At 44.6% G+C, this 55575-nt stretch overlaps 12 non-coding genes across 12 annotated transcripts; all 12 read left to right on the plus strand.

Moving 5' to 3' along the window:
* Positions 1-19447: 19447 nt before the first annotated feature.
* Trnat-agu (transfer RNA threonine (anticodon AGU)) lies at positions 19448-19521 on the plus strand. Its single transcript has one exon. It is a non-coding gene; the product is annotated as a tRNA-Thr (tRNA).
* Positions 19522-20005: 484 nt separating this feature from the next.
* Positions 20006-20079, plus strand: Trnat-agu (transfer RNA threonine (anticodon AGU)). The gene has a single exon. It is a non-coding gene; the product is annotated as a tRNA-Thr (tRNA).
* Positions 20080-20563: 484 nt separating this feature from the next.
* Positions 20564-20637, plus strand: Trnat-agu (transfer RNA threonine (anticodon AGU)). The gene has a single exon. It is a non-coding gene; the product is annotated as a tRNA-Thr (tRNA).
* Positions 20638-20929: 292 nt separating this feature from the next.
* On the plus strand, positions 20930-21003 carry Trnat-agu (transfer RNA threonine (anticodon AGU)). The gene has a single exon. It is a non-coding gene; the product is annotated as a tRNA-Thr (tRNA).
* Positions 21004-21112: 109 nt separating this feature from the next.
* Trnat-agu (transfer RNA threonine (anticodon AGU)) lies at positions 21113-21186 on the plus strand. The gene has a single exon. It is a non-coding gene; the product is annotated as a tRNA-Thr (tRNA).
* A 109-nt stretch (positions 21187-21295) lies between these two features.
* On the plus strand, positions 21296-21369 carry Trnas-aga (transfer RNA serine (anticodon AGA)). The gene has a single exon. It is a non-coding gene; the product is annotated as a tRNA-Ser (tRNA).
* A 109-nt stretch (positions 21370-21478) lies between these two features.
* On the plus strand, positions 21479-21552 carry Trnat-agu (transfer RNA threonine (anticodon AGU)). Its single transcript has one exon. It is a non-coding gene; the product is annotated as a tRNA-Thr (tRNA).
* A 205-nt stretch (positions 21553-21757) lies between these two features.
* On the plus strand, positions 21758-21831 carry Trnat-agu (transfer RNA threonine (anticodon AGU)). The gene has a single exon. It is a non-coding gene; the product is annotated as a tRNA-Thr (tRNA).
* A 109-nt stretch (positions 21832-21940) lies between these two features.
* Trnat-agu (transfer RNA threonine (anticodon AGU)) lies at positions 21941-22014 on the plus strand. Its single transcript has one exon. It is a non-coding gene; the product is annotated as a tRNA-Thr (tRNA).
* Positions 22015-22219: 205 nt separating this feature from the next.
* Trnat-agu (transfer RNA threonine (anticodon AGU)) lies at positions 22220-22293 on the plus strand. The gene has a single exon. It is a non-coding gene; the product is annotated as a tRNA-Thr (tRNA).
* Positions 22294-22402: 109 nt separating this feature from the next.
* Positions 22403-22476, plus strand: Trnat-agu (transfer RNA threonine (anticodon AGU)). The gene has a single exon. It is a non-coding gene; the product is annotated as a tRNA-Thr (tRNA).
* A 292-nt stretch (positions 22477-22768) lies between these two features.
* Positions 22769-22842, plus strand: Trnat-agu (transfer RNA threonine (anticodon AGU)). Its single transcript has one exon. It is a non-coding gene; the product is annotated as a tRNA-Thr (tRNA).
* The last annotated feature ends 32733 nt before the right edge of the window (positions 22843-55575 follow it).

The following is a 55575-nucleotide window of genomic DNA, read 5'->3' on the forward strand; positions in this document are numbered from 1 at the left end:
AGGGACCATCGTAATCCCCTCAAGACCGTGGCTTTCGGGAGCGACATTGTTCGTCCGTTAGCTTCGAGTGCAGTTCAACTCTACCAAATTGGTGGCGCTTGGTAGAGTTTTGATAGCACTTTGGGTAGCCGAACAGCTGCGCAAACTCGCTCCCACCTGAATGTTGTGCACAAACACAATCGCTCGCCCGCTGAGTGGTGTTACATTAAACGTCTTCACTATTACACATCCGTAATAATATAAACGTAAACACATGGGATAGATGACTACAACCGTTTTTTTTATCGTTGGTGTTCGCTCTATCGACTCGAGCAATTTGAGAATAGACAGAGTCGGGGACTCCAGGTGGGCGAAAGTGGCGCAGTGCGGCTGTCGTGGCGTCATCCACGTGTCAATGAACCCGCTATAATGGCGAATTCGGGAGGTCATTTCGGAGCAACTTTTTTTGCCAGATCCCTAGCAGTCACATTCGCTTGGTCACATTGAAGCAATCTCGCATATTCGCGTGGCACTTTCCGAGCACTCGGAATTTGCCAGATACGACTTTTCTTTTGCCCTGCCTCAAAACGATCGAGCAGCAGATTGCTCAACTATATCCGGTGTAGTCACATCCGCACTGCAACGGTGGCGAGTGCCCTCATTGGCCCGTACGTTGAAATTACGTGGTTTAGCAGACGACAGAACTCGAACACGAGCGACCGCGATGCCCGTAGTGTGGTCCAAGTAACTAAAACCGCTAGATTCCTAGCACTCATGTTCGGGTGACAACGGTTACGTGATTCAGCTCGGTCTCCGACCTAGCAATTTTCGAGCGCTAGGCCGTGTTGCCACGAAATAACCACCCGAATTTGCCATAAGATTCAAGCATCTAACGCTAGACGTGCTCGAGAGTAGAACTTCAGCGAGTCTCCTCCAGGTGCGAGTCGCTGGAGTTGATGAGGAACAAACTCTCAAACGGCATGACATGAATATTCCAACGCAGGCTGCGAGAATACTGCTGACATCATTTCTTGTGTTCTCATTTTACAGCGCTGTTTCCGGGAAGGGAAACTCTTCCCGAATGACATGAAGGTCGCTCTGGCTATGGTTCGCTGGTACCGCGACACATTCTTTTGACGTCTCGCAGGAAGAGAAGACAACAAGACTTATGGAACGAATAAAAATATTCTGCACTGCTTCCATGATGATCAGCACATGTCTTTTCCGACAATTGGCGCAAGGTAGAAGAAGTGTCCAACATGGAAATCCTAACGTGGAAAGGGGGGGGGATAAGTTTAATACAAAGTAAAAAAAAGAGAAGGCAGGAAATACAGCAAACCGGTAAGGGCATGTTAAGGGAGCTACCTCAGCACGTGAGCCGCCGGATCGTATTATGAATCAAATCGTATCCTATCATCAATATTCGCTTAAAGATTCCAAGAGCACGCAAAATATTAACGCTGTCGGTGAAGATTACGCCCTCACACGACTACGCCTAAAGGCCAGCCCCGCATGGTGAGTATTTCTGTGAATATCGCGCTGCGTAAAACTCTGCATGTTCACGCACTGTGAAAAGATACGCCTGTCAAACCGCATGGGGCGCCAATCCCGCTGCTCCGTGCACAGCGGTTTTCGCGTATGTGGTTTACGAAGTGTTGACAACATTCTGCTCTTCTTGCTGTTCCGTCCTGAAATGGTTGTTTGTGTGTGCGTTCCTTTGTAATGAATTTGTATTTGGTAAAAAGCTTCAAATATCGAACATGCTCTGATGCAGTGAATCATGCGCTAAGACCACACAGTAAATCATTTTACACCTTTTTTAAGCAGACGCTTGTCCCATGGCGCACTCCTATTTTTACACCATGAAATGTGGGTGTTTTCTGAAACACCCTTTAATTAGGTGTATTCCTCATAAAATACTCTTAAAGTTGGCGTTTAAAACAAGAACACCCTTAGAAGGGGAGTATTCTATTGAAAACACCCCCTAGGATGAAGCTTCCGCGGCAGCATGCCGAGCCATGCAGTCCGACGTTTTTGCTTGTACGGCAACAACTGCCTTGGACACGCACAGTTCCAGCCACAGGCACCCATCATGGTCCTAGCAACACTGTGAGTGAGTGAGTGAGCGAGCGAGCAAAACGACAAAAAAAAAAGAAGCAACACTGTGGGACAAGGGTAAGGGAAGATGTGAAGATCACAGCATCGTAACGCTGTCCGTGCTCGTGAAATGAGTGGCGTTCCGATGCTGCGATCTTCAGACGATGCCAGCAATGAGCCCGGGCACCCTCGGTAGCCTATATTGGCGTACCAGATTGATCATATATTGAAATACAGTTTGTTGATGGGGTACGTTCGTTAAGCGTAGTGTGGCTGAACTCGTCTGTAACGGTGCCCAGTCGAAAAAAAAATAATGGGTCCAATTGGACAATTTCCTATTGGTCAGGTACCAGTTGTGTTTCGCCACCTATTGTGCTGACCCACTGAAAACCAATTGGTGCACCCAATTGTGCGTCCAACTGGTGCTCCCCATTGTGTGCCCAACTGGTGCTCCCCATTGTGCGCCCAACTGGTGCACCCAATTGTGCGCCCAACTGGTACACCCCATTGTGCGCCCAACTGGTGCTCCCCATTGTGCGTCCAACTGGTGCTCCCCATTGTGCGTCCAACTGGTGCTCCCCATTGTGCGCCCAACTGGTGCACCCGTTCGAAGTTGCCGGAATTCTAGAATTAGCCAGTTGGTGTGACGGGAAACTGTCTATGATGTACCTAGCATGCAGCAACATCAAATGCAACTACATATTGAAAACAGAAGGATGATGCATATTTGTTGATAGTGTTTATTTATTTAATAAAATGCAAAATATAGACAGAAGTGGTAGAAAAGTGTACCGTGGTGCATCTTGCACGTATCACAGAACGTTTTCAATATATATATATATATATATATATACAAGGTTTCTCAGCTAAATGCGAACATATTTTTCTGAAATATATATATAACACTTCTCGCAAGATGAAGTCAACTGCAATATAGTATATGCTGAAGCAAACTCCTTAGGAAGGCACTAGGAAACTCCAAAGACAATGGCTTAATTAACTTTCAATAATTAACTGTTTAATTACGAAAGCTACGAACTTGTCCCAATGAGAACATCTCATCTCTTCGGTCACCTGATATCGGCGCTGTTTTCAGAACAAAAATCCGTTCGATAGATCATCCGCAAACATTTGTGAAGGGACACCATTTTTTTCTTTATTTTGTTCATCGCACATCTCTAGAGATTAGTCTTTCCTTCACCCCCGATGTGAGAGGATGAAAGAGCACACTATCGCGTCTTGCATCCCGGAAAAAGATTAAGTAAAAACAGAACACGCAACCCAAGATTGGCAGTTCGAATGCAGTCACCCGATACATTTGCTTTGTTTCTGCAAGTCAAAGCCCATCTTCCACGCATGAGGCAGCATTGCGCTATTTCCCGTCTCACATTTGGGATGAAGGAAAGACGTGGCTCGAAAGATGCGCAATGAACAAAATAAAGAAGAAAAAAAAATGTGTTCCTTCATGAATTTTTTGCGGACGATCTACCGAACGGATTTTTGTTCTAAAAACTGCTACGATATCAGGTGCCCGAAAGGAAGAGATGTTCTCATTGGGACAACTTCGTAGCTTTTATAATTAAACAGTTACTTATTGGAAGTTAATTAAGCCATCGCCTTTGGAGTTTGCTAGCGCCCTCCTAAGGAATTTGCTTTAGCATATACTATATTGCGATTGACTTCATCTCGCGAAAAGTGTTCTACATATATTTCAGAAAACTATGTTTGCATTTAGCTGGGACACCCTGTCTATATAAGAAATATTGATGACTAGTTGAGCACAGTAAAATATCGTAAGAGAACAATGTTGACTAGTGGAGTGTGTAATGGTATCTTGCATTGCACATATCCCAGATGATCTTGAGGACCTGAAAAAACATCCGCTCTTCAAATACTTGTAGATGTGATATTTCAGTTTTCAAAATTCTGCTTGAAGTGTACAAGAAAGACCTGCTCGCTTACATTCCTGCGTTCTCTTGTGTAGTTCCTTCTCCTCATTACAAAGGGGAATCAGTGTCCTTTGAGGTGCTGGAAAAATATCGAAGAAAATTAAAACCATAGGTGATGGATACACATTTAAAAGAGTCTCAATCATAAGAGCACCGCCTACACCACATTATTTGGCTAACATGTTTAATGTCTTCGCTAGCATGTATTATCGACTGCAACACAAGGGAAGCACTGGGAGAACGGAACAAGTTTGTCAAATGGCTGGCCATCGCGAACATGATACAACGTGGTGCTTTAAGCAACAGTCTTTCCCAGTGCCATGCAGTCACGTGTATTATTATTCCATTGCTTTCATTCCAATCAATGTGTGCCATGTTTGTTAAAGTGATTGCTAATGTGGACAATCACTGATCAGATGGCCAAGATTTAAATCGCCCACAGTAATCTCCAGAATAGGCTGGAACGATGTGTAGGTAACAAATATCCACCTAAGTCAGTGCCCGTTCAAACAGTGGGACGGCCACCCCTGTGACGTGAGTACGACAACCCTCATCGCTCTCCTCCAATTCCAGTTTCAGCCGCTAGGGTGTCGACCCTCTTGCTTCCCAGGCCAGCACCGTGTTCAAGTTAAGGTTGGACGAAGCTGTACATAGAACACTTTGAGGAATGTAAATCTAAATTTCATCTTCTGTCCAGAATGCATGTAGGACGAGCAAATGTAAAATGTTTCTGTAATTCCCATTTCCATGTAATCATGATTTTCTTTTCATAATGCAGCATTTTGCATGCCACAACATGCTGCCAGTGGACTTTACTGACTGTAAAAGACTAGTTGCCAGGAAATCAATCAGGAATAAAGCTCAGCTTACACCAATGTGTGGGTTCGTTTCCAACTGTACACGTACAACACACATTGCATATCTGTGCACGATATTTGTATGCTGGTCTCCCAGTGCATGTTTGATCATTGGCACGCAGGAGTGTATGATACCATACTATAAATAGTGGCAGGTTGTTACACAGAAACAATGGCCCATACCGCTTTGCTGTCTTCTCAAGGTCTGCGAGTTTTTCCACAATAAAGCGATTCAGGCCTTTCAGGGCAGACGGTAGGAGGCACTGGGGAACACCATTACGTTGAAGGCGTGTTTTGTAGCATTCTAATAGAAAGTTACCAAAAAGCACCATTAGCCATTGAGTTATCCATCTCATAAACACAAAGGTAACTTCTGATATGACATGAAAGTCTGTTTCATTTCCAGAACACCATTACCGAACCAAAAACAACAATATTATTCAATGTGTCTAGTAGGCATCACACAATGAAACACAAAAAGCAAAATGGAAGGCAGACACTATGTCCTTGTGTTACAGTGACTTTTCGTTCCAGAAGCCATGGTCCTCATTCCGTGCACTAATTCCGGATGCACCGGGGATACAGTTGTTTGAAAAATGAGAATTTTACGTGACTTTGGAGGCACATTTTGGCTTCCTTTGCTCATATAACTGATTTTTTTGGGAACTTTGCGACAGTTTTCAGCAAGGATTAGAAAGAAAATCAACCATACAGTCCTTTACAACGAAGTCCAAGGGGCAACGGAAAATATTCGTTGTAAAGGTGACTTCGTTAAAAAAGACCGTGGAGTGATATTGCAGTTCAAACTGACCGTAATAGTCGCGATGCAATAGTATGAGGGTAGGCTCAGGGAGAAACCTATCACGGATGTGTGAAAATGTCTGCCGCTCTAGCGGCAACCAAAGTCCACACGCAGAGTCGTAGGCCCTATTTTGGCATCAGTTTCCGCTATGACAACATATTTCTGGGAACGAGTTTGAATACAGACCTCGCGGACGTTACGGCTCGCGAAACCGGTGACCGGTGTCGTATTAGCGTAGACTCAGGAAGAAACCTATTACGCGTAAGAACAACCGAAGTCAAGTCCCCCACAGAGTCGCAGGCCCCTTTAAGTTTCCCTTTAAGTTTCGCTTTAGTTTCTACTATGACAATAAATTTCTGGGAACGCGTTCGAATACGAACCGCACGGAGGTTTGTTTATGCCACGCTTCGTGGAGCCGATGATCGGTGTCGCCACCGTCGCGGGCAATGCGGTTCTGCATGGCACCGTAGAGCCCGTTTATAAACTCATACGGCTCATGACATATGCAAGCTTATTTACTCATGTGTTTCTTCAGACTAAAAAAACTCTGTTACCCTATTTTGAACAAGTGAGTTCAAAGCACCACACTTTCGGTCAGTACACAGTCAGTACACATGGGATTCATAACAATGTTTTCCCATATTACTCTGTATACATCCACTTACCTCTCATCACGCTGACTTTCCAAGGCGTCAGTGGAGTTTTTGGAGCCCTGTCTGGAAACCGAGGGCACTGCTTGCCTATCGATACAAAAAAATATCAAACTGTTGTCAACTGGGAGCTGTAGTGTGGACATCTTAGAGACAGTGTGTGGGTGTGTATCACTGTGTCACATTTGTAAAGGGACAGTTGCATCCAGAAAACAAAAACTAAAGCGTTCCACATCGTTTGACACTGTACCTTCCCTGGTTTGCTTGCCAAAAAACGGCACATATTCAATAACAGAATTTGAGAGGCTCCACACTATTTTCGCAGCAGAGGAGGCACAGTGGCGAGAGTTTGTGTGACGTTCCTCCCACTCCCAGTCGCTTAGCCGTTTGCCTTCTTAGGAGGCACGCCCTCATTGGTTGTTGTCTGCGTGACACCTACAGAGAGGGAGGCACGGCACATACCCAGATTTGTCGTCTGCTCTGTGTTTTATCGAATCGTACGAGAACTATACCAGCAATTTGCATCAGGTTTTCAGAATTATTGTCGGTGATGAATGAGAAGTCAAAAGGCGCTTTCGACCAAGAAGGATGCGACTGGCCCTTTAAGCAGTAGGAATACATGTAGGAAAGTGTTGGGGATGTGATGCCTCACAAAGCCCACGAGACACAGGATCAATGGGGAGATGCTTACTCATAACTGGGGACTGCCTTTTTGGGACTTATTTTTCAGTAAAGTCGGGGGGTTAATATTGGGTTGTATGTTTTTCTCAAGATTAATGTGGCACTGAGTTGTATTCCCTCGTTTACTTTTCTTTCAAAATTTGGGTGCAAATGGGCTGTATTTTTAGTTTCACCCGTGCAATTTTACATCACTTGACGCCTGAGATATGCTCATCATGCAACTTTATGGAGTTGACCTGCAAAGGCGTTAATGTATGCGATGTTCCTCTACTGGTACCACAATTTGGTAGGAGACCTCCCTGGCATGTCATTAACTTGCCTCTCAGGTAACAGCCCAATTGAGAGTGTGCAAATGGTATTTCCTGCATCTTTCCCCATTTGGTCTTAAGTCCCACAACAGTTTGGGCACTTGACTTGGGCACTTGGGCTGGCTGCACTTGGCGGTGGTGGCTCAGGAGTGCCCTCTCTGGATGGCAGAAGCTCTAGTGCTGGAGCTTCAATGTTGGTAAGTTCCAGTTTCTTGACAGCATGAAGGGACTGTGCTGCGACCTGAAGGCCTATATAACAGATTACCTTTATTAAGTGTACCAGAGCTGCCAAAAATTTTGTTGGCCCCATACCTATATTTTCCCATTAATTTGCGATACAGGCTCTTATAATTGTTTTCTCAACACACACCAGTTCAGAACCAGCAGTTATAAAAGCGTGCTGAATGAGCACACAAGTATTCTCTGTAGCCACAATGAAATCAAAACGGCACTACGTAAAGGATGCTCACAGGCTCTTGAACATTTATGCAGAGAGTCAATCCAACCCTAAATCGAAAACCATTACAAACCGATATTTTTGGGTAGACTGGAACTGCACGGAACCGAAAATTGGTGGTGCCATTTTGGAGCTGTACTGTTAAAAAAGAAACTGCTAAAATGTAACAGTTCACGCTAGCTGACACTACATCCAGCTGTTGGGTCCGAAAAGGCAGTTGTGCCAGAACTTGTGTGGCTACAACACTCTGTGGTTGACTAATTCAGCAGTGCTCTGTTCCGTGGAGCTCTATTTCACCTGAACTTTAGCTTGTGAATAAGTGGCACTGCCGAAAGCTAGAGAAAAATAATTAGTTAGCATTTGCAAATGAACCTCTTTCAGACCAGCACGTGGCTGACATGTCAGAAGCTTATTTGCCTAGCTAACTAATTATATCTAAATCTTGAAATATGAGTGGGACGCTTCAGGCACCTTCATCACAGGAATAAGCAGCTTGATCGAGGACTGTTTCAGAGCAAAACTTGCCTCAGTCCTTATGAATTTTCCGGGTAATAATGCATTTCAATCCACAAATTCTCGCACAATGTACTCTCTCGCACGACTATACTGCATTAGATTATGGGCTTAAGGAGATGGGTCTGCTGGAAGATAAGGTACAGCTAGGAGATCGCGCTGTTTATGAACAAGCTAATAAAACTATAACCATAATAAAAACTAAATAAAAGATGGCCTTTACGCTGCACGAGATTTGTAGACCAAAACAAACTAATTACATGAAAAACGAAGCAAAAACACTAATATTCAACACATTTGTTTTAAGAAACAGTTCTCGATCAAGTTGTTCAATCTTGTGACAAAGCTGGCGGAAATGTCAGACTCAAAAATATTAGTTACTTAGAATATACAAATAAACTTTTAACAGGCCAGCACGTAGCTGGTGTATATGCAGAGTTCTCTGAAAAAGAAACGACATTCAGTAGAGCCACATGTTCACGAAATGTCCAGCAGGAGGACATTCATGGTACACCTGGGATTAAATGATGTTCTGATGACATAAACTATGCAATTTAAATAAAATACATTAACATGCTGTACCGTCCTGGTCATCAAGCCTACGCAGGATCTTCTCTTGCAGAGCTTTGTTGATCCTACGGAGGTTCCGAATTTCATTTTTCTTATCCTGAAGCCTGATCTGAAGGTCACGTATGATGCTTTCCTCTCTTATGGCCCTTTCTGAGCATGAAGTTCTGTCGTCCTCCCCAGCTAGCATCTTCGGCTGCTTTTTTTTGCTGCGCTTCGACGGTTCATGAGTTACTTCATTGAGCTGCTGCTTCCTCTTTTCTAATATGTGCAGCAGGTCCTTGTTTCTGTGCCCATCTTTACTCGGGCGGACAGGTGGCTGTAAAAGAAAAACCTATTGTGTTTTTCTTTTTTTGTAAATGCTGTGGAGCTACCTCTTGTTTTGTGTCTTCTTCACTTTCGCTTGTGTCTACGATGCAGCGGGCGCTCACTCTCTTCCGATTCACTTTAGCCGCCACGTCTTCTGCTGACTCTGTAAGGCATTCCGGAAACGATTATAGACTGAAATATAACCTGCAGAACGCAACGTTGCACTTGTGATAAATCGCCCCACACAAAGGTGGGAGATGTCAAACACGCGACAACCCACTTACGCCCGGTTGCAGCAACGAGATTTCAGACATGAACAGAGTTTAGAGTCCACAAAACTTGGTTTGAAACACTCAGATCTGTTCAGAAACGCTGGATTTCGAGCCTTGCCATTGCACTAGTCAAACTGAACCGTTAGTAGCACATCGTTGACGATTAATCGCGAGTTTAGAAACCATTAGTCTCTTCATGCTGAAGTCGGAGCTCGCGTTGGTGCAACACAGTGTAGACAGCGTTATTGTAAACGATAAACGATACTTGAGCATGCCACGAATATGGCGCATGTGGCGGTGGGCCGCGCCGAGAACGCTCGGTATGTCGGATTCAAGCAACCGAAATCCCACTCACCTCCTAACATCAATATACGCGCTCGGTAGTAGTCACAGCTGCCGTCCGTGTCGGTCCACTTCACGGAATAGAACGCCGATGGAGAGAAGTCCTATATATGCAGCGGCTGGAAACCCTCCATGTCTTCGACATTCACAACGGCATATTTTTTGTCGTCCTCATATCGGACATAACCGTGGGTGATCATGGCAACGCGCTTCTTTGTGTGTAGGTTGCCAAAACTTCGTGTACACGCAGTAAATACGATAACAGCAACTGACTACAATACAGAACCCCTACTACTGCTACTGCGTTCCCCGCGTCAAAACTAAGGAAAATTCGCGCGCGACGCCGGTCGAGTTGTGGCGCGCCTACAGTTTCGCAGAAACCGTTGAGCATAGAAACACACATAATAATAATGCAATCATAATAATGCTGGCTATTTTTTTTATTCGTGCTGTTGGCTGTCCCGTATCAGCTATGGTCGAACAACTATTAAAACGCGAAACATGGACATCATCATCATCATCTGCGTTGTTGTTGATATGTGTCAGTGGTATATGTGCCGTGTTGTGTTGTCTTTCCCGCGCTACTGCTAGCCGCTGGGATCTATTATACGCTGAAGGCGGGCCACGGTGAATCCTCCAGAAAAACGAAAAACGCGAGGACATTACAAGAGCTATCTGAGTACATCAGCGGAGTTCCAGCTCCCGAGATCCACTCGCCGCGCGCACCGGCAACAAGCAGTAAGTGAACTTCGTTTTCCTTTTTTTTTTCTTGATTGCATCTTTACCTTTACACTGTGTTATATAAAAGATTGCTCATGTTGTTTCAGGAGGACTCTCCGAAGACCGATATTGTTCCCGGTGGACCTGGGAGTGCACTACAGGCTTCTCTAGACTACGAATTTTCCTCTTCGCGCATTGTCGGCAGCACGATACCGGGGATGATTCGAACAAATTGACCTCTACAACAGACCCTGATGCCGTTGAAGAGCATTTCTTCAGCAACGAGCGAGACCTTGACGGCGAAAATTTCGATCCAGACGTTACGACGACCTCTACAACAGACACTGGTGCTGTGAAGAGCCGTTTTTCAGCTACGAGCGGGACCTTGACGACGAAAATTTCGATCCAGACTTTACGACGCTCCAAGAAGAACCTTCAAGTGCATCCCGTAGCGAGAACGATAATGAACACGTAAGCAGAAAACCACCTTACGCGTTATTGCGCAGGGGGCGCTGCTTTTTTTGTGTGTGAAAGATTACTTGTAAAATGCACCTGTTGTTACCCAGAAGCCCACTTTTCCTTACTGTGCTCTTGTGCTGCTGTTCTTCCTTTTCCAGGAAATAAGTTCACCACTTCGAAGTGATGACGAGGACTTCCTAAGTGATCCAGAGATGCAAGAGCACTGTAGGCTGAGTGGCAAGATATGCATGGGCACAATACAAGATGTGCATGAAAGCTGACGACAGTCTTACAACATTTTTGTTACAAAGTGCTCATTTTGCCAACATTATCATGTTGTTACGTACTTCGGTGAACAATATGACAGAGAAACACAGTAGAGAGTGGCAAATATTAGAGACACATACATGTGGAGCGTTTCATGGCTGTCATGCAGTCAGGTAGAAACTGTGGTGTTGTACGAGATGCTGCTGTAACCCAGTGCTCTAATTAAATGATATGGTCTGGCCATTCTATTGCTGTTTCAGCGTTGTGCAGCATACCACTGCCTTTGCCTAGTCTTACCAAAGCAACACTTTTTCGGTAATTGCTGAAAATGTGTGTTGTCTGACATTCGGACCACCTGTACTAGTGCTTCTATTTGTGTCGAAATGGAAATGGTGACCAACTTTCTGTGATAATAGACGACACGAACAAGTGTAGCTGCAACACTAATTGAAACGTGTAGCCTGTAATACTACATGCTTCTGGAGGAACCGGATGATGATGATGAATTGGAGGTTTTTGGCACAAAAGCGACTTAGACCATAGAGGGAGGAACCGCAACCGGTTGGCTCTGCTCCTGGGGCATGGTTGAGAGCAGCACATAAGTTAAACTTTAAAACAACAGGTACGCTATAGTGCTTGGTGGGGCTCATTGCAATATTCCTGTAATTGCTGCTTGGCAAGTGTTCAGAGTATTCACAAGTCCTGACACATGCTTACGGACTACGCAAGCAGTGTTTTTTTTTTTCTCACGTAGCAGTGATGGTGTTTTGATGTTGTATGACAGAAGGGCATGTGTAGTAGTAGGCGGAATCTGGGGAGTGCACGCCTTGGGAGGGGTTTGTGCACAACATTCGTTCCTCCTTTGCTTATTTGAGTGCATCTGCTTCATGACTAATCTTGGTAGTGGCATTTTGGATGTCGAGAAGTATTTTTGCATACGATTTCTTTTTGTTCTTACAGCTACCACAAGAACTACAAGGAGACCAGTCCACTCCTGGCAATGATTCGTTCTTCTATGATTTTTTTCAAGAACGCGTAAGTGAAAAAGTAGTTGTCTCAAGGGGAGATATCCTGCTTATGGTCTTCAAACATGCTTTGAAAAATAAATTATCCTTCACGGCACTGAAAACCATGATAGAAATGATAAATCGTTTCTTTGATCCCCTTTACTGCCACAGTCTCGCTACAAGATAACTCAATTGCTCAAGCACAGTGGAACTTCCATGACCTTCCGTTTCTTTTGTCCAGGATGCTTCACACCAATAAGCCAACTTGACACAAACTAATCTTTTCAGTGTCCAAACTGCCACTGTTCAGCTAACATGTCAACTTTCTCCAGTGTGCCATTTTTTTGTTATCTTGAACGCTGAATCGCAATTGCAAAAGCTCTTCAGCAACTGTGACCTTCTTGACCTGACGGAACCACTGCCAGAAAGGACCATGTTCTGCGACATTTGGGACGGACAGCTGTACCGTAAGTTTGTTACATCCACAGAAGGGTCTGGACAACGTATCAGTTTTTCACTCAATACAGATGGGGCACCTCTTTTCAAATGAAGTGGCTGTGCTATATGAACTGTTCAACTTATTGTTAATGAATTACCTCCTCATCAGAGGATGAACAAGCTGATCTTGGCAGCTCTGTGGTTTGGGAAGGAAAAGCCAGATATGGCACTCTTCCAAAGTGCCTTTGTTGATGACATGTACAGGCTAAGTACTGAGGGCTTCGATGCTGCGTACAAGGGGCAACCTCAAAATTTCAAAGCTTACTGTGTGTGTTACTGTGCGTTACCCCTGCAGAGGGTAACGCAGTTTAACGGTTACTTCGGGTGCAATTGGTGTTTACAAAAGGGAGAGTGGGTTGGGGGCTCCATGAAGTATCCTGTTCAGACCACTGAGCCTACTGCACGTACCGAACAACAGATGCTTGATGATATGGAATTCTCAGTAAAGGAATGAAAAAGCATCAATGGTGTCAAAACTGCCTCACCTTTGGTCAACCTTCGTCAGTTTCACATTGTGGAAAGCTTTGTACCGGATTATATGCACTGTATTCCGCTGGGGGATGGGCGTCAGTTTTTGGATGTATGGCTCGACTTGTCTAATTGTCCACATGCAATAGGTCGTGAACAAGGTTGACCAAAGGCTAATGGCATTACAACCTCCACGAGATGTCAGGCGCATGCAGAGGCCAACGAAAGAGCGCAGGTGGTGGAAAGCGAAAGAGCTGGAGAACTGGATACTATTTTACAGTGTCCCTGTACACTGGGCATGTTTAATAGAAGCCCTTCATATCATGCTGCAGGACAAAATAGCTGCCCCTGAACTTAGTGTTGCAGAAGCTCTTCTCGTTGAGTTCCATGTACGTGCCGAAATACTTTACGGGCCATCCTTTATGACCTACAACATGCACCAGCTCACACATATGGTGAACAGCATACGTCACTGGGGTCCACTCTGGGCCCACTCTGCATTTCCATTCGAGTCTGGGAATGGTATCCTTAAGGAGTCTGTGAAGGCTGCTAATGGAATTCCCCATCAAGTCTGCAGATTACTTCAGATGCAAGAAGTTGTCGATAAACTGAGTGGGCTCACTGTTACCCCAGAGTAGTTGAGTACTGCAGGTTCCTTGATAAACCAGAGACTCAAAAGAGCACCTGTTCGAGTGATGGCGTTCGATTTTTTGGAACTGGTCGTCCACATGTGCCATCAGATAGAAGAATTAGCGGCGGCACTGAGCTAGCAGCAAATTCCATGCAATACAGAAGAATGTGCCTGAATAGTTCGCTCTTAACCGACAGCAGCTATGCAGAGAAAAAGAGAACCAACAGCTCAGTAGTTCAGTTACGGGATATGTCATTTGCAAGATTGGATTCTCTGATTCATGCAACAGACTCAAAGGCTTATGTTATTGTTACGCGGCTTAAGTGTGCGCCCATCAAGTATCCAATAGTTACCCCAAGACATCTGCTGAGGGTTACGGGTGAAGAGCCTGACGCGTTTATTCTACCTGCAACAGATATCCGTACAGTCGCTGTCTACATGAAACTGCAGAGTACATATGTTGCAGCCGCACCAAGCTCGTTCACATAACATTTTTGTGTGCATGTGTAACATTTTGATGTTGTGTTAAACCAGTTCGAGTGGTCTGCGTCACCTTTGGGACTTCTTGTCATCAACAGGCCTCTCCACCCTGCTTTGATTAACGGACCCCTTATCATATCCATCATCATCTCTCATCACGTACAAGTGGCACTGGGGCAGCGCCCAGCCTGCTGGCCGGCATCAGCCCCATCTCATCATCGTACCTCTATTTGTGTGTGTGTGTGTGTGTGTGTGTGTGTGTGTGTGTATGATGCATGTGCTGTGAACATGTGCAAGCAGTGCAATGCATGCGAGTGTAAATTTTGACATGACGTCATTTGCATGTATACTGTACAATGACCACAAGAAAAATTAAAACTTTGTTGCTATAATTTGTGTCGTACTTCAATGTCTTACTTGCAGTGTAAGAGAAGGTCCAAAGAGCTTCCGATAATGAAATATCCGATAGTGAGAGGCTTCAAGATGACGAATGCGACATAAATAATGTCTGCCCTGCTCAGATATGTTATCGTCCGTGCACCTTCTTAGTTTCCAAACACATGCAATTCGTTCATTACTTCATATCTGGTATACTATTTCTTGAACTACAGGCCAAGCGCATTGTTCCTGATATGCACCTAGAATGATGGAGTACACGCTGCTAACCATTTAACTTTTGTCACAGTTTCCTGCTAGATAAAAACGACCCATTCACAAAACATTTATTCTTGAGTTAAGAATTGGTATGAACCATTGGCATTCTGAGATCTAGTTGGACATCCCATTGGCACCACAAAGTGTACCAATCCTCCATCCGTCCGTCCTTCCTTTGTGTTTTGTTTTGCTATGCGTTTTCCTTTTCTTTTTTTGGCTATAGTCGTGACGACGCCCACTTCTGTGTGGCCAACAACGGCGAGCCTATCCTGCCATCACCCCCCCCCCTCCCACCACCACCACCACCAATTGGATGTCCAATTGGCATGGCATTTCCCAATTGGTGCCTAAGAAACCAATTTGACTTTCCAATTGATTTACAAACAACCAACTGGATCTTCCAATTGCCATGGCATTTCCCAATTGGTGCCTAAGAAACCAATTTGACTTTCCAATTGGTTTACAAACAACCAACTGGATCTTCCAATTGGTTTACAAAGTGCAAACTGGACAACCCAACTGGCAGTGAAGGATCCAATTGGTCCCCATTTGTTTTCATGCTCTTCCAATTGAGTCCCATTGGGACCAATTCAATTTGCCAATTGGACCAGTTCATTATTTTTGACTGGGAAGGCCACCACTTTGTTTGCGGTGTCGCCGAGTAGGGCATGTTCGCAAACAATGTACCACGCGTGGTGCAAGGAATGTTGTACTTTCGGCCACGAGGCTATACACTGCATGGAGACATACGCGGCCAAGACCAGGAAGACCTTGGAAGGTGTGGACGGTGGTGACCAGATGGAGTGTGACGACGGTATGCACGATCTGGGTGCTGCAGCTGGAAGTGGCACAGATACCGCGCCGACAATTGCGAAAGTTCAGAAGATGGGGCAGTCACTAGGGAGTTGGAACCCAAAGGTTCAGAGGGGACAAGTCAGTCTCCTGACCATACGGATGCAATACCGACGACTGGTTCAAGTGTAGGGGGACGGGTTCAGGAGGAGGGGAGCCTGGGAACCACCGTTCAACAAGATCAAGAGTCATCCTCGTTTCAAGCCACACAGCAGTCGCAGGGACAGAATAAAGAAGCACAGGGCGAGCAACAACGTCAAGTTGCCGGAGGAAAGAGCGGAAGCGGTGCATCTGACGACGACTGCGAGCGTTCTTAGAGCGAGTCAGAATTGCCGGAACACAACGACCCAAAAGTAGACCCTCTGCAAAGCAAATGGAAGGGAGTGCGACGGCGTAGGAAGAGGTACACACCTTCACCACGGCTCCCAGCACCAGTAAGGAACAGGTCAGCGTCCTTGCGTGTCAAAGAGTGAATTATGCGTGCTCGACGTAATGTTAAGATTGCTACGCTGAATCTGAATAGTGTTGTGTCAGGGAAGCGGAAGCAGTGGTTAAAGGAGGTACTGTTCACGTCGGATATTGATATTTTATGTGTTCAAGAAACGAAAATATCTACATACGAGGATGAAAGAAACCTAGTGGAGGCTTTCCAACAGTGGTTTTGGATTCGACACGCGGCGGGATCACCCCATTGTGCAGGTACGGCAGTCCTGATACGCAAGTCATCAGCACTTCAGGTAATTGATTGTGAGCTTGACCAATGTGGACGTATAGTTGTTGTTGATATCTTCTGGCAAAATGAACTTTTGAGGGTTATATCGATTTATGCACCAAATGACTGTGCGGAAAGGAAGGTGTTCTTTGGGGATCTTCACCGTTTGCTAGATGTACCTTTTTCCGTGATTTGTGCTGGTGACTTTAATTGTGTTATGAAGCGGGATGACTGTACTTATCAACAGTATAGAAAAGACAACAGTGCTGATATGTTAAGAAAAATAACACGCGACTTTGACCTTCATGATGTTGCAGCCTTGCGCACAAGCCATCAGATCCAGTTTACGCATTGGCAGGGTTCATCCCACGCCAGATTAGATAGATTATACATTCCCGGGGTGCGACTCGAACAAACGAGTATGTATGAGATGCCAGTTTTGCTTTCCGCCAGCGTTGTTTTCCGACCATGATATGCTCTCCTTCAAGTTCACACGAAAGATAAACTTGCGTTGTGCATACGTGGGAATTAAACGAAGAAATACTAAAAGATGATATCTTCGTAACCAAAGTCAGGTTACCTGATAGAGCAGCTGAAGGCTAAACAAGTCAACGCCAAGCTGTTGGAAACATTTAAGGCAGAAGTGAAATTATTGGCAATAGAGAGATGCCAAGTCATAGCCTGGGAGAAGCGTCAGCAAGAAAAGGCTCTGCTCGACACTCTGAAAAGTTTGGTAGAGGAAGAGGAACAAAATCCAGGTGTCTTTCTTCATGATATTAGGGATGTGAAAGCGGAGATCATGCGCAGTTTGGAAAGAAAGCTACGAGGTGCTGCCATACGTAGCTGCGTCGAACTACTTGAAAGGGACGAAATCCCCACAAAGATTTTTCGCGCGCTCGAACGAGAGAGGGGGAGCTTAAATCGTGTTAACAGGATTCGGACGGAAAACAGTGTGGTTGACAACGAAGACGAAATATAAGCTATTTTTGAACAGTACTACAAGGATCTTGTCGATGAAAAGAAAGATTTGCTCTACCCCGATGCGAACTTCTTGAAACACATAAGAACAGTTGAAGAGTTGGAAGCGTCCACTGGAGCCATCAGCGTTTCAGATGTTCAACTGCCCATTGGAAAGCTAAATACCAACAAATCTCCAGGTCGGGACGGCCTAACCAGCTGGAATCCCTGCTGCAATCTTACAAGTGGACTTTAAGCAGGCCTACGCACTCGTTCCTATACTCAGTATTTTAACTAAGGTGTGAGCAACAGAGCTCTCTAAGTGGGTGTCGATCTGCTACAGGGACATTAATTCGGCGATAGCTATCAATGCTGTAATTGGAAACGAGATCAAGGTGAAAAGCGGCGTACGACAGGGATGTCCCATGTCTCCTGTGCTATTCGCATTGTACTTGGAGTCCTTTTATGTCAGAACATTTTGCATAATGTGGACATTGGAGGTGTAATGATAGGACAAGAAACCATCAAGTTATGCACGTACGCCGACGATCTGACCTTCTTTTGTAGCAACCGCAAAGATAATGGAGATTGCCTAGAAGAAACGCCTAAATTCTGTGAGATCTCAGGTGCTTGTGTGAATCCGAAGAAATCGAGTGGAGCTTGGCTCGGTAACTGGGATACAATGCTTCAAAAGTTCCATGAAGTTCCCTGGGGACGTGAAGTAGGCACCTAACTGGGAGTTGCTTTCCTGGAAAAAAACGAAGCCACTGCGAAACTGAAATCAGCCGTAGACACACTACAGGCTAAGGCCCCGCAATACAAGTGTCGCAGGACAACCCTATAACAATGGCATACGTCGCAAACACTGTGTTTTATCCATCGATGTTGTATAAGGCCCAAGCTATGGGATGCAACATGGAAGTCATCAAGAAATACCACATGACGGTTGCGACCTTCGTATGGGAATCAAAGTTTGAAAGCATGAGACGTTCCAATATTTTCCTGCCAGTTAAGGCGGGTAGACTTGGTGTTATAAGCTTAGAGATAAAACTGCTAGTGCACCGATTTATGTATTTCCGGAATCACCTGGATCCCATTTTATGGAGCCCAGTACAGACCTTCGGACGACAACTCTTGGATGCCTGGGTGGTATCCAGCAACCCTGTGGTGTGCGACAGCGGAAACCTGGTGTTCTTCAAGGAAATCAAGAGTGCGTTCCTCTTCTTTGAAGCACGTTTTTCCATTCAATAAATATATATTCGCCCCTCCCCACGTTTTTCCTGGATTTACCTCACAAATGTATCCAAGAGGAAGCTCTACTGGGACACAGTCATGCAAACATTCCCGCCGCCAAGGTACCGCTCTCTTTATCCAGAACACATGAAGAGTGACGAAAAAAAAAAGTCCGTGGCTTAGGTGTTTAAAGCGCCTGTCTAGTAAACAGGAGATCGACGGTTCGACTGCTTCCGGTGCCTAACACTCCCATCATTGTCGTGTTTATGTTGCAGTTTTGGTAGACTCTCTTGTTCACGCCCTGCTAGAGATCGAGGGTTCGACTCCTTCCGGTGCCTAACATTCCCATCATTGTCGTGTTTACGTTGCAGTTTTGGTAGACTCTCTTGTTCACGCCCTGCTAGGGATCGTTAGCTCCGCGGTATCGCATTGTAGTTTGCCTTCCATGGCGCCGTGGCTTAGGTGGTTAAAGCGCCTATCTAGTAAACAGGAGATCGAGGGTTCGACTCCTTCCGGTGCGTAACACCCCCATCATTGTCGTGTCTATGTTGCAGTTTTGGTAGACTCTCTTGTTCACGCCCTGCTAGAGATCGAGGGTTCGACTCCTTCCGGTGCCTAACATTCCCATCAATGTCGTGTTTATGTTGCAGTTTTGGTAGACTCTCTTGTTCACGCCCTGCTAGGGATCGTTAGCTCTGCGGTATCACATTGTAGTTTGCCTTCCATGGCGCCGTGGGTTAGGTGGTTAAAGCGCCTGTCTAGTAAACAGGAGGTCGAGGGTTCGACTCCCTCCGGTGCCTAACTGTCCCACCATTGTCGTGTTTTTGTTGCAGTTTTGGTAGACTCTCTTGTTCACGCCCTGCTAGAGATCGAGGGTTCGACTCCTTCCGGTGCCTAACATTCCCATCACTGTCGTGTTTATGTTGCAGTTTTGGTAGACTCTCTTGTTCACGCCCTGCTAGGGATCGTTAGCTCCACGGTATCGCATTGTAGTTTGCCTTCCATGGCGCCGTGGCTTAGGTGGTTAAAGCGCCTATCTAGTAAACAGGAGATCGAGGGTTCGACTCCTTCCAGTTCGTAACACCCCCATCATTGTCGTGTTTATGTTGCAGTTTTGGTAGACTCTCTTGTTCACGCCCTGCTAGAGATCGAGGGTTCGACTCCTTCCGGTGCCTAACATTCCCATCATTGTCGTGTTTATGTTGCAGTTTTGGTAGACTCTCTTGTTCACGCCCTGCTAGGGATCGTTAGCTCCACGGTATCACATTGTAGTTTGCCTGCAATGGCGCCGTGGCTTAGGTGGTTAAAGCGCCTGTCTAGTAAACAGGAGATCGAGGGTTCGACTCCCTCCGGTCCCCAACTGTCCCATCGTTGTCGTGTTTATGTTGCAGTTTTGGTAGACTCTCTTGTTCACGCCCTGCTAGAGATCGAGGGTTCGACTCCTTCCGGTGCCTAACATTCCCATCATTGTCGTGTTTATGTTGCAGTTTTGGTAGACTCTCTTGTTCACGCCGTGCTAGGGATCGTTAGCTCCGCGGTATTGCATTGTAGTTTGCCTTCCATGGCGCCGTGGCTTAGGTGGTTAAAGCGCCTATCTAGTAAACAGGAGATCGAGGGTTCGACTCCTTCCGGTGCGTAACACCCCCATCATTGTCGTGTTTATGTTGCAGTTTTGGTAGACTCTCTCGTTCACGCCCTGCTAGAAATCGAGGGTTCGCCTCCTTCCGGTGCCTAACATTCCCATCATTGTCGTGTTTATGTTGCAGTTTTGGTAGACTCTCTTGGTCACGCCCTGCTAGGGATCGTTAGCTTCGCGGTATCACATTGTAGTTTGCCTTCCATGGCGCCGTGGCTTAGGTGGTTAAAGCGCCTGTCTAGTAAACAGGAGATCGAGGGTTCGACTCTCTCCGGTGCCTAACGGTCCCATCATTGTCGTGTTTATGTTGCAGTATTGGTAGACTCTCTTGTTCACGCCCTGCTAGGGATCGTTAGCTCCGCGGTATCGCATTGTATTTTGCCTTCCATGGCGCCTTGGCTAACGTAGTTAAAGCGCCTGTCTAGTAAAGAGGAGATCGGGGGTTCGACTCCCTCCCGTGCTTAACTGTCCCATCATTGTCGTGTTTATGTTGCAGTATTGGTAGACTCTCTTGTTCACGCCCTGCTAGGGATCGTTAGCTCCGCGACATCGCATTGTATTTCACCTTCCATGGCGCCGTGGTTTAGGCGGTTAAAGCGCCTGTCTAGTAAACAGAAGATCGAGGGTTCGACTCCCTCCGGTGCCTAACTGTCCCATCATTGTCGTGTGTATGTTGCAGTATTGGTAGACTCTCTTGTTCACGCCTTGCTAGGGATCGTTAGCTCCGCGACATCGCATTGTATTTCTCCTTCCATGGCGCCGTGGCTTAGGTGGTTAAAGCGCCTATCTAGTAAACAGGAGATCGAGGGTTCGACTCCCTCCGGTGCCTAACTGTCCCATCATTGTCGTGTTTATGTTGCAGTATTGGTAGACTCTCTTGTTCACGCCCTGCTAGGAATCGTTAGCTCCGCGACATCGCATTGTATTTCGCCTTCGATGGCGCCGTGGCTTAGGTGGTTAAAGCGCCTGTCTAGAAAACAGGAGATCGAGGGTTCGACTCCCTCCGGTGCCTAACTGTCCCATCATTGTCGTGTTTATGTTGCAGTATTGGTAGACTCTCTTGTTCACGCCCTGCTAGGGATCGTTAGCTCCGCGACATCGCATTGTATTTCGCCTTCCATGGCGCCGTGGCTTAGGTGGTTAAAGCGCCTGTTTAGTAAGCAGGAGATCGAGGGTTCGACTCCCTCCGGTGCCTAACTGTCCCATCATTGTCGTGTTTATGTTGCAGTTTTGGTAGACTCTCTTGTTCACGCCCTGCTAGAGATCGAGGGTTCGACTCCTTCCGGTGCCTAACGTTCACATCATTGTCGTGTTTATGTTGCAGTTTTGGTAGACTCTCTTCTTCACGCCCTGCTAGGGATCGTTAGCTCCGCGGTATCACATTGTAGTTTGCCTTCCATGGCGCCGTGGCTTAGGTGGTTAAAGCGCCTGTCTAGTAAACAGGAGATCGAGGGTTCGACTCCCTCCGGTGCCTAACTGTCCCATCATTGTCGTGTTTATGTTGCAGTATTGGTAGACTCTCTTGTTCACGCCCTGCTAGGGATCGTTAGCTCCGCGACATCGCATTGTATTTCGCCTTCCATGGCGTCGTGGCTTAGGTGGTTAAAGCGCCTGTCTAGTAAACAGGAGATCGAGGGTTCGACTCCCTCCGGTGCCTAACTGTCCCATCATTGTCGTGTTTATGTTGCAGTTTTGGTAGACTCTCTTGTTCACGCCCTGCTAGAGATCGAGGGTTCGACTCCTTCCGGTGCCTAACGTTCCCATCATTGTCGTGTTTATGTTGCAGTTTTGGTAGACTCTCTTGTTCACGCCCTGCTAGGGATCGTTAGCTGCGCGACATCGCATTGTATTTCGCCTTCCATGGCGCCGTGGCTTAGATGGTTAAAGCGCCTGTCTAGTAAACAGGAGACCGAGGGTTCGACTCCCTCCGGTGCCTAACTGTCCCATCATTGTCGTGTTTATGTTGCAGTATTGGTAGACTCTCTTGTTCACGCCCTGCTAGGGATCGTTAGCTCCGCGACATCGCATTGTATTTCGCCTTCCATGGCGCCGTGGCTTAGGTGGTTAAAGCGCCTGTCTAGTAAACAGGAGATCGAGAGTTCGACTCCCTCCGGTGCCTAACTGTCCCATCATTGTCGTGTTGATGTTGCAGTATTGGTAGACTCTCTTGTTCACGCCCTGCTAGGGATCGTTAGCTCCGCGGTATCGCATTGTATTTTGCCTTCCATGGCGCCTTGGCTAACGTAGTTAATGCGCCTGTCTAGTAAACAGGAGATCGGGGGTTCGACTCCCTCCCGTGCCTAACTGTCCCATCATTGTCGTGTTTATGTTGCAGTATTGGTAGACTCTCTTGTTCACTCCCTGCTAGGGATCGTTAGCTCCGCGGTATCACATTGTAGTTTGCCTTCCATGGCGCCGTGGCTTAGGTGGTTAAAGCGCCTGTCTAGTAAACAGGAGATAGAGGGTTCGACTCCCTCCGGTGCCTAACTGTCCCATCATTGTCGTGTTGATGTTACAGTTTTGGTAGACTCTCTTGTTCACACCCTGCGAGGGAGCGGTAACTCTGCGACATCGCATTGTATTTTGCCTTCCATGGCGCCCTGCCTTAGGTGGTTAAGGATTCTACTTCCGGCAGCGTTAGCGAACGGACGTGGGAATCATGAGATCCCCGGGAGCGGTCACAACGGCTAGGCCTAGACGGGCTACAAAGGATAATGCGACTGAAAACGCATACAAGGTTATTTTGCCGACAATACCTCCAGGTAGCGCGTCTTACAATACTCTTTTGCTCCATGCTGACCTCTTTGGGAGACCATACAACGCTGACAGCTTCGGTGATGCTCTGAAGGACATTGTTTGTAAAGAAGATGTGGCGGGGTTTGGGTCATATCAGTTCAGTCATGTCTGGGCCATAACATTTCACCGACGTCTTGATAAAGAAAAGTTGCAAGCACAAGGGGAGCTGGTTGTGAAAGGAAAAAGGTGTATTATGGTTGACCCAAATAAGCGGGAAGTCAACATAAAGATCAATTGGATTCCCATACACGTGCCAAACGAAGACGTTGTGCAAGCGTTGCGGCCTTTTGGAACTGTGAAGGAGGTGGAACGTGTCAAGTGTAAAAATACCTTCTTTGAAGGCGTAGAAAGTAGAACACGAATTGCTCAGATGGAACTGAAAGGAGGAATTACCGCGGATGACGTTCCCCATTTGATAAACATATCAGGATGCCAGGTGTTGCTGGCAATACCGGGTAGACCACCTTTACGCCTCAAGTGTAAAATGGTGGGGCACATTCGAAAACAATGTAGGACGCCCTGGTGTAAATCGTGCCGTCCGTTCGGACACACAAAAGAAGAATGTGTGAACAGCTATGCATCGAAGATCCGCAGGTCCACCAGGGAAGCAACTGACCACAACGCCCTAGATCTTGCAGACGATCCGGAGATGAAGATTGAAGCACATGAACGTGTTGATGAAAAAGAGAAAGAACCATATACTGCAGTTGTTATAAACAACGAGCATATATACGGAGAAAGTATTCTAGGCGAAAGTAACCAGGCAATAGGGAAGGATACCAATGATGAGCCAATAAAAAGGAGGATGCGAAAGGAGGATTCCAGAGCGTTGGACGACAGAGACAAACAAAGGAAGCAACAACGAGGTGATGTAGTACCGACGGAAAGAGACGAACTTGCAGATGGAAGGAACAATAGGAGGAAACTGGAAAGCAACACTGGGAAAGGCCTTGAAATTGGGCCTGTAGGACAGTCGGCGCTGGAGAACATGAACTTTGGGGACATTTGATGTGAACCATGTGTCGTGAGAGTGAATGCCCGTCTTCACTGTAGTAATGAGGTAAGCTGAACAGTTTCCTCTAGAGAAGGAGAATGGGTATGTGATCCTTTTAAACATGATGGAAGGGCACATAACTGTCGCGACAATCAACGTACGAGGTCTGTGTTCACGGAAAAAGCAGTATCATTTGAAAAGGTTTTTAGATTCGCAACCTGATATAGATGTGATAGCATTGCAGGAAACGAAAATTAGTAGTGACGAAGGGACTAAAGAACTGCTTGAAAACTTTTTCCTACCGCAATATGAGGCAGTTGTAAGTCATTCATTTCAACACTCTGGAGGTTGTTTGCTGCTTGTTAAAAGATCACTGAAATATGTGCCAGTTTACCATCATGTTGATAGTAGTGGTCGTATGGCTCTGTTGGACATTGCTTATGAAAATGAAATCTGGCGACTCATATGTATTTATGCACCGAACGATGCAAAGGAGAGACAGTCCTTTTTTAATTCTGTGGAAAAGTATGTTGACACAGACTACACTACAGTGCTGCTGGGTGATTTTAATTGTGTGCTGAATAATGTTGACAGAAGTAGTTGCTGATTACAGCAGGATGTAGGCATCGAAGCATTGAGGAATATCACCCGAGAGTGTAATATGGTGGATGTAGCCGAATGTGCGAACCTGAGTATCAAGTACACTCATTTCCAGAAGGGATGTGACGCGCGGCTCGACCGCATATACATTTCAGGAAATATAAGGGGCGAAATCAGCAAATACAACGTCATCCCAGTTCACTTCACCGACCATTGCATGGTTTTCGCTTCCATTGGGAAGATTCCGGCTAAAAGTAAAAAGTTTAGATGGGAACACTGGAAGCTCAACAACAAACTATTGGAAGATGAAAGTTTTAATGACCTTGTAAGGGAACATATTGAACAAATGAAAAAGTCGGATGAAGAATGGGGTATCAAGTGAGAACGTGTGAAGTTGAAAGTTCGCGAGGTGGCTATTGAAAAATGCAGTGTGAAGGCGTATAAAAGAAAATACGAAGAAAACAACTTGAGGAAAAGGCTATGCACGCTGATTACACTAGAGTGCAAGATGCCTGGGGAATTTTGTGATGACACGAAAACAAAAGCCAGGGCGCACTGATAAGGTCAAGGGCACAAAACTTCCTTGCGGATGAGCAGCCATGGAAAACATTCCATCAGGAGGAAAGGAAACATGTTGCTCAAAACAAGATTACGGAAATAAAAGTCTGTAATCGAAGCACTGATAAGAAGAAAGAGATTGGAACTACTATAACTCGTTACTTGGGACTGAGTCTTCGGATGGTGACAATATGATCTATGAGCAAATGAAGGATACGATGCCCCAACTGCACAATAAGGAGAAGGAAGAGCTAGAGTTACCGATCACTGCGGAAGAAGTGCGGAATGCCATCAGTTCTCTTCGAAATAATCGGTCACCAGGACCGGACGGATTAAGTGCGGAGTTTTATAAGAAACACGCCCATCTGCTAACCGCTGTCCTGTTGCGGGTCTTTAACGAAGCTGAAGAAAAGACGATGTTACCGAAATCGATAAAGTGCTCGAAAACTGCCCTGATTCCCAAGGAAATACCCGAAGGGTCCACACCAAGAGTGACAGATTATAGACCCATCACACTGAGCAACGTTGACTACAAAATATTCGCAAAGGTTATGGCGGGACGGCTGCAAAAGGTGATACCTCAGCTGGTGGGGGAGCATCAAACGTGTGCAGTGAAGGGACGTAGTATACAAACTAATATACATGTTCCACGAACAATACTGTACTTTAGCTAATTTGGAGGTGACCAAGTGGGCATGCTGCAGCTTGATTTGTCGAAAGCCTTCGATAGGGTCAAACATAACTTCCTGTTCTTCTTGCTTCAAGCTGTCAACATGGGACCTCGTTTCATTAACAGAGTGCGCATGTGCTACACAATGGCCCAAACCCAGCTTGTTATCAATAACGTGATCACCAAACTAATAATTTTCAAATCATCAGTCCGTCAAGGATGCCCAATGTCTCCCTTGCTCTTCAACCTATATCTGGAACCTCTATGTCGAAGTATTAATAATTATGCTAGTGTACATGGATACTCTCTTTACAACGCTGAGATAAAGACACTGGCATATGCAGACGACCTGGCCATCTTCGTCAGTGACAACAGAAGCATCACGAGAGTTGTGCAGATAGTTGAAAAATATTGTGATGTTTCGGGAGCTCAACTGAACAAAGAAAAATCGGTAGGTGTCTGGGCTGGTTCATGGGGATCCACACAAGGATTGTACAAGGCATCACATGGCAGACTGGGTTGCCAAAATATTTAGGAGTGCCAATGGAGCAAAGTGTGAACACCAACCCCGTGTGGAAGACTGTGAGGGACAAAGTGCGCAAACATACGTTCACGTGGAGGCAAAGTGAACTCTCCATTTTTCAGAGAGCAAATGTGTGCAATGTTCTCCTGCTCGCAAGGATTGTGTATTTCTTGCATGTATTGCCGTGTACGCGGAAGAGCATTCACGCGCTTCACAGGGTTTTTGCCACATTCATTTGGTGCTCTAAGTTTGAGCCAATGCGTTGGGAAAATATCTTCAAAAGTGTCAAAGATGGCGGCCTCGGACTGCATCATTTATTTGTTAAGCAAATCGTACTACGACTATTCTTTTTTCATAATGCGAGCCATCCTGTTTTAAGAACTATGATACAATGCATAGCTGGTGAATATCTACCAGGTGTAGCTGTGTCGGTGATAAAACTAAGGCCTAAACTTCGCGGCTTCTACAAGGATATTGTTGAATGTGGGAATTTTCTGCTCTGTAGATTTTCTGTTGAATATGTTTTTGAGGTCGGAAGGAAGAGACTCACAAATGACCTCATAGATTCGCTGTTCCCAACACCCATCTATCGTAGTGCTCCACAGATAACGCACTGCACTGATATATTATGTCACGTTAAGAAAATGCCAATCAGGTGGAAAATCAAGACCTTTTTCTTTCGACTCCATACGGGTACGCTTCCAGTTAAAACGTGGCTGGCCTCAAAAGGTATATTCGTGCCATGGACTGTTAATTGCCGTTTCTGTAAGGTACCGGAAACCATTGACCACGTCTTCCTGGATTGCACAGAAGCAATCTTTTTCTGGGATGATGTACACAGAAAGCTGAAGAAAAACCTGTACTTAAATCCTCACGCAATCCGGTTTTTACCCTTGGCTGGAAAAACAGGTGCACGTTACGATATGATCGTACTAATTGGACTTCATGCGTTGTGGAAGCTTAAAGGTACTGTAAAGCCATAGACAAGCATGATATGCCGGTGATGTGAGTAGAGACTTTGTTGCTCCTAAATACCATATGAGGAACCATACGACTGACAACGCGCTATAAATATTTTTACTTTGCCATGAAAGAAGCGGCGTAGTGGAGCGGTGCGACACCTGGTGTCAAACAACCCCCTGTACCGCGGGCAACGCTGAAAATTGGTATTACACACTATTACATCGGAACTTCGTTATTTTAGTAACCATATTATTAGTTTTCGTGTTTACCTATGCATTCTGAAACCCCTGTTAACAGTTCAACCTCTTAGCCCCTGTTTTTGCGAAGTAACCCAGCGCTGGCCGCTGTTCGATGGAGACACTCCCTACTTCTCTGCTGCGCCTGCGCGCTCCTTCTGTTCGGGGCCTCTTCCGAACGAATAAACTCTCTCTCTGATCCTCTGTGAACAAACAAGTCCCGACGCTGTCTGGCTTCTTCAACGTCTGACACATTTTTTTCAACGGCTCAGCATTTCATTTCAGTTCGCTTATCCGTTTTTCCTCAGATGTGGATCGTTGTGTGGATTGCAGGGGCGGATTTTATAGTGGATTGTGGTGGATTGTTATGTCGGGCCCAGTGTTATACGCGCGCAATGTGGTTGCCGCCGTATGTGTCAGGAGTACGGATTCATTTCGAATACCTAGTACAGTGTTGCCCGTAATCTTTAATTGTAATTTTCTAATTAATTGCATCGTCGGTTGGAATGAAACTTGCGCAGTTTTTGTCCTGGTGGCTTGGGCTAGCCACACTAAATGACATTTGATCGGTGCTGCTTTACAGTACCTTTAAAGTTCGGGACAGGAATGAGGAACCCCTACAGCCTCCGTTTGTGTATTTCAGACATGAACTGGTGGAAACTTTCAAAATAGCCCAATGCAGGGACGATGTGCCTGAATGGTTTCCGTATATCATTAGAAATGTGTGTGACGAACAATGTCTTCCGTGGATGTAGCATGACGAGTGCACAAGATATTTTAACATTAATATTGTGTTGTGACGTGTACAAGCGTACACGGTTTGCAGAATAAACATTTTTAAAAAGAAAAAAAATGCCTTAGGTGGTTAAAGCGCCTCTCGAGTAAACAGGAGATCGAGGGTTCGACTCCCTCCCGTGCCTAACTGTCCCATCATTGTCGTGTTCATGTTACAGTTTTGGTAGACTCTTGTTCATGCCCTGCTAGGGATCGTTAGCTCCGCGACATCGCATTGTATTTTGCCTTCAATGGCGCCGTGCCTTAGGTGGTTAAAGCGCCTGTCTAGTAAAGAGGGGATCGAGGGTTCGACTCCCTGCGGTGCCTAACTGTCCCATCACTGTCGTGTTTATGTTACAGTTTTGGTAGACTCTCTTGTTCACGCCCTGCTATCGAGCGTTAGCTGCGCGAGATCGCATTGTATTTTGCCTTCCACGGCGCCCTGCCTTAGGTGGTTAAAGCGCCTCTCTAGTAAACAGGAGATCGAGGGTTCGACTCCCTCCGGTGCCTAACTGTCCCATCATTGTCGTGCATATGTTACAGTTTTGGTAGACTCTCTTGTTCACGCCCTGCAAGGGATCGTTAGCTCCGCTACATCGCATTGTATTTCACCTTCCATGGCGCCGTGGCTTAGTTGGTTAATTGTTAGTCATGCAGTGGGGTGCTCGGCAGGAACATTATTGTGTCTAAGGAGAAGGGAGGATATGATACCAGTGCAGTATGCTACTGACAACCAAGGCAGGGCAGCTAAACTTGATGTGCTGATAGAAAACGACACGTGGCGGTTCATCAACGTTTACGCTCCCAATGAAGTACAAGAAAGGGCGCTATTTTTTTTTTAATCATTGACGAACTTTACAACAGAAATCCATAACACAGTGCTCTTTGGTGATTGCAATTGCACCTTGGAAGACAGTGATAGAAGCAGTACCTTTAAACACTTAACTGATAAGAGCACAGAAGCATTACGTACATTGATAACTACCAGTGGTATGGTCGATGCAGTGGAATATGGGAAAGGAAACAAGCGAATATTCACGCATTTTCAAAAGAATTGGCACGCCAGGCTAGATAGAATATATGTGACATCGTCTTGTGTGAAGAAAACTAAAAAATATAGGGTGCACGCTGCTCATTTCAGCGATCACTGCATGGTTCAGGTTACACTCGGAGAAGATGACAAATTGAAACATAGAACGGAAAGATGGATATTATGGAAGTTGAACGTGACACTCTTAGAAGATCAGAAATATGTGGAGAATATCAAGAAGGAAATGACCAGTCTCATAACAAACACCGGACGGGGGACATTATCGGGGGAAGAATTCGAACAAAGACTGCGATTTCTTGGAATAGAGAGAAGTAGCGTCCTTGCACACGAACACAGGTGGCGTGAAGTAGAACTTAAGAAACAACTGAACAGTATTATTCAACTGGAGTCAGAACGTCCAGGAACTTTTCAAAAAGGAATGAACGACGTTAAATACAAACTTGAATTTATCAGCCAATCCAGATATGAAGGAGCAAGAGTGAGAGCAGGAGCGAAACAATATCTTCCAGACGAGGTGCCAAGTAAAAGGTACTTCCGACAAGAGATAGCGCACGCTAAGACCAAGGTCATTTGTGAAATCGAACATCAAGGGAAAACACTAAGCGACGATGAAGATATTCGTAAATGTTTTGAAGAATACTACACCGATTTAATTGGTAAGGTGTGGAAACCACAACTGGCAGCAGCAAATGAAAAACAAAAGTGCAATTTAGCAAGACTGACTGTGGAAGACCAAGAATGGTTGGACCGACCGATTCAACTGGAAGAGATCAAAGAAGCGATAATAACCTTAGCGAGGAACAGGACGCCTGGGCCGTATGGCATCGGGGCGGAGTTCTATCAAATGTTTCAGGACGAGATATCACCCATATTGTTAGATGTTTATCAAGAAGCAGAAAGAGAAGGGCTACTCCCTGGATCTTTTCGCCAGTCTCACACCATCCTAATACCGATGAAGAAATCAAGTGAAAGTGTGCCTTGTGTGGCAGATTACAGACCAGACTATAAAATATACGCAAAGGTTCTCGCAGCTAGGCTTCAAAGAGTAATCCCAATATCGTCGGCGAACACCAGTCATGTGCCATTAAGGGTAGAAACATTCAAAATAATATCCATGTATTTCGAACCATACTAGACGTGTGTAGACAGGAGCGCGACCAGGCGGCTGTGATGGAGGCTGATATGTCGAAAGCGTTTGACAGAGTCAACCACGAATTTCTATTTTCCACGTTTCAGCAGATGAACTTTGGAACGAGTTTTACAAGACGTGTACAGTTTGCTAGAAGCAAGTGAAAACAAGACTCATCATCAATATAGGTGCACAAAGGAAATTCTTTTGAGCTCGTCGGTTCGGCAAGGGTGTCCGCTTTCCCCTCTACTTTTTGACATTTATATTGAGCCCCTGTGCCGAAATCTGTTGTGCAACACGGAGATCAGAGGATGCCATTTGGGAGAGAGTGTAGTGAAGGTGCTTGCGTATGCTGACGAGTTAATTTTCATAGTGGCAGACAAAAACAGCGTTAATGCTGTGATGAAGGAAATTGAGTCATACTGCAAAGAGTCCAGTGCGTGCCTTAACACAGAAAAGTCTATAGGAATATGATCTGGACAGTGGGGGTCGACACTGATAATGTTTGAGGGTTTCAAATGGCAATGCGAACCCAGTGTATATTTAGGGGTGCCGCTGGAGGAATCTCGAAATCCAAACAAGGTATGGACAGAATTCTGCAAGAAAGTGCGGGCTCATGCGACCATGTGCAAAGTACAGGAAATGTCCATTTTTCGAAGAGAGCTGTGTGTAACGTATTTTTAGTGGCAAAACTTGTCTACTGGTTGCAGGTGATGCAGTGCTCACGGGCGAAGTTGCAACAATTTCATAGGGATTTTGCGACTTTTATCTGGAAATCCAAATTTGAATCTATGCGAAGAAGCAACCTTTTCAGACCCGTGTGACGGAGCGTGGGATTGCAGCATCATTTTGTTAAGCAATTGATAATGAGACTGCTTTTCTTTCGTCGGAGCAGGCATTCTGTGTTGTGTAGCATGTTACAGAGTGTCGGGTATGTGCACCTCCCAGAGATTTTTGTAGCAACTGTTAAACGTACAGCTCGAAGCAGAGTTAACTGGAACGGCGCTTCGACCGGCGGAGCACGGGGAGAGCCACCCTGGCGGCGTTTAGTAGAAATAAAGGGCGAGGAGGTTTTGACATATCCCTTCCAGTCGGAGGGGTGTTCGCTGTAGCGTGCCGAAGAGTGCGCAATCAGGCTGGCGTTATCAACGCTGCGCTCGTTTGTTTTGGGTGACCATGTCTGAGGGATTCCAAAGATTCGATGATATCCCGATGGCGCGCGCCAGGTTAGCACGTGAGAACCCGTCGTTCCAAGCGCTCGTTGTGTGATCGAATAGAATGAACAAGCTTTATTTTTTTGGCAAATTTGTTTGGCTCAGAATAAAGGAGCAAAGGGGCTTGAAACAATTAAGAATGGTGATCGTGACGCTGTGGTCACGAGTTTTTAAATAATAATAATACGAATGATAATACAGAACTTCTACGGTGTCACATCACACATTTTATTTTCTCGAACTTTTCTCGGAAGTCCAACGAGTTTGATGCAGAAATATGTGTGTGCATCCTTCCACACGTTTCACGCAACACCCATACATCAGCAGCCGTTCTAAAACCTATAAAAACAGCCAGTGCGCATCTGAACCCTACATAGGACGGAACGGACACCCCATACAGCACATGCAGTTCGTGTCCGTTCCGTCATGTCAGTTTTCAATGTGCACCGACGATTTTTACCGCTTTCCAACAGGCACAACTGCTACCATTTTACATAGACAGTCCTGTCATTGTCAATGTTTGGTGGGAACGTAAATACAGTAAGGGCTAAGGTTGAAAGAATTTGCGGGCTGATGGCATAAACCGTTTTCTGCTACATATCGCGTTCATTTTTACCCGCATCATCATCGACCATAGTCTGCTCTGAGAAACGGATGGTCGGACGTCAGATATGTCCAGCAGCGTTAAAAGTCTGCTTTGCCTATCACATTTAGGCGGAACTGACTTTTGTAGATATGCTGCGTACCGTAGATAGGTTGCTCCGCAGAAGCAGTCAACTCCGTAATACAGACGTCCAGAAAGGAAGCCTGAAAGTAGGACGCACCTCGTGGCGCAACACCATAGCAGCAACGATTCGTGATCAAGACGAGCAAGTCGTTGCCACCGCACTGCTCCTGATACGTCCGTCATGCTTGCAGACGTCGTCGCCGCTGTCACCATCGTCATTTGCCGTCGTTCTAGTCGTGATGCCGATGTAAAACTGCAGTGTAGTGCCGAATTGTCTAGGGGACTGCGGAATGGTTTCGTGGTACTATATTGAAGTCGCCAAAATTGGTGTCCCGCCGCATGAGTCCTGATCGGCGAGGACGGATTGTCCTGGGTGAAATAAAAAAATGTGCCCAAGCATGGGACGACAACGTTTTTTGTTCTGTTGAGGAGAGCAGTAGCAGCACGGTTTTCCGAATTAGCAGGCTCAGTAGCCAATAGGCTCTCCATTTACTGCGATGACTTGTTCTATTCGGCGCGGTAATGAAGCATACAAATTATCCAGAAGCTGAGCGTTCTGCCGGAGTTGAGTCCACTGGTTCTCCACTGCCGTCCATAGCTCATCTGCGCTCCTGAATGTCCTGCGTCTGGCGCTCATTTTTTTCTTCAACAGTCCCCAGATGTTTTCGATGATATTTAGATCAGGGCTCCTTGCAGGCCACTGAAGCTGCGTAACCACAAGGTCGTCGAGACTCCTTTGCACGGTTCTTGCCATGTGTACCGTGCTCCTATCTTGTTGAATGATGAAGCAGCCATCCGGGAAGGGCCCGTCAAGTGCATAGGGCAGCAGAACGTGTTCTATGATGTCCCTGTAAGCGGCTGCGTTGAAGCGTCCCTGCACTCGAACAAGGGGCCCCAGCTCGTGGATAGAGATAGCACCCCACACACCGACGGAATGTCGCCCACTAGAGAATATTCTGTGGACATAGTCTGGCATGAACCTAGAACAGCCAGAAAGCATTATAAAATGTCACATAATTTTACGTGGAGTATCACATCATATTAAAAATGCTTGCGACATTGCTACCTGTGCCGAGGAGGCCTCCAGACGCGACGCCACTGGTTGAAAAGTGAGGAGAATGTAGATTCATCTGTGAAGATGTCATCTGTGATGACGTTGGCCCACTCTTGCACAGTCCAGCGTCGATGTTGCTGTGCAAAGAGAACTCTTGCGACTCTTTGCTCATCGCTGAGACCTGTCTTTTGAGCGGCCGCAGAGCTTTTTAGTCCTGATGTAGCCAGCCTCCTCCTGACGGTGAAGACTGACGCCTGCAGACCTAATTCTCTCTTGATGTCTGCGGCAGTCATGAAAGGATCGGCAGCGCTAATAGCAATAATTTGTTCGTCTTCTTCACGTGTGGTAGCTGCTGGTGGTGGCCCACAGGGAGCATCCTTGATTCGGCTTTCCTATCCAAACGCCTGTATAACGCGGTTGACTGTCGCCAATGCACAGCCCATCTGAGAGGCAATCTGGCGCTGGGAAAGTCCAGCTTCTGAAAGCCCAATTATTTTAACTCTATTTTCGTAGCTGACGCGCGGAGGCATCGTTTACAGTGCCAAAAAGGACCGAAGTAGAAAAAGCTTGACGTATGTCCTCGCTGATATGCAGGTCTGAGCGATTTATTACACTATCTCTCGACGCAAAGTCGTCTGCACCACTGTCTTATCAATACAGCACATCATTATCAGCGTGACAGGTGAGGTGTGGTATGTGCCTCTTGTCCTGTTTCAGACGGCTGTCAAGACAGACAAGGAAACACAACAGCTAACGGCCAATGACCAGTAGATTTATTCAGCACTGCTTTTCCCCAAATCCACATGTTGTCACTCTGAGCGTCAGTGCACCAGCAAGTCCGCTACGAAATCCCTGTCCCGAAGAGGGACCACGACCTCGGATGTCCTCATCATCAGCATTATGGACATCAGCGCGATGAGCGCTGATGAGGGTAAGGCCTTTCGCACCTGCCCTAACCTTCCAAAATTAAAATTAAGATGTGGGGCGAAAAAAAAATCACAATGCGATTTACGAAAGATGGGAGAGGCAAATTTGGGGAACATGCAGTCGAGGTAGGGACGAAAACTGAAGTGAGGACAAAGGTCATGGTGAATTTGTGTAGCTCTGATCATTCACTACACTAATAATAGCAAAACTTCACGCTGACTCCCCGCACTGTTTGCCAGTATGCACACAAATATTTGTTCGTACTAGTTGGCTGTCTGTGGAGGAGGTGGTGTCCCTCTACATGAGTCCTGACCGGAGATGATGGAATGTCCCTGCGGGCAGATGGTCGTGGCCTCACGCTAGGACGGTGCCGGTAGAACTAGCTGGCAGGCGCAGTGGCTGGCGCCAGCGGATGCACGTCTTCGTCATCGCCCACGGGCCGCCACATGTCCTTCCGAGAAACTCCCGAAAAACGTGAGATGTTACGCCATGAAAGCATTGTTTTATTATTTTAAAACCCATTACGATGGTTTCGCGGTTAACATCGTTAATTATTTCAAGAATTTTTGCATCCTCTATTCTGAGCACAGTATTTTTTTTTCGAAAGAGAGAAGTTGTTATTCATTTCATTCGATCACACAATGAGCGTTTCGGATCACGCGTGCCTATGCGCCAACCTGTTTGCACGCGCGTGCTATGACATTTATCTCAGACACAATCGCCCAAAACACAAACAGGCGCAGCGCTGATTGCCAGCCGTGGCTTAGAGCTTTAAAGAGCCTGTATAGTACACAGGAGATCAAGGGTTCGGCTCCCTCCTGTGACTAACTGCACAATCATTGCCACTGCTGAAAACAGTCCAATTCGAAATAGAACAGAAATCTCATTCGATTTAAGTAGATATCACATTCACAATTCTCACTGAAAGTAACCTAAATTTCTCATTCCCAATCGACAATTTTGGAAAAATAACATATTGAAAACAACAAGAATTTAGTGGGTTTCAATGAGAAATTATTGTAAATGTCAATGTGAACGAAGTGGAATCGCCCTCGGTCGCACCCTTTGCAGGCCAGCCTAGTTTCCCATTGGTCAAATGTACAGCAGCAGTGATTTTCCCATTAAGTCACATTGAAATTCTCATTGTCGATACACTTTTTGAATGTGCAGTGAGTATTCTGTTGCATCAGAAAGCATGTTTTCGCTGTAAAAAATGAATTACCGTTCCTGCGTGAACATTTATTCTAACACATATATAAAAATACAGAAGATGCGAAATTATTGCAAGTGGCAGATACAACGGTGAAAGTTATTTGTGATGTTTTTATAAGAGCGAATATTCACCAAGCGGTTAAAAATCGCTAGCAAGACATAGTAGACACCAAGAACAGAAACCTTAATAAGCACTTACATGTTGGGAAAGCATTCTGTCCATCATGAACACATACAACGCAAATCCACAATGAGTAAGTTCATAGAGACGTGTCCCCACGTCCAAACAGTGCCGACAAAAAAAAAAGAAAAAGATAGCATGACGCTCCTTTGTTTTTCGTAGGAGATTTCTAGTGCCCGTCCAGCTTGCCTTTCTTGCGTGAAAATTAAGGTCATCCGGCTTCGTTGAGATTCCGTTTTGATGACCTGCTGACAAATGCCGACGCCCCTATCCCAGTAAACCACTAATATCCCTAAGATATCCTACAATGTCGTGAACGTCCTGAATATCTGGACATCCATGTGATATCGTGGGACATCCCAGGACAACAATCGCGTTTCGGTTTACCTAGTAAATAACAGATGTCCCAGGTACGTCTGTAGGATATCACGCTTTGGATGTTTCAAAGTAAGCAGCCGGCAGATCGCAGGGGTATCCGTGCAAGATCCAGTATATACCAAAGTTTGGGCACTGACTGAACGTCGGTGGGACCGTCGCAAGCAAAAACTTCTGTGAACCTTAACCAAGTAAAATCGTTATATATCTATCGTTCGCGTTCTGCTGGCCGTGCAACGTATTTATCTTGCGTAACTCCCGACAAACAACAGAGGAATCCGATCGCTTTTGCACCTCCACTCAGCAGGTAATCATATTATAGACAATAGCCTGAATTGAAAACACAATATAAGATAGCAAGGAATGCCAGAAAGGTTATTGGTTATGTCTTGAATCTGTAGGTACACGAGTTAATTGCAAAGACGCACCCCCTCACCGTTACAAATTACTTACGCCCCAATGTCTTATAATAAACGCGCACAAAATTTGTATTTCAGTATATGCTCCGGCCATTTCGGCAACAGATGCTATTGTGAATGTTCTGGTTTCTCTCCAAATCTACGTGCGCGGTGAAGGGGCCAAAAAGAGAGACTGCTCTTATTTTAGGGTGAGAACACCTTTAAACATCCTTCGCATATGTTTGGTAGGTATATCACCATGTCGTCATCACTTCTGATGTATCGAAGTACTGATGTACTCTGAGTAGGCCGCATACGTATGGCGCGGAAACTAGAATAAAATTTATTGCATTTGAAAAGCAATTATAAGTAATATCCCATATTGGTCCAAAAGTCTTACGGCGACGTGGTGGGGATGTTCCTGGGGTCTACAAAAGGTGCCGAAATCCTGCTCTCCTGGATCTCCCCTGCATATCCTGAGGATCTGCAGGGTACAGCCAGGGGTATCTTTATATCCAAAATGGGATATCTTGCAGATGTCACTGGGACGTATATGGTTTACTGGGATGCCAGCCGCGTCGTACGAGGGAAACCTTCAAGTAATAACATTTCGAAAGATAATGCAAAAGGTGCTGGAACAGCAGCATGTCAACGTAAGTGAGCATCAAAATATATTACATTCCGTTGCATACAGCTGGTGCGGAGAGTAGAGGAATTTTTTTGTTTGTGTAGGTGGAGCAAGTACTTTGTGCGAGTCATCAAGTCTTGGAAGTAACTTGTGAGGGGATTGACTGTAAGTGGGGTGGGGAGGAGTGTGACTGTAATATAACTTATGAAAGAATGCCAGGCCTGATACCTTTCATCTGGTAATCAAAGGAGTAAGAAAGAGTTTGGCTTTAATGGCTGAGACGCTGGAAAAAGGATGATAATCACGAGCAACAAACCGTGCGGTTCTGTACAAATTCTACTTTGTCGATTAAGAGATGTTGGGATGGGTTCCAGATTGCAGAGGCATATTCCAGTTCTTTTGAACATGGTAGTTGATGTTCTGAGACTGGAACACATACAAAGCATCAAGTGCCTAAGAAATGAATGATGAAAGAAGGCAGTCACTGGAAAGGTTAGCCAGTAGTAGGACTTGAACCCACATCTTCTGTATTACCGCTCCAGGGCCCTTACCAATTGAGCTAAGCTAACACGCCTCTCCAGTGACTTCCAAGGGTGCGGATGTACCCCAGGAATAGGTTTATGGGCAGGAGAACATTAGTCACTGTTATTATACAGGCATAGCTCTCTGTCCAGTATGATCACCGCAGAGCACATTTACAGGAACTCACAGGCACAAAACTTACATAATAAATAAGTAATAACCTCAAACAGCTATTATATATAATAACTGGGACATGGAACTCCAATAGCAGATGGTCTGGCAGTACAACACAGGTAATCTTGCCATCACTGTATTTTTCCCAAAATGCTGAAAATAAATCGATAGAATTACTGCAGTGAACTGCTCAATTTTTCACCTCAGATATATTTTTAGCACTCTGTCTTTCATGTTTCAAAATATACATGCATCGAACCTGCAAAAGCTTGTGTGTGTAAGTAGAGTCACACATCTCATGTGCAACAGGCAGGTATAAGTTGTATTGAGATATGTCAATTCCTTACGCGTGCTCACCACCTGTAGATTCCTTTAAAGGGAACAAAAAACTCTTTGTTAGTAACAACTTGACTCTATATGCCACATTTATAAAAGAAATTGGTCTCATTCCTGACGGACAGCTGTCATGACCATTGCCAGATGTCTTCCTCTCCTGTTATTTCCACTTCCATGAAGTCATCACCCTAACATTGTTAAAAAAAAGCCATATAAATGCGATAACTGAGATATTACCACTACGAGCATATAGCAACATAATATACCAGCCACATAAATAAAATACACAATTGCAACGAGCTGTCCACATTTTCACACACACACACACAAATACATAACAGAGTGGACTGTCTCTAATAACACTTCAACAAGTTTGTGTAACTCTGTTTTGAAACTGGACACTGACACTGGAAGGCCATTTCCAATCAGCTGAAAAAAATTGTTCGGAAGAGGAACAGTTTCTGCTAATTTCTGTAGTTGGTCCGTAGCAGTGGAACCCTATAAGGTGGTACAGTGATAGATTTCATAACGTAATGGCAAGTGTTTGGGATGGCGCTAAAAGATCCTGAATTTGCAAGGCAATTTTGTGTAAATGTCTGATTTCCAAGTGAACGCTTTGTCTACTGTATTTTGCATGTGTTGAAGGAGCTGAGGGGCTGGCTGGATGGATTGTAGTGGCACCCCTGGTGGGCCTCTTTGCAACGAGGGTCCAGCACATTGCACCTGTAGACAACCTGTAGACATGGTTGTCGTATACCAGGCTTTCTCTCTTTCTTTTTTTGTGCACTGCAATTTTATCGTAGTTGCCCTCTGCGGTGTTTCCCCAAATTAGACAACAATAGTACAGCTTGGGGTAAACTAAGGATTTCAACTGCGTTGGTTTAGAATCCAGAACCCTTCTTTACTATGTGCAGTATGCTGCATATTATAAGGAAAACAAATAGAAGAAAACTTGTACCTGATCCCTGCCTTGTATTTCCAACATTTGGTTCCACATCTTGTCCAAGGAAGTCATGAACTACATTTGTGCACGCTGCTGTGACAATTATAATGTTACATCTAGATGCGGAATACACAGCTTCATTTTACGTACTGTGAATGTTGCTTACTGCATGGCTGCATACTGCTATACTGCATGAATGTTGCAATTGGCATGGCTGCATTCAACAACACTCGGAATTGTACAGTAATCTTTTGATTTAGTGCGTAAACTTCAATTTTCTTTAATCCGTATTTTGCTTTGTTGCGTAAATGGTCTCCTAACATCTGCATGCCACAACGTAATTCTCACAAGGAGAGTAATCACTGTATAAATTATACAGAAGACACTAACCTCGTCACGTCCAGATGCAACAGTCTTGGAAGATAGATTCAAGGAAAGCACTGCGGACTGCTGTAGGCAGAGGTCCTTTGTACTCAAACTGAGGGGTCCGACTCATAGTCTGCATTCTTCAAATACGATTGGCAAAATCCGCTGCCAACCATACCTGCCGCTGCGGTTGAACGCGCAGTATCGTACGGAACTGAATGCCCGCCGAATAATCTCCCTCTGACGACACAACCGAGGCACGTCAAATGAAGTAAGGACTGCACCTCGATAAATTGGTCGTTGTTCCAAAAGACATAACTAAAGAAAACTTGAAAATACACACACTACGCTAACGCAGTGAAATAGCGCGCTGGATCCCGAAAGTCGTCGTAGCTCGTAGCCTCGTAGCTCCTCTTTTCACGGAAGTCGCTAATTGGATTATCGCAGTTATAAAACAGGTCGTAGATTTCGAAGTATATACATACTTTTTATTTCCAGACATTGACAACAGTATATCGGCGTAAAAATGTTGGTTCTTGCTGAAAGTTGTTGTTGTAGTGCTCGATCACGTGACGGCATTCTGCGCTCTGATTGCATGGGCGATTGACGTCATCCCGGTGGGATGACCAGATGAGTTTTTATATATGCGTACGTTTTCTTGGTTTGACGCTAGGTGAGCCAGCGTCGGCGTGAACCGCGATGTTCAAAATTCGAGTTTACGAAAACTACGAGCTGTTGTGGCCTTTACAGCTCAGTGGCGTTACCGCTTGAGGCAAGTTGACTCTCCCACCTGCTGCCATTGTGGTGCTCTTGAGGATCTGGAGCATATTCTTCTTCATTGGCCCCACTACCAGCCTTCCTGAACCGCACTCTCCGAGTCTCTTCGTCAGCTGGACTCTCGCCCCTCCTCCCTATCGAAATTGCTTGGTCCCTGGCCCAATCCAGCCCAGCAACACTCTGCGCTCGAAGCTCTTTTGACATTTCTGGACACCATCGGTCTTCGATCGTTATTGTGAAGGGGCTCGTTATTTTATTCCCCACATTCCAACCAGCAATGGGGTAGGCTATCGCCTCTGGCGAGGAACCTCCCGACTCTCCAAAGTTAAACATAAAGTTGTTGTTGTTGTCCCAAAAAACCGTGGCCATGACCTTACCCGCAGACGGCGTGCTTCGGAACTTCTTGGGAGCTGGCGAACCCGGATGCTTCCATTGTTTTGATGAGCGTTTAGACTCAGGAGTGAAATGGTGGCTCCACGTTTCGTCTCACGTGATGATCCCATCAAAGAAGGGCTGTCCTTCAGTGTCGAAACGGTATCTTAGCTCTTGGGAGATTTCCAGTCTTCTCTGCCGGTCAAACATGGAGAGCCGCCTCGGGACCCGACGGGCACTCGCTTTCCGAAACTGGAGACGTTCATGAATGATAGTGTTCAACGTTCCCACAGAAAGGTCCGTCTTTCGAGCCAGTTCGAGACATGTTATCCGTCGGTCCTTGAGGATCAGGCGCTCCACAAGTTGGATGTTCTCAGGAACTCTGACACTGGGCTCTGAGCCGGCCGCCCCTGACGGGGGTCGCTCAGGAGTATTCTGAGTCGTTCTGCACTGATGTGCGGTCGTCTCGGAACCGTTTACATCACTCAAACGCTTTGCTGTGGCCAAGTGTATCATGGCCATACTGAGCCTGAAGTCTTCTGTGAATTTCAGATGACTTTACGTATTCATTCACGAGAAACGTCATGCCAATTCGCTGTTCGATGTGCAGGCTCTCCTCGTTGTCGGCCACATTATTCAGCACGTCTCTTCTGTTTTGCACAAACTTTGGACCACCACGTGGTGAACACGGAGGCCTGTCCCGCGTTAAAATGACGAAAAAGAAGTAGCGCGAGACATTTTTGCACTTAGGAGACAGAAAGTCCCGGTTTGTCTTGAACAGCCCTCGTAGTAGTTTTTAAAAATGCGTAACGGATAATGTGGTGAGGAGGAGGACTTCCTAAAATTAATTTTAAAATATGGCGTCCTGTTGTTGTCGGTACTTAGTGGTCTTTATAGCAAGTGGGTGACGCAAGCGCGTTTTAGAATATTTTGAGTTGTAGTTCGTTTCTAATAACAAATAACGGATAATGTGCTAAAGATGTAGAAATGCATTTTACCAAACGCAATTATACATCTATACTCCTATTTCAATTTTTCGAGGCTTCCGTGCGTCGAAATGGTGAACTACTGAATCACCAAAAACAAGGAGGAGAATGACAGATAATGCAAAAGGGAATTGTCGAAGAAACGCGGGTTCGCATTCTTCTTCTCCTTCTTCTTCTTCCTCCTTCTCTTTCTGCTTCTTCCTCTTCTTCTTCTTCTTCGTCTTCTTGTTCTTCGTCGTGTTCATGTGCTTCCTTGTGCCTCCACTTCTTCTTTTGCTTCTTCCTTCTCGTCGTCGTCTTCGTGTGCTTCTTGTGCTTCGTCTTCTTCTGGTCCTTCTTCGTATTGATTTTGTGCTTCTTGTTCTGCTTCTTCCTCTTGTGGTTATTGTTGTTGTACTTTGAGTTGTAGATCGTTTCTAATAAGAAATAACGGATATTACGCTGAAGATGTAGACACGCATTTTACGAGACGCAATTATACGGTATTTCGGACAACAGGGGCTGCCCGATGAACTGTGCACATTTATGCTTTCGACAATGGCATTATTTTCAAATCATAGGTGATTCTTTTGATTTTGTACGTGCTGACTAAACACGCGTGTTTGCGATATTTTGGACAACAGTGAATGCCTGATGAACTTTGCGCGTTTGTGCTTTCGACAATTGCAATATTTCCAAATTATCTCTGATTCATTTTATTTTGTGCGTGCAGACTAAACACGCGTGTATGCGGTATTTCGGGCAACAGTGGCTGCCTGATGCACGTTTTTGCTTTCGACAATTGCAATATTTCCAAATTATAGGTGGTTCATTTTATTTTGTGCGTGCGGACTAAACACGCGTGTATGCGGTATTTGGGGCAACAGTGGCTGCCTGATGAACTTTGCACGTTTGTGCTTTCGACAATTGCAATATTTCCAAATTATAGGATATTCTTTTTATTTTGTGCGTGCGGACTAAACAAGCGTGTATGCGGTATTTTGGGCTACAGTGGCTGCCTGATGAACTTTGCACGTTTGTGCTTACGACAATTGCAATATTTCCAAATGATAGGTGATTCTTTTTATTTTGTGCGTGCGGACTAAACACGCGTGTATGCGGTATTTTGGGCAACAGTGGCTGCCTGATGAACTTTGCACGTTTGTGCATTCGACAATTGCAATATTTTCAAATTATAGGTGGTTCTTTTTATTTTGTGCGTGCGGACTAAACATGCGTGTATGCGGTATTTTGGACAACAAAGGCTGCCTGATGAACTTTGCACGTTTGTGCTTTCGACAATTGCAATATTTCCAAATTATAGGTGATTCTTTTTATTTTGTACGTGCGGACTAAACACGCTTGTATGCGGTATTTTGGACAACAGAGGCTGCCTGATGAACTTTGCACGTTTGTGCTTTCGACAATTGCAATATTTCCAAATTATAGGTGATTCTTTTTATTTTATGCGTGCGGACTAAACACGCGTGTATGCGGTATTTCGGGCAGCAGAGTCTGCCCGATGAACTTTGCACGGTTGTGCTTTCGACAATGGCATTATTTTCAAATCATAGGTGATTCTTTTGATTTTGTACGTGCGGACTAAACACGCGTGTATGCGGTATTTTGGGCAACAGTGGCTGCCTGATGTAATTTGCACGTTTGTGCTTTCGACAATTGCAATATTTTCAAATTATAGGTGATTATTTTTATTGTGTACGTGCGGACAAAACACGCGTGTATGCGCTATTTCGGGCAAAGTGGCTGCCCGATGAACTGTGCACGTTTGTGCTTTCGACAATTGGAATATTTTCAAATTATAGGTGATTCTTTTTATTTTGTGCGTGCGGGCTAAACACGCGTGTATGCGGTATTTTGGGCAACAGTGGCTGCCTGATGAACTCTGCACGTTCGTGCTTTCGACAATTGCAATATTTCCAGATTTTAGGTGATTCTTTTTCTTTTGTGCGTGCGGACTAAACACGCGTGTATGCAGTATTTTGGGCAGCAGTGGCTGCCTGATGAACTCTGCATGTTCGTGCTTTCGACAATTGCAATTTTTTAATATTATAGGTGATTCTTTTTATTTTGTGCGTGCCGACTAAACACGCGTGCATGCGGTATTTCGGACGACAGTGGCTGCCCGATGAACTGTGCACGTTTATGCTTTCGACAATTGCATTATTTTCAAATCATATGTGATTCTTTTGATTTTGTACGTTGGGACTAAACACGCGTGTATGCGGTATTTTGGACAACAGCGGCTGCATGTTGAACTTTGCACGTTTGTGCTTTCGACAATTGCGATATTTCCAAATTACAGGTGATTATTTTTATTTTGTGCGTGCGGACTAAACACGCGTGTATGCGGTGTTTGGGGCAACAGTGGCTGCCTCATGAACTGTGTACTTTTATAATTTCCATAATTATACTATTTTCGAATTATAGGTGATTCTTTTTATTTTGTGCGTGCGCACTAAACACGCGTGTATGCGGTATTTCGGCACAACAGTGGCTGCCCGATGAACTGTGCACGATAATGCTTTCGACAATGGCATTATTTTCAAATTATAGGTGATTCCTTTTATTTTGTGCGTGCGGACTAAACAAGCGTGTATGCGGTATTTTGAGCTACAGTGCCTGTCTGATGAACTTTGCACGTTTGTGCTTTCGACAATTGCGATATTTCCAAATTATACCTGATTCTTTTTGTTTTGTGCGTGCGGACTAAACACGCGTGTAGGCGGTATTTCGGACAACAGTGGCTGCCCGATGAACTGTGCACGTTTATGCTTTCGACAATGGCATTATTTTCAAATCATAGGTGATTCTTTTGATTTTGTACGTGCGGACTAAACACGCGTGTATGCGGTATTTTCGACAACAGTGGCTGCCTGATGAAATTTGCACGTTTGTGCTTTCGACAATTGCAATATTTTCAAATTATTGGCGATTCTTTTTATTTTGTGCGTGTGGACTAAACAAGCGTGTATGCGGTATTTTATGCTATAGTGGCTGCCCGATGAACTGTGCACGTTTGTGATTTCGACAATTGCAATATTTCCAAATTATAGATGATTCTTTTTATTTTGTGCGTGCGGACTAAACAAGCGTTTATGCGGTATTTCGGGCAACAGTGGCTGCCCGATGAACTGTGCACATTTGTGCTTTCGACAATTGCAATATTTTCAAATTATATTGGATTCTTTTTATTTTGTGCGTGCGGAATAAACACGCGTGTATGCGGTATTTGGGGCAACAGTGGCTGCCCGATGAACTCTGCACGCTTATGCTTTCAACAATGGCATTATTTTCAAATCATAGGTGATTCTGTTGATTTTGTACGTGCGGAATAAACACGCGTGTATGGGGTATTTCGGGCAAAGTAGCTGCCTGATGAACTTTGAACGTTTGTGCTTTTGACAATTGCAATATTTCCAAATTATAGGTGATTCTTTTTATTTTGTGCGTGCAGACTAAACGCGCGTGTATGCGGTATTTTGGGCTACAGTGCCTGCCTGATGAACTTTGCACGTTCGTGCTTTCGACAATTGCAATATTTCCAAATCATAGGGGATTCTTTTTATTTTGTGCGTGCGGACTAAACACGCGTGTATGCGGTATTTCGGACAACAGTGGCTGCCCGATGAACTGTGCACGTTTATGCTTTCGACAATTGCAATATTTCTAAATTATAGGTGATTCTTTTTATTTTGTGCGTGCGGAATAAACACGCGTGTATGCGGTATTTTGGGGCAACAGTGGCTGCCTGATGAACTGTGCACGTTTATGCTTTCGAGAATGGCATTATTTTCAAATCATAGGTGATTCTTTTGATTTTCTACGTGCGGACTAAACACGCGTGTATGCGGTATTTTGGACAACAGAGGGTGCCTGATGAACTTTGCACGTTTGTGCTTTCGACATTTGGAATATTTCCAAATTATAGGTGATTCTGTTTATTTTGTACGTGCGGACTAAACAACCGTGTATGCGGTATTTTGGGCTACAGTGGCTGCCTGATGAACTGTGCACGTTTGTGCTTACGACAATTGCAATATTTTCGAATTATAGGTGATTCTTTTTATTTTGTACGTGCGGACTAAACACGCGGGTATGCGGTATTTCGGGCAAAGTAGCTGCCTGATGAACTTTGAACGTTTGTGCTTTTGACAATTGCAATATTTCCAAATTATAGGTGATTCTTTTTATTTTGTGCGTGCAGACTAAACGCGCGTGTATGCGGTATTTTGGGCTAGAGTGCCTGCCTGATGAACTTTGCACGTTCGTGCTTTCGGCAATTGCAATATTTGCAAATTATAGGTGATTATTTTTATTTTGTGCGTGCGGACTAAACACGCGTGTACGCGGTATTTCGGACAACAGTGGCTGCCCGATGAACTGTGCACGTTTATGCTTTCGACAATGGCATTATTTTCAAATCATAAGTGACTCTTTTGATTTTGTACGTGCGGACTAAACACGCGTGTATGCGGTATTTTGGGCAACAGCGGCTGCCTGATGAACTGTGCACGTTGATGCTTTCTACAATTGCATTATTTTCAAATTGTAGGTGATTTTTTTTATTTTGTACGTGCTGACTAAACATTTGTGTATGCCATATTTTGGGCAAGAGTGGCTGCCTGATGACCTTTGCTCGTTTGTGCTTTCGACAATTGCAATATTTCCAAATTATAGGTGATGCTTTTTATTTTGTGCGTGCGGAATAAACACGCGTGTATGCGGTATTTTGGGGCAACAGTGGCTGCCTGATGAACTGTGCACGTTTATGCTTTCGAGAATGACATTATTTTCAAATCATAGGTGATTCTTTTGATTTTGTACGTGCGGACTAAACACGCGTGTATGCGGTATTTTCGGCAACAGTGGCTGCCTCATGAAATTTGCACGTTTGTGCTTTCGACATTTGCAATATTTTCGAATTATAGGTGATTCGCTTTATTTTGTACGTGCGGACTAAACACGCGGGTATGCGGTATTTCGGGCAAAGTAGCTGCCTGATGAACTTTGAACGTTTGTGCTTTTGACAATTGCAATATTTCCAAATTATAGGTGATTCTTTTTATTTTGCGCGTGCAGACTAAACACGCGTGTATGCGGTATTTTGGGCTACAGTGCCTGCCTGATGAACTTTGCACGTTCGTGCTTTCGACAATTGCAATATTTCCAAATTATAGGTGATTATTTTTATTTTGTGCGTGCGGACTAAACACGCGTGTATGCGGTATTTCGGACAACAGTGGCTGCCCGATGAACTGTGCACGTTTATGCTTTCGACAATGGCATTATTTTCAAATTGTAGGTGATTTTTTTATTTTGTGCGTGCAGATTAAACACGCGTGTATGCGGTATTTTGGGCAACAGAGGCTGCCTGATGAGCTGTGTACGTTTATAATTTTCATAATTATACTATGTTCGAATTATAGTGATTCTTTTTATTTTGTACGTGCGGACTAAACACGCGTGTATGCGGTATTTCGGGCAAAGTGGCTGCCTGATGAACTTTGCACGTTTGTGCTTTCAACAATTGCAATATTTCCAAATTATAGGTGACTCATTTTATTTTGTGCGTGCGGACTAAACACGATGCGGTATTTCGGGCAGCAGAGGCTGCCCGATGAACTTTGCACGGTTGTGCTTTCGACAATGGCATTATTTTCAAATCATAGGTGATTCTTTTGATTTTGTACGTGCGGACTAAACACGCGTGTATGCGGTATTTTGGGCAACAGTGGCTGCCTGATGTAATTTGCACGTTTGTGCTTTCGACAATTGCAATATTTTCAAATTATAGGTGATTATTTTTATTGTGTACGTGCGGACAAAACACGCGTGTATGCGCTATTTCGGGCAAAGTGGCTGCCCGATGAACTGTGCACGTTTGTGCTTTCGACAATTGGAATATTTTCAAATTATAGGTGATTCTTTTTATTTTGTGCGTGCGGGCTAAACACGCGTGTATGCGGTATTTTGGGCAACAGTGGCTGCCTGATGAACTCTGCACGTTCGTGCTTTCGACAATTGCAATATTTCCAGATTTTAGGTGATTCTTTTTCTTTTGTGCGTGCGGACTAAACACGCGTGTATGCAGTATTTTGGGCAGCAGTGGCTGCCTGATGAACTCTGCATGTTCGTGCTTTCGACAATTGCAATTTTTTTTTAATATTATAGGTGATTCTTTTTATTTTGTGCGTGCCGACTAAACACGCGTGCATGCGGTATTTCGGACGACAGTGGCTGCCCGATGAACTGTGCACGTTTATGCTTTCGACAACTGCATTATTTTCAAATCATATGTGATTCTTTTGATTTTGTACGTTGGGACTAAACACGCGTGTATGCGGTATTTTGGACAACAGCGGCTGCATGTTGAACTTTGCACGTTTGTGCTTTCGACAATTGCGATATTTCCAAATTACAGGTGATTATTTTTATTTTGTGCGTGCGGACTAAACACGCGTGTATGCGGTGTTTGGGGCAACAGTGGCTGCCTCATGAACTGTGTACTTTTATAATTTCCATAATTATACTATTTTCGAATTATAGGTGATTCTTTTTATTTTGTGCGTGCGCACTAAACACGCGTGTATGCGGTATTTCGCACAACAGTGGCTGCCCGATGAACTGTGCACGATAATGCTTTCGACAATGGCATTATTTTCAAATTATAGGTGATTCCTTTTATTTTGTGCGTGCGGACTAAACAAGCGTGTATGCGGTATTTTGAGCTACAGTGCCTGTCTGATGAACTTTGCGCGTTTGTGCTTTCGACAATTGCGATATTTCCAAATTATACCTGATTCTTTTTGTTTTGTGCGTGCGGACTAAACACGCGTGTAGGCGGTATTTCGGACAACAGTGGCTGCCCGATGAACTGTGCACGTTTATGCTTTCGACAATGGCATTATTTTCAAATCATAGGTGATTCTTTTGATTTTGTACGTGCGGACTAAACACGCGTGTATGCGGTATTTTCGACAACAGTGGCTGCCTGATGAAATTTGCACGTTTGTGCTTTCGACAATTGCAATATTTTCAAATTATTGGTGATTCTTTTTATTTTGTGCGTGCGGACTAAACACGCGTGTATGCGGTATTTTGGGCTACAGTGGCTGCCTGATGAACTTTGCACGTTTGTGCTTTCGACAATTGCAATATTTTCCAAATTATAGGTGATTCTTTTTATTTTGTGCGTGCGGACTAAACACGCGTGTATGCGGTATTTGGGCAACAGTGGCTGCCCGATGAACTGTGCACGTTTGTGCTTTCGACAATTGCAATATTTTCAAATTATAGGTGATTCTTTTTATTTTGTGCGTGCGGACTAAACACGCGTGTATGCGGTATTTTGGGCAACAGTGGCTGCCTGATGAACTCTGCACGTTTATGCTTTCGACAATGGCAATATTTTCAAATTATAGGTGATTCTTTTGATTTTGTACGTGCGGACTAAACACGCGTGTATGCGGTATTTTGGGCAACAGTGGCTGCCTGATGAACTTTGCACGTTTGTGCTTTCGACAATTGCAATATTTCCAAATTATAGGTGATTCTTTTTATTTTGTGCGTGCAGACTAAACGCGCGTGTATGCGGTATTTTGGGCTACAGTGCCTGCCTGATGAACTTTGCACGTTCATGCTTTCGACAATTGCAATATTTCCAAATCATAGGGGATTCTTTTTATTTTGTGCGTGCGGACTAAACACGCGTGTATGCGGTATTTCGGACAACAGTGGCTGCCCGATGAACTGTGCACGTTTATGCTTTCGACAATTGCAATATTTCTAAATTATAGGTGATTCTTTTTATTTTGTGCGTGCGGAATAAACACGCGTGTATGCGGTATTTTGGGGCAACAGTGGCTGCCTGATGAACTGTGCACGTTTATGCTTTCGAGAATGGCATTATTTTCAAATCATAGGTGATTCTTTTGATTTTCTACGTGCGGACTAAACACGCGTGTATGCGGTATTTTGGACAACAGAGGGTGCCTGATGAACTTTGCACGTTTGTGCTTTCGACATTTGGAATATTTCCAAATTATAGGTGATTCTGTTTATTTTGTACGTGCGGACTAAACAACGCGTGTATGCGGTATTTTGGGCTACAGTGGCTGCCTGATGAACTGTGCACGTTTGTGCTTACGACAATTGCAATATTTTCGAATTATAGGTGATTCTTTTTATTTTGTACGTGCGGACTAAACACGCGTGTATGCGGTATTTCGGGCAAAGTAGGCTGCCTGATGAACTTTGAACGTTTGTGCTTTTGACAATTGCAATATTTCCAAATTATAGGTGATTCTTTTTATTTTGTGCGTGCAGACTAAACGCGCGTGTATGCGGTATTTTGGGCTAGAGTGCCTGCCTGATGAACTTTGCACGTTCGTGCTTTCGGCAATTGCAATATTTGCAAATTATAGGTGATTATTTTTATTTTGTGCGTGCGGACTAAACACGCGTGTAAGCGGTATTTCGGACAACAGTGGCTGCCCGATGAACTGTGCACGTTTATGCTTTCGACAATGGCATTATTTTCAAATCATAAGTGACTCTTTTGATTTTGTACGTGCGGACTAAACACGCGTGTATGCGGTATTTTGGGCAACAGCGGCTGCCTGATGAACTGTGCACGTTGATGCTTTCGACAATTGCATTATTTTCAAATTATAGGTGATTTTTTTATTTTGTACGTGCGGACTAAACAAGCGTGTATGCAGTATTTTGGGCAAGAGTGGCTGCCTGATGAACTTTGCACGTTTGTGCTTTCGACAATTGCAATATTTCCAAATTATAGGTGATTCTTTTTATTTTGTGCGTGCGGACTAAACACGCGTGTATGCGGTATTTTGGGCAACAGTGGCTGCCTGATGAACTGTGCACGTTTATGCTTTCGACAATGACATTATTTTCAAATCATAGGTGATTCTTTTGATTTTGTACGTGCGGACTAAACACGCGTGTATGCGGTATTTTCGGCAACAGTGGCTGCCTGATGAAATTTGCACGTTTGTGCTTTCGACAATTGCAATATTTTCAAATTATAGGTGATTCTTTTTATTTTGTACGTGCGGACTAAACACGCGGGTATGCGGTATTTCGGGCAAAGTAGCTGCCTGATGAACTTTGAACGTTTGTGCTTTTGACAATTGCAATATTTCCAAATTATAGGTGATTCTTTTTATTTTGCGCGTGCAGACTAAACACGCGTGTATGCGGTATTTTGGGCTACAGTGCCTGCCTGATGAACTTTGCACGTTCGTGCTTTCGACAATTGCAATATTTCCAAATTATAGGTGATTATTTTTATTTTGTGCGTGCGGACTAAACACGCGTGTATGCGGTATTTCGGACAACAGTGGCTGCCCGATGAACTGTGCACGTTTATGCTTTCGACAATGGCATTATTTTCAAATTGTAGGTGATTTTTTATTTTGTGCGTGCAGATTAAACACGCGTGTATGCGGTATTTTGGGCAACAGAGGCTGCCTGATGAGCTGTGTACGTTTATAATTTTCATAATTATACTATGTTCGAATTATAGTGATTCTTTTTATTTTGTACGTGCGGACTAAACACGCGTGTATGCGGTATTTCGGGCAACAGTGGCTGCCTGATGAACTTTGCACGTTTGTGCTTTCGACAATTGCAATATTTCCAAATTATAGGTGACTCATTTTATTTTGTGCGTGCGGACTAAACACGATGCGGTATTTCGGGCAGCAGAGGCTGCCCGATGAACTTTGCACGGTTGTGCTTTCGACAATGGCATTATTTTCAAATCATAGGTGATTCTTTTGATTTTGTACGTGCGGACTAAACACGCGTGTATGCGGTATTTTGGGCAACAGTGGCTGCCTGATGTAATTTGCACGTTTGTGCTTTCGACAATTGCAATATTTTCAAATTATAGGTGATTCTTTTTATTTTGTGCGTGCAGACTAAACGCGCGTGTATGCGGTATTTTGGGCTACAGTGCCTGCCTGATGAACTTTCCACGTTCGTGCTTTCGACAATTGCAATATTTCCAAATCATAGGTGATTCTTTTTATTTTGTGCGTGCGGACTAAACACGCGTGTATGCGGTATTTCGGACAACAGTGGCTGCCCGATGAACTGTGCACGTTTATGCTTTCGACAATTGCAATATTTCCAAATTATAGGTGATTCTTTTTATTTTGTGCGTGCGGAATAAACACGCGTGTATGCGGTATTTTGGGCAACAGTGGCTGCCTGATGAACTGTGCACGTTTATGCTTTCGACAATGGCATTATTTTCAAATCATAGGTGATTCTTTTGATTTTGTACGTGCGGACTAAACACGCGTGTATGCGGTATTTTGGACAACAGAGGCTGCCTGATGAACTTTGCACGTTTGTGCTTTCGACAATTGCAATATTTCCAAATTATAGGTGATTCTGTTTATTTTGTACGTGCGGACTAAACACGCGTGTATGCGGTATTTTGGGCTACAGTGGCTGCCTGATGAACTTTGCACGTTTGTGCTTACGACAATTGCAATATTTTCGAATTATAGGTGATTCTTTTTATTTTGTACGTGCGGACTAAACACGCGGGTATGCGGTATTTCGGGCAAAGTAGCTGCCTGATGAACTTTGAACGTTTGTGCTTTCGACAATTGCAATATTTCCAAATTATAGGTGATTCTTTTTATTTTGTGCGTGCAGACTAAACGCGCGTGTATGCGGTATTTTGGGCTACAATGCCTGCCTGATGAACTTTGCACGTTCGTGCTTTCGGCAATTGCAATATTTGCAAATTTTAGGTGATTATTTTTATTTTGTGCGTGCGGACTAAACACGCGTGTACGCGGTATTTCGGGACATCAGTGGCTGCCTGATGAACTGTGCACGTTTATGCTTTCGACAATTGCAATATTTTCAAATCATAGGTGACTCTTTTGATTTTGTACGTGCGGACTAAACACGCGTGTATGCGGTATTTTGGGCAACAGTGGCTGCCTGATGAACTTTGCACGTTTTTGCTTTTGACAATTGCAATATTTCCAAATTATAGGTGATTCTTTTTATTTTGTGCGTGCAGACTAAACGCGCGTGTATGCGGTATTTTGGGCAACAGTGGCTGCCTGATGAACTTTGCACGTTTGTGCTTTCGACAATTGCAATATTTCCAAATTATAGTGATTCTTTTTATTTTGTGCGTGCGGACTAAACACGCGTGTATGCGGTATTTCGGGCAACAGTGGCTGCCTGATGAACTTTGCACGTTTGTGCTTTCGACAATTGCAATATTTCCAAATTATAGGTGATTTTTTTATTTTGTACGTGCGACTAAACACGCGTGTATGCGGTATTTTGGGCAACAGTGGCTGCCTGATGAACTGTGTACGTTTATGCTTTCGACAATTATACTATGTTCGAATTATAGGTGATTCTTTTTATTTTGTACGTGCGGACTAAACACGCGTGTATGCGGTATTTCGGGCAACAGTGGCTGCCTGATGAACTTTGCACGTTTGTGCTTTCGACAATTGCAATATTTTCAAATTATAGGTGATTCTTTTTATTTTGTGCGTGCGGACTAAACACGCGTGTATGCGGTATTTTGGGCAACAGTGGCTGCCGATGAACTTTGCACGTTTGTGCTTTCGACAATGGCATTATTTTCAAATCATAGGTGATTCTTTTGATTTTGTACGTGCGGACTAAACACGCGTGTATGCGGTATTTTGGGCAACAGTGGCTGCCTGATGAACTTTGCACGTTTGTGCTTTCGACAATTGCAATATTTTCAAATTATAGGTGATTCTTTTTATTTTGTACGTGCGGACTAAACACGCGTGTATGCGGTATTTGGGCAACAGTGGCTGCCTGATGAACTGTGCACGTTTATGCTTTCGACAATGGCATTATTTTCAAATCATAGGTGATTCTTTTGATTTTGTACGTGCGGACTAAACACGCGTGTATGCGGTATTTTGGACAACAGTGGCTGCCTGATGAACTTTGCACGTTTGTGCTTTCGACAATTGCAATATTTCCAAATTATAGGTGATTCTTTTTATTTTGTGCGTGCGGACTAAACACGCGTGTATGCGGTATTTCGGGCAAAGTGGCTGCCTGATGAACTTTGCACGTTTGTGCTTTCGACAATTGCAATATTTCCAAATTATAGGTGATTCTTTTTATTTTGTGCGTGCGGACTAAACACGCGTGTATGCGGTATTTCGGGCAACAGTGGCTGCCTGATGAACTTTGCACGTTTGTGCTTTCGACAATGGCATTATTTTCAAATCATAGGTGATTCTTTTGATTTTGTACGTGCGGACTAAACACGCGTGTATGCGGTATTTTGGGCAACAGTGGCTGCCTGATGAAATTTGCACGTTTGTGCTTTCGACAATTGCAATATTTTCAAATTATAGGTGATTCTTTTTATTTTGTACGTGCGGACTAAACACGCGTGTATGCGGTATTTTGGGCAACAGTGGCTGCCTGATGAACTTTGCACGTTTGTGCTTTCGACAATTGCAATATTTTCAAATTATAGGTGATTCTTTTTATTTTGTGCGTGCGGACTAAACACGCGTGTATGCGGTATTTTGGGCAACAGTGGCTGCCTGATGAACTTTGCACGTTTGTGCTTTCGACAATTGCAATATTTCAAATTATAGGTGATTCTTTTTATTTTGTGCGTGCGGACTAAACACGCGTGTATGCGGTATTTTGGGCAACAGTGGCTGCCTGATGAACTTTGCACGTTTGTGCTTTCGACAATTGCAATATTTTCAAATCATAGGTGATTCTTTTGATTTTGTACGTGCGGACTAAACACGCGTGTATGCGGTATTTTGGGCAACAGTGGCTGCCTGATGAACTTTGCACGTTTGTGCTTTCGACAATTGCAATATTTCAAATTATAGGTGATTCTTTTTATTTTGTGCGTGCGGACTAAACACGCGTGTATGCGGTATTTTGGGCAACAGTGGCTGCCTGATGAACTTTGCACGTTTGTGCTTTCGACAATTGCAATATTTCCAAATTATAGGTGATTCTTTTTATTTTGTGCGTGCGGACTAAACACGCGTGTATGCGGTATTTTGGGCAACAGTGGCTGCCTGATGAACTTTGCACGTTTGTGCTTTCGACAATTGCAATATTTCCAAATTATAGGTGATTCTTTTTATTTTGTGCGTGCGGACTAAACACGCGTGTATGCGGTATTTTGGCAACAGTGGCTGCCTGATGAACTTTGCACGTTTGTGCTTTCGACAATTGCAATATTTCCAAATTATAGGTGATTCTTTTTATTTTGTGCGTGCGGACTAAACACGCGTGTATGCGGTATTTTAGGCAACAGCGGCTGCCTGATGAACTTCGCACGTTTGTGCTTTCGACAATTGCAATATTTCCAAATTATAGGTGATTCTTTTTATTTTGTGCGTGCGGACTAAGCACGCGTGTATGCGGTATTTCGGGCAGCAGTGTCTGCCTGATGAACTTTGCACGTTTGTGCTTTCGACAATGGCATTATTTTCAAATCATAGGTGATTCTTTTGATTTTGTACGTGCGGACTAAACACGCGTGTATGCGGTATTTTGGGCAACAGTGGCTGCCTGATGAAATTTGCACGTTTGTGCTTTCGACAATTGCAATATTTTCAAATTATAGGTGATTATTTTATTTTGTACGTGCGGACAAAACACGCGTGTATGCGCTATTTCGGGCAAAGTGGCTGCCCGATGAACT

Source organism: Ornithodoros turicata, chromosome 1 (assembly GCF_037126465.1).
Source record: "Ornithodoros turicata isolate Travis chromosome 1, ASM3712646v1, whole genome shotgun sequence".
Taxonomy (NCBI): Eukaryota; Metazoa; Arthropoda; class Arachnida; order Ixodida; family Argasidae; genus Ornithodoros; species Ornithodoros turicata.